The following is a 72,089-nucleotide window of genomic DNA, read 5'->3' on the forward strand; positions in this document are numbered from 1 at the left end:
TGGACTGCCTATTTTGAACTTTGCTTAAACCTTTATTGAAAGTAAAACCCTACATTTACTGTACAGTGTATCTGTATGCTGTGTGTGTATTATTCAAACACTACTCTCAAATACGTCTCCCTATATGCACTCATTCTCCTAACGGGGAATTACCTCAACAGTTCTGTATTCTGTACAGAGGTAGATTTTGTCTTCTGTACAGATGCAGATAGATAAACTCAACAAAACATTCATCATACCATGTCTTTATTATTGGTTCATCAGGTATCCTCATAACTCACATTTGTGACGTTCTTCTTAATGTCCAATCCTTTGTATATCTGTCTTGTAGGTAAAAAGATGGTTATCTCCTTATCCCTTTCCTCCCATTTTGTAGCGGTAGTTACCACGAGTCCGTGAGTTCAGACAAGAGTGAAGAAACCTCCCCCAACCCATCGAGGGTCAATTTAGTGACCAATCTGGATTACAGATATGGTCACATGACATGGACTACATTTCCCAGGATACCTTAACTACATTTACCATGATGCATTCCCTTAAGGGGACAGCTCACAATTGCTAACTAACTATCCAATTCCCATACACTGGCTGGTTAGCACAATGTTATTTGGAACACTTATTCAGCTTCATCAAAAAATGATCCATCACCCAGAATGCCCTAATAACCTTTAATCACAAATTCAGAGTATCTTGAAAAGTAATAGGACCATCTAATGTGATGGAATGTAGTCTGGATTACCAGAAGGCAGAGGCTGCACTACTGTGCAGCTTAGATACTTAGTGTGGTAGAAAGAAGGCGAAGAAAAGCTCCCCCCTAATCATTCCCAGAATGTATGTTTTATGGTGCAAGTACTCTGCTTTAGTTTGGCACAATTTCTGTCTATAGGTGAGGGACAATGAAAAGAAACAATCTGCTTAAATGAATTAAAACATGATGTCCTGATTTCTGCAGCCCGACAAGTTCCATTGCATTGAAATTTTTATAAAGTCTATTTCCACTTCTGGCGTTCTGGATTAGTAGAGGGTGTTTTTGTTCACCTCAGAAATGTTCTTCTACAGCTTCTTTTGTGTGCTATTGGTTGTTTCTGTAGTAGTTGGGTTCTTGGTTAGTGAGGGCTGCTCTCCCACGAATTTGAGTGTGCCGTTTGCCATTGTTTTCTATACTGATGAGAATGTCTGGGAAGAGAACATGGTTCTTCTCTTCTTCGCTTGTGGATTTGATTCCAGCAAACATGTTGTTGATTATTATTTTTCCTGTGAGTTCTCTAGTTGCTCTTTTTTAATTATGCCAAACATCACCTATATATCATCTATGTAATGTAGCTTTCAAGTGTTGCATCATAGTCCCCATTATGAAATGTGTAATTCCATGAGTGATGTTCTGGTTTGCTTACTTATTTGTGCATCAAAGTAGAAGTAAGAGATGAGGTAAATTGCTTTATTTAATTTATTTGGTTAATTAGTTAGTTTGTCAAGCCTGTATGAGAAGACAAGTATGGACATAAAATATAAACATATCAGTATAAACAGGTATGTGTATATACATAATAAATGAGTACAAATAAATGGGAACGGTAGGACAGAGATGGTAGGCACGCTGGTGTGCTTATGCACACCCCCTTTAAGGACCTCTTAGGAATGGAGTGACCAATCACAATAGACAGTTTAAAGTTAACGTTTTGGGGGTTTGAGGATGAAACAACAGAGTCAGGTAGTGAGTTCCAGGGGTTGGCCACTCTGTTGCTGAAGTCGTATTTTCTGCAATCGAGTTTGGAGCAGTTTACTTTGAGTTTGTATCTATTGTTTGCCCCTGTGTTATTGTGGTAGAACCTGAAGTAGTCACTGACAGGTAGGATGTTATAGCAGACAATTCTGCGCACTAAGTTTAGGTCATTGTGTGAGGTACCTGAGTATTTCAGTGTTCATATGCTGTGCTTGGTTTGGCAAACTGTACAGAAGTTCCTCAATTTACAGTGGTACCATCATTAATTGGTTCCAGGAGGCGTGATGAGTACCAAAAATGATGAGCATCAAACCAATTTTTCCCGTGAGGAATAATGTAGTGAGTCACAAGGCAGCCGACACCGAAAACTTCTAGCTTGTGCCTTGAGCACTGAACAAATGACGCTCACATCATACCGGGACAAAATGTTCACATCAAAATGCACTGAGTGACAAATTCAATGAGTTTCAAAGCAGTTGAGTGTGAGAGTGTGCAAAGCTACACTTTACACATGCACAGGAACTAGGAAGTGTACATGAAACCATCCCCTCTTGTAGCCACTGCCTCCCCTGCCGGTCCATGGAGGCAGAGAAGTTGGGGGGTCACAGCTTTAGTTCATCTTTGATTAAAATAAAATTTAAAAGATTTCGAGGCCCATGGATGAAAGGGAGGAGGAGGAGGAGGGGAGGCATTCTTAATAGCAACCCAAAGGACATTTTCTTTTTCTTTTCTGAGATTCTCATTAGAGCCGAAGCCATTCGTGAAACTTCAAGTCTCCCATGAACTTTCTCTGGGTTGAGTTGAAGTGCCATTCAGGCCTGACTAGCTAGGAGTAAGGAGAAATTCCCCGACAGAACAATTAATCGATGCAATCGCTTGGCTGTATGTGCATTGCTGGAGGTTTTCAAAAATAGACTGGACAACTATTGGACTTGGACGGCGTAAGACTTCTGCCTTCAACAGGAGGTTGGACTAGAACAGGGGTCTCCAACTGGTGGGCCGGGGACCACTGGTGGTCCGCAAGAAAATTTGGGTGGTCCGCAGAGAAATGTCCCCCCAAAAGGAATTAATCCAGGCTGCACGGGAACACAAGGCTGCGCAGCCCACATGGCCCACCCACCCGCTGGCCCCCAACTTTTGACCGAGCACAAACCTTACCTTGAGTAGAGCCACGTGAGCTGGAACTGGAAGGTGAGACCTGGAAGGTAAGACCAGGGGTGGGATTCTACCAGTTCACACCTATTCGCTAGAACCGGTTGTTAACATTCTAAGCAGTTTGGAGAACCGGTTGTTAGAAGAAATTACTGGCCTAATCCTGTAAGGAAGGCAGGAAGGAAACATTCTGGTGTTGCTTACAGAAACTGCCTCTCCGTTAACCCTTATTACATTCTTGGCAGGACTAGACTTCCTGTCTCAGGAACATCTCTGGAGTTTTTCCCCCTCCTTTGCTGGTACTTTGCTTGTGTGGAGGGACCATTCAAAGTTACAATGGCATTGAAAAAAGTGACTTATGACCATTTTTCACACTTACAACTGTTGCAGCATCCCATAGTCATGAGAGGCCAGGCGAGGAGATGCGTGCCTCGGTGTGAGTGATATTGAGTTGGCCACACCCAGCCAATAAGATGACCACCAAGCCATCTCCACCCAGTCACATGACCACCAAGCCACGCCTACCACCTAAGCCACGCCCACAGAACCAGTTGTTAAAAAATTGAATCCCACCCCTGGGTAAGACCAATGGCGGGGGAGGGAAATCTGCCCCAGGTTGGCTTGCTGACATTGATGAGAAAGTCGGTCCTGTATTCCAGAGCTGAAGTAGTCATAGGACTGGCCCTTTGGTCATCCCGGAGCAGCTGCTCCTCCACCTGGGTGCACCAACCTGCCATGGACTTTGGTCATCTTGGAGCAGCTGCTCCAGTCCATGGCAGGTTGGTGCACCCAGGTGGAGGAGCAGCTGCTCCAGGATGACCAAAGGGCCAGTCCTGTGACTACTGCAGCTCTGGAATACGGGACCAACCTTCCCACCAACGTCAGCAAGCCACTGCAAGTCAAAATTCATATTAGTTATCCGCGGGATTAAAATTATGAGCTTGGTGGTCCCTGAGGTCCAAAAGCTTGGTGATCCCTGGACTAGAAAACCTATTGATTAGGGGGCGTATGAAAAGTAGTTGCAGGGATTGGGTACATCTAGTCTAGTGAAAAGAAGGACTAATGGAGATGTGTTGCCCTATTTGCATGTTTTTCATAAAGAGGAGAGGTTGATTTTATTTATTTTCCAAAGCACCAAAAAGCAGGACAAGAAGCAATGGATGGCAACGGGGTGGGATTCAAAAATTTTAACAACCGGTTCTGTGGGCGTGGCTTAGGTGGTGGGCGTGGCTTGGTCGTCATGTGACTGGGTGGGCATGGCTTGGTGGTCATGTTATTGGTTGGGCGTGGCCAACTCAATATCACTCGCATCGAGGCATGCATCTCCTCGCCTGGCCTCTCGTGACAGTGGGGATGCTGCAGCAGTTGTAAGCGTGAAAAACGGTCATAAGTCACTTTTTTCAGTGCCATTGTAACTTTGAATGGTCACTCCACACAAGCAAAGTACTAGCAAAGGAGGGAAAAATAACTCCAGAGAAGTTCCCGAGACAGGAAATCTAGTCCTGCTAAGAATGTAATAAGGGTTAACGGAGAGGCAGTTTCTGTAAGCAACACCAGAATGTTTCCTTCCTGCCTTCCTTACAGGATTAGGCCAATAATTTCTTCTAACAACTGGTTCTCCGAACTGCTTAGAATGTTAACAACCGGTTCTAGCAAATAGGTGTGAACTGGTAGAATTCCACCCCTGGATGGCAACTAATCAAGGAGAGAACCAACCTAGGAGAAACTTCCTAATGGTGAGAACAATCAACCAGTGGAACGGCTTGACTTCAGAAATTGCGGGTGCTCCATCACTGGAGGCTTTCAAGAAAAGATTGGGCAGCCATTTCTCTGAAATGGTATAGGGCCATAATGGTGAACCTATAGCATGTGTGCCACCTGTGGCACCCAGCACCCTCTGTGTGGGCATGTGAATCGTCACCCTAGTTCAGCTCCACTGCACATGTGCGTGAACCTCCTGTCAGCCAGCTGGTTGTTGGGTCTCTGCTGGGATGTGTGGGGGTGGAGCCGTGTGTGGGGGGTGTGCACATGCATCGGGGGCAGGACACATATTTGGGGGCCGCATGCACATGCACAGGGAGCAAGCGCCGGTGTAGGGGCCATGCCTGCATGCATGGGGGGTTGGGGTACATGTACAGGGGCGGCGCATGCATTGCATTTTGGTGGTTCGGCCATGCATGCTTTGGGCACTCCATCTGGAAAAGGTTAGCCACCCCTGGTATAGGGTCTCCTGCTGTGCAGGGAGTTGGATCTAGATCGGGGTCGCCAACCTTTTGGACCTCAGGGACCACCAAACTCATAATTTTAAATCCCGCGGAGCAGAGACCCTGAGAAAATCCCAAAACAAAGTCTGCAGGAAAATTCCCCACCCCGTTTTTGGCTTCATGCAAGGAAAGCAGCAAAGCAGCAGAAGTCTTTCTTTCTCTCCCCCAAACTCCGCCACAAATGAGTCTTTGTCGGTGCAGCCTCTTGGAGCAGGAGGCCTTGCAGGGTCCCAAAGACTCATTTCTGGTGGAGTTTGGGGAAGAGAAAGAAAGACTTCTGCTGCTTTCCTTGCGTGCAGCCAAAAGCAGAAGAAGAAAGAAGCGGAAAGAAGCCGCCCGGTGTCCAGGCCAGGTGCGTGGGGCAAGTGGGGCAAGTTCTCCCCTCCGCTCTTTCCCCCTCCCCTCACTACCTCATGCTGTTTGCAGTGCGAGCAGCGCAAGCCTTGTGTTCCTGTGGGCCATGTGGGCGGTGCAATCTTGTGTTCCTGCGCAGCCTGAATTAATTGCTTTGGGGGTGACCTTTTTCTGCGGAACACCAACATTTTCAACATTGTCCCCGGCCCACTGGTTGGTGACCACTGGTCTAGATGACCTCCCAGGTCCCTTCCAACTCTGTTATTCAGTGTCCTATGCTACTTCCAAAGTCGCTTCCAGCTCTACGATAGTTTAACTCAGCATGCAACAACCTTTGAGGTGGCCAGACCACACACGGCAGAAAATGCTGGAAGGCTTCTCTCTCCACCAGCTTCTCACTGGAGAAAGGCACAGGAAGTGGGGCAGGGGGAAAGACAGCTGAATCTCCAGACCCAGACCCAGCATATGCCACAAATTATATGGGAGAATTTTTAAAGGCAGCTGTAACCAGAAAGTGCCCATTGGATGTTTTGATCTTTAAATATTTGGAGTGACGATCGCTAACATACTTTGTAGCTGACGCCCACGTAAAGAAATACTTTCTTTGGCATCCAGCTGTTGCCCCAATGATATATGTCTAGAAAAGGCTGTAGGAAATATTTCCCACAATAAACAGCTAATTAGAAGGTCCTAAATTCTCATTTGAGCACATTTTTAGATATTCATATCAAAGGCGGGGGCAAGAAAAGTTGGCATGCCTACTCTGGGTTCGGCGGTTCGCTTCTGTAAATTAAAATGTTGTGCTTATCAACCTACCCACCCCTTGTCCAAAACTTGGAGAGCCAGTCAAAAGTTGGGATTTGGGGGAGCAAAGCTTTGCAAACACACACTGTTCAGTGGTGGGATTCAAAAAATAATAATAATACTGGTTCTGTGGGCGTGGCTTGGTGGGTGTGGCATGGCTTGGTGGGCGTGGCTTGGTGGGCATGGCAGGGGAAGGATACTGCAAAATCCCCGTTCCCTCCCCACCCACTAACCTGCTTTCCAGCTCCGTTCTCCTGTGCAGGGCAACCAAAGGAGACCCAGCCAATCAGCTGGGACTCAATGGGAGGCAGAGAAGAGATGGGGGCGGGGCCAGTCAGAGGTGGGATTTGCTGGTTCTCTGAACTACTCAAAATTTCCGCTACTGGTTCTCCAGAACTGGTCAGAACCTGCTGAATACCCACCTCTGATACCGTTCCAATAGATTGAAAGTCTTCTATAATGGTTGGGGGGGGGGAATAAACCAGGGGAAGTTCTAGTCTTCCCAGTATGTAAAGGGATTGCCACAAAGAAGAGGGGGTCAAGCTAATCTCCAAAGCACCAGAAGGCAGGACAAGAAGCAATGGATGGAAACTAATCAAGGAGAGAAGCAACTTAGAACTAAGGAGAAATTTCCTGTCAGTTAGAACAATTCATCAGTGGAACCACTTGCCTCCAGAAGTCATAAATGCTCCAACACTTGAAGTTTTTAAGAAGAGATTGGATAACCATTTGGCTGAAGTGGTGTAGGGTTTCCTGCCTAGACAGGGGGTTGGACTAGAAGACCTCCAAGGTCCCTTCCAACTTGTCATTCCATTCTATTCTCTGGCTTGGTATAAACACCTAGGAAGGGTGAAATATTGGCAGAACTGTGTATCACTGGCTGCTCAGCAGGGATGCATGCCAGCTGGGTAAAACTGAGTGTTATGGTGTGTGAGAAGCACCTTGGCAGACGGACGAAGAGATGCTGCTTAGGGAATGGTCAGATAACAGAGGACATAGCCTAGAGCTGCATCATGGAGGGATCAAGAAAGGGCCCTCCCTAGTTTCTTTCTTAGTCCAGTAGTGTCCAAAACCTTGGCAAGTTTAAGACTTCTGGACTTCAACACCAAGAATTCCCCAGCCAGCCATGCTATTTGTAGCTCAGACTTCATCAAAAGGCAGCTGGACTGATTGTTCCTTGAGGAAGAAGAAGAAAGCATATTGCTTCTCATCCAAGAAGCGTCATCAGTTCTGATAGCCAGGGATGAAACATCCCTCCCATCATCAGAACCGATGAAGCTTCTTGGATGAGAAGCAACGTGTTTTCTTCTTCTTCCTCCAGAAAAAATGAAACAGTCCCGTGGCCGCCTAAAGAAAAGAAGAAAAAGCAGCTTTGAGACAACTTATGACACGGATGACTGAAAATCTCCACAGGCATCAGAGTTGAATTGTGGGGTCCTTGCGTGTTCTCTGATTTTTGCTAACTCATGTTTGGACCCAGTTGTCAAAGTGGTAAACATTGGTGTAGCATCATCTTACCAACACCCCAAATCTCCCTTTCATTTTGCAAAGAGGAATTTGCTACTTAATTGATTTGCACCTTCTGTTTCATAAATGAGATATTCACTTCAGGTTGCGCCTGAATACAGAGTGTAGCAACTATAGGAGGACCTTTGCCTGGGGGTGGGGTATATTTATGCTATGTTGCCAAGATAGTCCATGGGTCAGAGATGAATCAAAGTCAAGCATAATTTAACTTAGGGTCCTCTTTCTGATTTGTGTGTTCTTCTTCTAATTCAGATGATGAATGTGGCTGGCATGGTAAGTAAAAAATGGAAAGGGGAGGTTGAGAAGGACAAGTCAATTAGAAATGTCTTTTAAAAAGATAAATTGATTTGTTAGGACAGTTGTGTTTCTCTTTTGCTAGACTTTGTTTGACATCTGTTCCAAAAGTGCCTCTGGATGGCTCAGCCATTGCACTGGGAAATCAACGTTTCCAATTTTGGATGATAGACAAGTTTTTTGCCTTTTTTTTCTTTTAAATGAATGTTTCTATTGAAATGCTGGGAGAGCCAAATCAACATGCCGTAAGGGATGAAATTTCAATGCACTTGAAAACCACCCGCCTCTAATAAGAGTCTTGGCTGATTTGAGAGCCAAAATCCAAATGGTTTAAGGTAATATTAAGAGACAAGGAAGAGGGTGGGGTATTAAGAAGCTAGGTTGTGGCTTATCTGATGTGGAGCATTCTTGGATTGATAATACAAACCAACTTCAACCCTGAATGGATGAATGAATGAAAGCTTTTTTTACAGTTGATATCCAGCAATGCCTTAATACCTCTAAGATTTTTCTCATGCAAGGGAAAAATACTACTTTTTATATACAAGAGCATTCTAGGTTAGCAGTCAGCAATGTTCTTGGTATCAGGAAATATTTTGTCCATGGACTGGAGAGGGATGTTTTCATGTGCTACTTGATTCTGTGCATACCAGTGGTGGGATTCAAACTTTTTTACTACCGAATCTATGGGTGTGGCTTGGTGGGCGTGGCTTGGTAGGCATGGCAAGGGAAGGATATACTGTAAAATCCCCATTCCCTCCCCACCACACTAACCTGCTTTCCAGCTCCATTCTCCTGTGCAAGGCAACAAAAGAAGACCCAGCTGATCAACTGAGACTCGGGAGGCAGAGACTAGATGGGGTTGGTGGGGCCAGTCAGGGGTGGGATTGGCTGGTTCTCTGAATTACTCAAAATTTCTGCTACCGGTTCTCCAGAACCGGTCAGAACCTGCTGAATACCACCTCTGGTGCATACGCAGATAAAGCTTTGTTCATTTGCATAGCCCAGTTCCCAACAGGGCATGGACTGCTTCCGGTCTGCACACCAAACATGGGGGAACGCTGTTCTCTGTGATTCTTAATAGCCTTGAAGACCTCTCTTTTCTTTGAGGCAAGTGGTTATATGAGCCAACATTGTGCAGCGGCAGCCAAAAAAGCCAATGCAATCCTAAATTGCATTAACAGAGGGATACAATCCAGATCAAGGGAGGTACTAATTCCACTCTATAAAGCCTTAGTAAGGCCACACCTAGAGTACTGCACCCAGTTTTGGTCATCTCACTATAAAAAAGACATTGAGACTCTAGAAAAAATGCAGAGAAGAGCAACCAGGATGATTAGGGGACTGGAAACTAAAACATACGATGAACGGTTGCAGGAACTGGGCCTGGCTAGTCTAGGGAAGAGAAGGACCAGGGGAGACAGGATGGCAGTCTTCCGATACTTGAGGGGCTGCCCCAGAGAGGAGGAAGGGGTCAAGCTATTTTCCAAGGCACCTGAAGGCCAGACAAGGAATAATGGGTAGAAACTGATCAAGGAGAGATTCAACCTGGAAATAAGGAGAATTTTTCTGAGTGTGAGAACAATCAACCCATGGAACAGAAGTTGCCTTCGGAAATTGTGGGAGCTTCATCCCTGGAGGCTTTCAAGAGGAGACTGGACTGCCATCTGTCAGAAATGGTGTAGGGTCTCCTGCTTGGGCAGTGGGGTTGGACTAGATGACCTACATGGCCCTTTCCAACTCTGTTAATCTGTGGCTGTTACACTGGTATAGAAGTGATATCATGGTGGAATTTTGCTTGGAAACCTGATGAAATTGCCCTGCACTGGTTTGTATTATTTTTATGCCATTTCCTTTGATTTGATAGTTTCCGCATGGTTTGCTATGTGGACTCACTAAGTGGAGCTGACTAGCCTTTTAATTCTATAAATGATTAAATAAACAGCTTTCCATTTATCCCCAGCAATTGGTGTCCTTGGTCTTCCACCACTCAAAAACTCACAAGGTTCAAGGTTGAATGTCAACATTGGTTGGATTTATTTAGCTGGGTTCATTTATTTTCTACCGAGGCATTTAGAAAGCATGGGCCATTCTCACCATTTCTCAACTGAATTGACGCCCTTGAAGATGAATGAAGTTTTCAAGCTCACGAGAGCCCTGATTTTACAGCTTTATTAAAGGCAGGGTAAACGAGGCATTGTGCTTTTCCGAGCAGCTGTGAGGGAAGAGGAGAGAGATCAGGGTGCTCAGGATTATGGGCATCAGTTCTCCAACGGAGAAAGGAAGCAGCAATTATTGAAACAATCAACAGATAAGAGTTGCCTTAGGGAAGCACTAGAAACAAGAATAGCAGAGTTGGAAGGGACCTCAGAGATCTTCTAGTCCAAACCCTGCTCAAAGCAGGAGAGCTGATACCATTCCAGACAAATGGTTGTCCAGTCGCTTCTTAAAAGCTTCCAGCGAAGCACCCACAACGTCTGAAGGCAACTTCTGTTCCACTGGTTAATTGTTCTCACTGCTAAGAAGTTTCTTCTGAATTCCAGGTTGCTTCTCTCCTTGGTTAGTTTCCATCCATTGCTTCTTTGTTCTGCCTTATGGGGCTTTGGAGAATAGCTTGACCCCTTCCTCTTCTTCGTGGAAGCCCCACAAATAGTGGAAGACTGCTATCATGTCTCCCCTGGTCCTTCTTTTCACTAGACTATGCCATGCCCAATTCCAGCAACCGTTTTTTGTATGTTTTCGCCTCCAGCCCTCTAATTTCTTCTTACCTTGGTTAGTTGCCGTCCATTTAGATCCAATAAGTTCTGAGGTGACATCACTTGATGTGAACAAAGTTACAAAGTCGTAGGCTAGGTCCACACCCCAGTCTGATTCCCAAATCCCAGCTTAACAAAAGACAACTGCTGTCTTGTGTGATGTCCAAATAAACTCACAATATTCTGGTTTTATTTTATTGCAATGAGCAGGTTAACCAGGTTGCTAAAATAAAGGACCAAGCATTGCTCCAGAAATGTCCAACACAATTTTAGTCCCGTGAAAGCTTTCTACAAACCTAGCAATTGTGTCAATGGATTGCCTTGGGCTGATTTTTTTTCTTTTCGTTCCAATAACAAGAAAATACTTTTATCCCTCCTACCAGCCTTTGGGATTTGAATTCTCATTTTACAAAAACATTGAGATGTGAAAGCCTCTCTTTCATACAGTGTTCCTGTAGAATTGACCCCAGTACAAAGATCTCAGCAGGCAAAAACCTGCCCGGTCGGGCCTCCTCGAGGACAAAATATCAGCCTCAGGTTGGGTGAGAAGTGAAAATATCAACCCCAGGTATCAAGTCAGAAAGAAAAGGGTTTCCTTACTGTCAAAGATACTTGAATGGCTGCCGGGAGGTTTGGCATTCACTTCAAAGAGATGCAATCCAAAATATTATTCAGCTGCAGTGAAGCAGATGAAATACGCACATTCCAGGAACAAAAAGCAACCATCTTGGTTTTTCAGCATAAGATACCTCATGCCTGGGTGGATGTCCCTTCCACTTCCCCGTTGCCTTGAGAGCCAGGGCTCCACCCAAGATTGGCAACAGTGACTGTTGGAAGTGTTGGACTACTGGATCCAGTTTTGGTTGCCGCGACGTGACAAAGATGTTGAGACTCTAGAAAGAATGCAGAGAAGAGCAACAACGATGATTAGGGAGGACTGGAGGATAAAACATATGAAGAAGGGTTGCTGGAACTAGGCATGGCTAGTCTAAAGAGGAGAAGGACCAGGGGAGACAGGAGAGCAGTCTTCCAATATCTCAGGGGCTGCCACAAGGAAGAGGGAGTCCAGCTATTCTCCAAAGTCACTTGATCTCAGATCCCACTTCCTTGCACCTGGTGGGAAAGTTCTTGGTTTTCAGAGAAAAGAATTTTATTTTGGCTACAATCCCCCAGCTATCTCTACCTCCCCTCTCTCGTTCCCACAGCTTGACTCATCTCTGCTGTGGCAGCCCTGAAGAGGCCAGCGGAAAATGGCTCCAGGGCTGACACCCAGTTCCTGCAACCCTTCTTCATAACCTATTTCCCTGAAAATAAGACCCAACTGGAAAATAAGACCTAGCATGATTTTTAAAGATCCCCGTAATATATATATATATATATATATATATATATATATATATATATATATATATATATATATATATATATATATATATATATATATATATATATATATATATGTTTTCTTAAGTTTTCAGGGTACTTACATGTATGGTGTTCGGCTTGGTTCGGGTATTTTCCCACGTCATTGTAGTTCTTTTAAAGTTGTAGCAACGTTTCAGCAGAATCTCATCTGCCATCATCAGGCTTCTGTATTGTGTCCGTCTGTGAGTCAGACTTTTACAGTAGTTTCAGATTTGAATTTGGGGCAGCCTATTGCTGTGCCAGAATGGTTTTTCTTCATCCTGATTGGTTGGGAGTCTTGGTCTGTGTTTATTGGTCTCGGAGTTTGCTGTGTTCTGCTTGATTGGTGTCTCTAATATCTTCTGTCTGTTTTTGGCTCTTTTTGTATCTTGATTGGCTGGCAGCATTGTGTTGCTTTAATGGAGGCCTTTAGTGCAGCTTGGCTTCGGGTAAATGGACGGCTATCATTAGTTAGGAAGCTGGGTTTCATCTGGGTGCCTGGTTGGGGTGTGTTTGAGCTGGAGGTATCAGGGGATCTGTTTGTGCCCAGGTGTTTGCCTGGCTTGTGGTGTGGAGATTTTTTGTTTGTGAGTGCAGGCTTCCAAATGATTGACAGCCTGGTGGAATCATCTCTTCTGTTCATGCTTTCTGGTCTTTTTCAATCTCTATGGCTTCTCTGATGATTCTGTGATTAGGGTTTTCTATAGTGGCCAGGGTTTTGGTGCCATTGAAGTTGATGCTATGACCTGTGGCTTCCATGTGTTGGACTAGTGAGGAAGTGTGTTCCAGATTTTTGACTGCATTTTTGTGTTCATCCAGGCGGGTGCTTATTCTTCTATTGGTCTGTCCAATGTATGTGGCCGGGCATGATGCACAGGGGACTTCGTATATGCCTTGGTTTTCCAGGTCAATTTTATCTTTGGGGTTGCTAAGGATGGCTGCTATTTTTCTGTCTGTTTTGAAGGCAGTCCTGATGTGATGTCTGTGTAGTACCTTACTAATTTTGTCTGTAGTACCTCTTATGTAGGGCAGGACAGCTGTTCCACAGGTCTGTTCATCTTCTGGGTCTCTATTATGTTTCAGTGTGTTTTTGTGGATCAAGCTGGTGATTTTGCTTTTGTGGAAGCCGTTGGCTGTCAGTACTTTAGTCAGGGTGCATAGTTCAGTCTTAATGTGTGTCTTGTCTGCCAGGCGTTTGGTTCTGGTAATTAGTGTTTTAGCCACGGAGTTTATCTGTGCTGGGTGGTGGTGGGATTGGGCGTTGAGGTAGCGGTTGGTGTGGGTTTTCTTCTGGTATATGGTGTGTCCTAGTGTGCCATCTGTTTTTTGTAGATTAGTACATCTAGGAATGGTAGTTGTTTGTTTGTTTCTGTTTCCATGGTGAACTTGATTTTGGGGTGTGCGCTGTTTAGGTGTGTTAGGAAATTGTTTAGGTTTTCTTGTCCATGGGGCCAAATCGAATGTGTCATCGATGTATCTTAACCATAGTTTGGGTTTGAGGGTGGCATTGGCCAGGGCTCTGGATTCGAATTCTTCCATGAACAGGTTTGCAATGACAGGTGACAGTGGTGATCCCATGGGAGCTCCTTCTATTTGTTTGTATCTTTGTCCTTTGTATATGAAATATGTGTTGGTTAAGCAGTGTTCTGTTAGTTCCATGAGGTGTTTAGCTGGTTGGTATTTATTTTTGATGATTTCAAGGGTCTCTTTTATCGGGACTTGAGTGAATAGTGAAACCACGTCAAAACTTACAAGCAGATCTTCTTGCTCCACGTGTAGATCTTTGATCATTTCCAAGAAGTGGTATGAGTTTTTACATGAGAAGCTGCTGTTTCAGCATGGGGCTGTAGCTCTTTTGCTAGGTGTTTAGCTAGGTTTTGTAGTGGTGCTCCTCTGGAGCTGACTATGGGTCTGAGAGGTATGCCTTCTTTGTGTATTTTTGGGAGGCCGTATAGTTTGGGGCATCTGGAAGATTTCTCTCTGGGTATGATCATGTGTTGGATCTCTTTGCTTATGTGGCTGGTTATAATTTTCTTCTTGGTTAATTTTTTCAGATATGTGGTTGGGTCAGTGTTTATGGGTTTGTATGTGGAGTCTTGGAGTAGGTCTGTCAATTTTGTTTCGTAGTCTTTTCTGTCCATTACTACAGTGGCATTCCCTTTGTCTGCTGGGAGGATGATTATGCTGCTATCTCTTTTCAGGGTTTGTAGTGCTTTGATTTCATTTTTCTGTAAGTTGTTTTTGGTGGTTTGCTTGTGCATAAGATGTTGGTAACTTGGTGTCTTATTTTATCAGCTTCATCTGTATTTAATTTAGTTAGGCTGGATTCTACTGCACATATGATGGATTCTGTGGGGATTTTTTGGGGTGCTATAGCATAATTGAATCCTTTGGTTAGGACATCTGTTTCTGTTTTGGTGAGTTCTCTGTTGGAAGCGTTGTGCACTAATTGTTTCAGGTGTTGTTGTGAGTTGTTGGGGTTTTCTTGTCATGTTCTAATTTCTTTAATTTTTCAATAATTTTTCCTGTTTGTAAATACCTTCAGAATCAGCTCTCCAAGTTGTAAGTTGTTTTATCTTGTCCCAAAGTAGAGGGTGGATTTTGCTGCTCAGTTCCAGGTGTAGTGCTAGCAAATCTTTGTTTAACTGATCTAATCGGAATCTCTTACTGTGGAGCTCGCTTCGTAGTAAAGCCATTTCAGTTCTTTTCAGGATACGTTTAGTGGCTGCTGTGCTTTGATGAAATGTTAATTTGAAGCAGGTTGGTGTAGTGTTGTTGTCTCTGCAGCTGCGTAGGAATTGGAGGTCTGCACTAAAGGCCTCCATTAAAGCAACACAATGCTGCCAGCCAATCAAGATACAAAAAGAGCCAAAAACAGACAGAAGATATTAGAGACACCAATCAAGCAGAACACAGCAAACTCCGAGACCAATAAACACAGACCAAGACTCCCAACCAATCAGGATGAAGAAAAAACCATTCTGGCACAGCAATAGGCTGCCCCAAATTCAAATCTGAAACTACTGTAAAAGTCTGACTCACAGACGGACACAATACAGAACCTGATGATGGCAGATGAGATTCTGCTGAAACGTTGCTACAACTTTAAAAGAACTACAATGACGTGGGAAAATACCGAACCAAGCCGAACACCATATATATATATATATATATATATATATATATATATATATATATATATATATATATATATATATATATATATATATATGTATGTATGTATGTATGTATGTATATATATATATATATGTATATATATATATATATATATATATATATATATATATATATATATATATATATATATATATATATATACACACACACACACACACACACACATATATATAGATATAGATATATATATAGATATATATAGATATATATAGATGTGGATCTTTGGTTATTCGGGTTTTCTCCCGCGTAAGATTGGAAGTATCTAGGCAACGTTTCGATGAAGTCTCATTCATCATCTTCAGGCTTCTGTCTTCAGCTCTGTGCTTCTCAGAGTGATGTGAGCTTGCAGCTGCTTCTTCCTTTTAACTGCTAGTGGGGGTGTGACTTGATTGGGTGGGGGCTTGGCTGTGTTCTGATTGGCTGGGGGTGTGTTCTCATTGGTTGGGGTTTGAATAACCAAAGATCCACATACAAATACCATGGAACCTCAGAAAACATATATATAGATATAGATATAGATATAGATATAGATATAGATATAGATATAGATATAGATATAGATATAGATATAGATATAGATAGATAGATAGATAGATAGATAGATAGATAGATAGATAGATAGATCTATCTTTGGTTATTCGGGTTTTCTCCCGCGTAAGATTGGAAGTATCTAGGCAACGTTTCGATGAAGTCTCATTCATCATCTTCAGGCTTGTGTCTTCGGCTCTGTGCTTCTCAGAGTGATGTGAGCTTGCAGCTGCTTCTTCCTTTTAACTGCTAGTGGGGGTGTGACTTGATTGGGTGGGGCTTGGCTGTGTTCTCATTGGTTGGGGGTTTGAATAACCAAAGATCCACATACAAATACCCGCGAGAACCTCAGACAACATATATATAGATATAGATATAGATATAGATATAGATATAGATATAGATATAGATATAGATATAGATATAGATAGATAGATAGATAGATAGATAGATAGATAGATAGATAGATAGATAGATAGATAGATAGATAGATCTATCTTTGGTTATTCGGGTTTTCTCCGCGTAAGATTGAGTATCTAGGCAACGTTTCGATGAAGTCTCATTCATCATCTTCAGGCTTGTGTCTTCGGCTCTGTGCTTCTCAGAGTGAAGCACACTCTGAGAAGCACAGAGCCGAAGACACAAGCCTGAAGATGATGAATGAGACTTCATTGAAACGTTGCCTAGATACTTCCAATCTTACGTGGGAGAAAACCCGAATAACCAAAGATCCACATACAAATACCCGCGAGAACCTCAGAAAACACACACACACACACACACACACACACACATATATAAGCCCTACTCCCAAAATAAGCCCCAGTTACGATTGTCAGCCAAACAGATTCATGTAGAGGGCCACATTTCCCCCAAAACAAGACCTAACTGGAAAATAAGTCCTAATGTATCTTTTGGAGCAATAATTAATATAAGACCCAGTCTTATTTTGGGGGAAACACGAGTCTGTTCTAGCCTCCAGCCCTCTAACCATCTTTGTTGCTCTTCTCTGCACTCTAAAAGGAGTCTCAACATCTCTCTGTCCCCTCCTATCATTCCATCTCTGTCAGGGATAATTAAGTCCAGTGTTAGATCCAAGCTAACCAGAAAGCGAGAAAAGTGCGCTTTGAAGTCAACTGTGTCACAACACACAGCTTGCCAGGATCATGCAAGAGATCAAAGGAAGCTGTGCAACAGAAGAGGAGATAAGCCAACTTTTGCTCATCAACTTCAAAGCTATTCCTTATCAGGGGAACCTCCCTGGCTTTCTTCTCTTTGTGGAAGGAGAAAAGCCAGCAAAAATTGCCCTCGGGGTATCATCCACCCAATAGCGAATCTCCTCTATTATCTCCAGTCCACATGAAGGTTGAGTGTGTGCCAGTGGCAAGTAGTAACTGGTCCACATTTGCTACATGCCCAGGAATTGTACAAGATCTTCCGTCTTCTCAATGCTCAGTAAAACAGAATCGCACAACAGCAGCAAATCTGTTCTATAATCTTACCGCTGAAGTTCAGAAATGTGAATACCAGAGGTTGGTATTTTCTGATTCATAAAGGGTTAAAGCAGTCAAAGGCAATGTTTAGGCTGGTGGGAACCTTTGGGAGCAAAGATATTGTGGGAAGCCCCTGCCCCCCACCCCCAAAAAACAAAATATTTTGGGAAATATTAACAAAAGGAAGAATATTATATTTCCCTAGAGGAGAAATGGAGCGACATGTCTTAGAGGCAGAAAAGCAGCCCCCGAGTGTTTCTTAATAGCCCACAACACAGCAAATGCCAGCACTTGAGGAGATAAAGAGCTTATTGAAAGAGGAAACCAACTATCTAGAAGGCTCTATTCATAAGCAAAGCAGACACCGCAGGCAGAAATCCATTCAAGACAGGATATTTTGAAACTCCTCGCAGCAAAGTTTGACAGCTAAGAACAGCAGAATGGTAGGATTAGAACAAGCAGGCCCTCACCCAAGGTCCAACACAGGACGAAAGCCATTAGCCGCAATTGGAATTGCCCAACGCCCTTTCAGTACACAAGCCGTGTTCATTACACAACCCCCTCAAAGCTCCAGATCTCAGTGTAGCCCCTCAACTGCTTTGATTCCCCTCCCCCCAATTATCCTTGGTCCTCTAGCCTTCTGCTTTGTGCATCTAGATCAGGGATCCTCAAAACTTGGCAACTTTAAGACTTGTGGACTTCAACTCTCAGAATTCCTCAACCAGCATAGCTGGCTGGGGAATTCTGGGAGTTGAAGTCCACAAGTCTTAAAGGTGCAAAGGTTGGATACCCCTAACCTAGACCAATATTGTTGGAAGAAAAATCCATCTGGTTCAGTCCCAAGCTGGGAGAAAGATACTGGAAACAATATGGAGGCTGATTAGAAAGATAGGTTTATTGATGAAGAGGAACCACCAGAGTTCTGAGGCAGCTGAGCGACTGGTTGAATGAGTGGGTGGATATTTATAGGTTTCTGTGAAGTTTGAACTGTCCAGAGGTATTTCACGAGAAGAGTACTCCATCCCTTTACTTACAATAGAATACCTCATGCCACCAGCCTTGAAATTTTGAACCTAGGCAAATTAGAACTACACTGTCTATGGTCTGACTACACAAAATTGTCTACTACAACGTCCTACCTGTCAATGACTACTTCAGCTTCAACCACAACACCACACGGGCAAACAATAGATACAAACTCAAGGTAAACCGCTTCAAACTCGATTGCAGAAAATACGACTTCAGCAACAGAGGGGTCATTGCCTGGAACTCACTCCTGACTCTGTTGTTACATCCTCAAACCCCCAAAACTTTAACCTTAAACTATCTACTGTGGACCTCACTCCATTCCTAAGAATCCTGTAAGGGGGCGTGCATAAGCGCACCAGCGTGCCTACCGTCCCTGTCCTACTGCTCCCATTTATTCATACTCATTTATTATGTATATACTTATACCCGCTTATACTTATAGGTTTATATGTTATGTTCATACTTATACTTGTTTTCTCATACATGCTTGACAAACAAAGCAAATAAAATAAATAAATAAATATAAAATATAAAATAAAATCTTCCACTGTGTGAGGTTCTTGCATCAAAGCGATCAAGGAATGTCTTTCTGGAGGACAACCAAGATAAGAGATGCATCACAACGGCGCAGAGGAACTGAACAAGAATCATCCGATGCTTCAGAAGAACAAAAGAACTTGCACATCTACCATGGCCCCCAAAGACCATCCAGCTGGTCTGCTCAGCCTCTTCCTCCTTGCACCTCACCGATCAGCCTGCCAATCAATTGGCACGTGTAAGCTTGGCTGCTTACACCCTCCGTGCTATGTTTTTTGGGGGTTGGCTGCCTTGGCCTTGGACAAATGAATAGCCCCCTTGTTGGAGCTGAATTCGCTGCCATGTCGCTGTCAGCTTTTGAGTCCGTTGCTTTATTTTCGTTTAGAAAAGCGATTGCAAGGCGGGAGGGAAGGAGGGGTGGAAAGAGCTTGGGGGGGAGGGAGAGAAATTAAATAGGCCTTTTATCAATGCGGTTTAAATAGACGTGGCATTACAGGGCTCTTTGTATATAACACGATGCATTTTAGCATCCCGGTTCCCATAAGAGATTGCTTTCCTGGAATGAAATAATAGCTCCCATATTTTTAATTTATGGTGCCATAAATAAGGTGGCATACAACCTAGCTAAGAACAACACTGAATTTTATTCCTCCTCTGAATGTCTCCTTTGAGTCTCAGATGACCCAGGCTTGTTCTGATGGGGGCCGAGGGGAGTTTTTTCCCCATTCTTCCCTCCCCACCCCAAATTTTCTATGAAACCCCATGCTAATGATTTCAATGGCCCCTCTCTTCCTTCACCTCTCTTCAGGGGTGGGATTCTACCAGTTCACACCTATTCACTAGAACCGGTTGTAAACATTCTAAGCAGTTCGGAGAACCGGTTGTTAGAAGAAATGACTGGCCTAATCCTGTAAGGAAGGCAGGAAGGAAACATTCTGGTGTTGCTTACAGAAACTGCCTCTCCGTTAAGCCTTATTACATTCTTGGCAGGACTAGACTTCCTGTCTCAGGAACTTCTCTGGAGTTTTTTTCCCCTCCTTTGCTGGTACTTTGCTTGTGTGGAGTGACCATTCAAAGTTACAATGGCACTGAAAAAAGTGACTTAGGGCCGTTTTTCACACTTACGACTGTTGCAGCATCCCCACAGTCATGAGAAGCCAGGCAAGGAGAGATGCGTACCTCGATGTGAGTGATGTTGAGTTGGCCACGCCCACCCAGTCACATGACCAACAAGCCACGCCCACCAACTAAGCCACGTCCACAGAACAGGTTGTTAAAATTTTGAATCCCAACCCTGCCTCTCTTACTACGTGTGCAAAAAAAGCCGCCTTGGTCTGACCTTTTCAGGTGACAGGCTAAGCTAGGCCAGGTTTCGCAAGGCTTTTCAGCACCGAGTGCCCAAACAGGAGGGGGGACACCAAAAAGTGAAAGAGCAGCTCCCCGATGCGCACATGTATACTGGCCACCTGGTCCTCCGGTTTCTGGTGCACATGTGTGTGTGTGAAGACCAAGCTGGTTGGCGTGCATGCATGCACCAGAAACCGGAAGCTCAGCTTCCCGGTGCGCGCATGCATGCCAGGGAGCTGCTGTTGGGTTTCCGGTCCTCCCGCGCATGCAAAGACCAGCTGGCTGGTGCAGAAGAAACGAGTGACGGCTGGCGTGTCCAGAGAGATGGCTCTGCGTGCCACTTCCAGCATGCATGCCTTAGGTTCGCCATTTTATTTTTATTTCAAGTAATCCCCAATAAAATTAAGTAAAAAATTCTTCGAAGATTTAAACCGACTAATTAGCGACCTTTATCTGGTTAGGGGAAAAAGCCACGGATCAAACTGAAAATGTTACAGGACAGTAAAAGTAAAGGAGGATTTGGACTGCAAGCTCCATTCTTTGTGTCATTGGAAACTTCATAGAGTCATAAGGCTGGAAGGGACCTCAAGAGGTCTTCTAGTCTAACCCCCTGCTGCTTATGACAAGAGCCTCATACCATCCCAGTCAAATGAATGTCCAGTCTATTTTTGAAAACCTCCAGTGATGAAGCACCTACAACTTCCCCTGATTAATTATTCTCACTATCAAGAAATTCCTCCTTAGTTCTAGGTTGCTTCTCTCCTTGACTAGTTTCTTATCCCGCCGTCAGGCGCTTTGGGAAGTAAGCGAATTCCCTCTTCTCCGTGACTAGCCCTGAAGTACTGGAAGAGAGTTATCATGGCCCCCTTAATCCATCTCTTCAACAGGTTAGACATCCCTAGTTCCCTCAACAGTTCATCATATGATTTAGCCTCCAGACCTTGGATCATTTCTCTGGCTCTTTTCTGGAGCCCCATGCAAAGCACATGAATGGCTGCAAACAGGTTTACTCTGCACTGTGTTTGAACTGGGGTGTGGGAACACCACTGCTTTTCAGTAAAAGGCTTTACAAATAAAATGCAAATCATGTGCGGTGCACATTTAAAAAAAAAAAAAGAATGCAAATGTTCTGCCAGCACAGTTTTAATCAGCAGCACAAGAAAAAGAGGGTTCAATTTCCCTTCTCTAGCTGGCTTCCCTAATTGCCTTTGGTTGTCAGAAGAAAGTTGCAAATTGTGATAAGGTGCCACAACCGCCACGGTGCAACCCAGAATGTCAGGTGTGCAAATTGGGAAGAACTGAACCATTCCCCTTCATTGATATCACAAAGGTTTTGAGGTGAGGTGACAGATACGATTCGTATGAAACAGTGGATCTGTGGGCAGGTCCTTAAGTGAATCACTATGATTGTGAAGTGAATCCAGCTTCCCGCATTGACTGTCCTTGTTGAAAGCCCTCTGGCCACATTGCAGGTGGCAATCAGGTGACCCTTGGAGGCTGCAGCTGCCATAAATACATGCCACTTGCCAAGTGCTCAAATCGTAACCACATCACGGGACCATGGGATGCTACGACAGTCATAAGAGCAAGTACTGAAGTCAGTAAGCACTTTTATCAGTACCGTCACAACTTCGAAGGTCACTTACATGAATCTGTCAGGCTCAAGAAACCAGGGTAGACGTCAAAAGTACTATGAGTTTATTTCATGCTATCTATAGAGAGGGCATGGTGGCTCAGTGGCTGAGATGCTGAGCTTGTCGATCAGAAAGGTCCGCAGTTCGGCGGTTCGAATCCCCAGTGCCGCGTAATGGAGTGAGCTTCCATTCCTTGTCCCAGCTTCTGCCAACCTGGTGGTTTGAAAGCACATAAAAAGTGCAAGTAAAAGAACAGGGACCCCTTTGGTGGGAAGGGAACAGCATTCCGTGTGCCTTCACAGCCGTTTAGTCCTGCCAGCCACATGACCATGGAGACATCATCAGACAGCGCTGGCTCTTTGGCTTTGTAATGAAGATGAGCACCACCCCCTAAGAGCCAGAAATGACTAGCAGGTATGTGCGAGGGGAACTTTCACCTTTACCTTTTATAGACAAGAATCTGAACTACTAACGGTCAAGTCAAATTGGTGCTAGATAAGGGTCAATGGAATTCATGGGAGGCTGGTCTCTTGTGGGAGCAGAACAACTCCTCCAAACTGATGACACATTTGACACTGACCATAGATTCACCCTGGTCCTCTGTCTGTCTTTCCTCCTGTCTCGCAAGGCCATTCTCACATACTATTACAGCCAGTGCTGAAAGAGGGAGACTATACGGGAAGAACAGGCAGAGCCTGAGGATGGAGTCAAGAGAGTAATCAGCCTAGAATCGTTACATTTCCATAAACCAGGGGTGTCAAACTCGATATCATTGAGGGCCGCATCAGGGTTGTGTTTGACTTCGGGGGGGCAGGGAGCGTGGCCAGCATGACATCACTCATGTTGGTGAGTGCCTGTGGTGGACCAAGCTCTCTGCCCGTGAAAACGGGCTCCCAAGGTCCATTTTTGGCTGCGACGGTCTCCTGCAACCCTCTGCCAGTGAAAATGGAGCTTGGGAGGTGTTAGGATATACACCCTAGCAGAACGTGCAACGGTAGTCAGTCAGGCAGGCAGATATGTGAGATAAACGTTGTTGTAGTTTACACTCAGTAAAACAGATACACAGTGCTAGTTAAATAGTTTATTCCAGTAAGATTGTTAGCATAGTCAAACAGTCCATATATCATACACTAAGTTCAGTATATCTCTTTAAACTAAGTTAGGTAACCATGTTATTCCTAACAGGAGGACCATGCGCCGGTCCTTCGGTCTTTCCAGGGAGGCCCCATGGGCCAGATCTAAGCACCCCATGGGACAGATCTGGCCCCCAGCCTTGAGTTTGACACCCCTGCCATAAACAATCTAAGTCTTGAATTCTGTTAACTCTTATCTAACACCAGTTTAGTGCTGGCTGTTAGTTGGTTAGATTCTTGCGTATAACCCTGAGCAATAAATCAAATTAACTGGAACTGAAAGTGTGGCTCTGGTTCTTCGTGCCTGACAGGGACTGGCCCAAGGTCACTCAACTGGCCTAGTGCCTAAGGTAGGACTAGAACACAGGTGACCTAGCCTTAGGTGACACAGGGCCTTAGCCACTAGATCATTATCTAGGCCAGGGGTCTTCAACTTTGGCCACTTTAAGACTTGTGGACTTCAACTCCCAGAACTCCACAAATGTTAAAGTGGCCAAGGTTGGAGACCCCTGATCTAGGCTATGACTTTTCCTCGTGTCTCCAAAAGCCCATTTCCACATTCCATTACAGGATGTGCCAATCAGTGGTGGTATTCCACCGGTTCGGCCTGGTTCGGCTGACCCAGTAGCGGTGACGAGCAGTGGAACTGGTTATTTATTTATTTATTTATTTTATTTGGTTTGTCAATTGCTTACAAGATAATAGGTATAAGTAAAAACATAGTTATGAATACATGAAATGGGTACATATAAGAAAAACAAAAGAAACAATAGGACAGGGACGGTAGGCATGTTGGTGTGCTTATGCGCACCCCCTACAAACCTCTTAGGAATGGGGTGAGGTCAATAGTAGACAGTCTAAGGTTAAAAGTTTTTGGGGTTTGGGGAAAAAACCCACAGAGTCAGGTAGAGTATTCCAGACATTGACCACTCTGTTGCTGAAGTCGTATTTCCTGCAGTCAAGTTTGGTGCGATTGACCTTGAGTTTGTATCTCTTGTGTGCTCTTGTGTTGTTATGATTGAAGCTGAAGTATTCATTGACAGGTAGGACATTGCAATGTATGATTTTATATACTATACTTAGATCGGACCGAAGGCGGCGTAGTTCTAGGTTTTCTAGGTCTAGAATTTCAAGTCTGGTGGCTTAAGGTATTCTGCAACGAGTAGAGGAGTGGAGAACTCTCCTTGTGAAATATTCCTGGACTTTCTCAACTGTGCTGGTTCTCTCCACCGCTCTGCTGTTGGGCCCACCCGCCTGCCTGGGATCCCATATTCTTCTTTTGAAGCTCAGCTGTTTTGCGGGACCCAGCAGAGTGTTGCGCAGCAGTTGCCCGAAGCATACAGGAGAGTACAAAGCACACCCACCAAGCCACGGCCACTGAACCGGTGGTATAAAACATTTTGAATCCCACCACTGGTGCCAATGTCTGTCCTTTAATCGGACCTGTTAAATTCTCTTTGGCTTCCCATACAGGTCGTCCTCAACTTACAACCACAACTGAGCCCCAAACCTATGCTGCTAAGCGAGACATCTGTTATGTGAGGGTTTTTTTGCCCCATTTTGCAACCTTTCTTGCTACAGTTGTGAAGCGAATCACTGCCGTTGTTAAGTCAGTTCCACGATGGTTGAGTGAATCTGGCTTCTCCATTGACTTTTTTGCTGATAGTCTCAAACGATCCTGGGACAGACACTGCCACCCTCATGAGTCAGTTGCCAAGCATCTGAATTCTGACCACATGGCCACAAGGATGCTGCAACAGTCATCCGAGTGAAAAATAGTCATACATCCCTTTTTTTTTCAGCACTGTTGTGATTTCCAAGGATCACTTAAAAAATGGTTATAAGTGGAGGAATATCTGTACTTCTTGTGAGTCCTAAAAGGATCCCACTGAAAGGAACGTCTCAGGGGTTATTTTTTTTCTTTTCTGGACTGGGAAATGTCTCAGCCAGGAAGCTTGGGAAAAAACAGAACCAGTTCAAAAAAGTAACCTCAGTCCCGTCTTCAGTAACATTTGGATTCAAAGTCAGCTCAAGAATAACCCCAAGAGAATTTTTGGGGAAAATATTGCTGTACATGCCGGGAATAAAGCAGGGGGGGGGAGAGAAATACTTTGCAATGGAAGTGTTTATGGAGATTCTCAGTCTTCCAGGTCCTGGTTGTCCCAAAGGTGCTTTTTTTCAAGAGGCAACTGCATTTTCTGTTTTTTTGTTTTTTGTTTTCTTTGAAGATGTTTCGCTTTTCATCCAAGAAGCTTCTTCAGCTCTGACTGGATGGTGGGGAATGGAAGGATTTATATTCCTTGCAGACAGCTGGTCATTTGCATCCTTTTAGAGGGTTGTTGAGGTCACTTGGAGGTTTATCTGTGTCTTCAGGGTCACCTAAGTGGTGCTCCTGGTTCCTGTAGCCTGAATTTTTTTCTCCTCTGGAAATCCATTCCTTATTCCCACACGATTCCAAGGGTGTTCATCCCAAATTGTATAGCTAAAAGTCTGTAGAGATTCTTAGTCCTCCAGGTCATGGTTGCTCTAAAGGTGCTTTTTCAGGAAGCAACTGGACTTTCTGGTTTTTTCTTTGAAGACATTTCGTTTCTCATCCAAGAAGCTTCTTCAGCTCTATCTGGATGGAAGGGAATGGAAGGATTTATAGTCCTTGTGGACAGCTGGTCGTTTGCATCCTTTTAGAAGGTTGTTGAGGCCACTTGGAGGTTTATCTCTCCTCAGGGACACCTGAATGATGCAAATAGATATTGGGAAAGGACTGTGTTGTGGAACTGAGCTTTTTGCAGGATGTTTTCTGCCCTGTGTCCCCTTCACTGTTGAAGTCAGTCGCAGGCCGTTGAGGATGATGCGTCTCTGCTCTCTGCATCTCAAACTGAAGTGCAAATGGTTCCTGTAGTCTGCAATTTTTCTGGAAACCCGTTCATACTCCTGCACCATTCGAAGGGGATTCATCCCAAAGCCTTTCTATTTCTCCAAAGTTCTCTTCCCCAAAAACCCAAAGGTGCTTTTTCAGGAGGCAACTGGACTTTCTTGTTTTTTTCCTTGAAGAGGTTTTGCTTCTCATCCAAGAAGCTTCTTCGGTTCTGACTGAATGGTGGAGAGTGGAAGAACTGAAGAAGCTTCTTGGATGAGAAGTGAAACATCTTCAAGGGAAAAAAACCAAAGTCCAGTTGCCTCCTGAAAAAGCACGTTTGGATTTTCAGGGGAAGAGAACTTCGGAGAAATAGAAAGGCAGATTTCAACTTGGCATTAACAGGAAGTGGTTTGATAGTGCAGAGGTCTCCAAACTTGGCAACTTTTAAGACTTTGAGAAAGCTGGCTGAGGAATTCTGGGAGTTGAAGTCCACAAGTCTTAAAGTTGCCAAGTTTGGGGACCCCTGATATAGAGGATCAATGCTAACCAGTGGAGGTCTGATGGCTGCTTACACAAAATCCTTACACAACGATAAACCTTCTTAAACAGATGGCACATCCTTTTGTTAGAAAATAAAAACAATCTATTAATGAACCCGTCCATTCTTCCCTTTCAAAATTTACCAGTGTTGCTTTTCTAATGTCCCTGCCTGTCTTTACTCTTTTACTTTGCTTCTTTGGGTCAAATCATTCTTGCCAGGATAATTGGCTTTTTATTGTGGGCTTTTGAAACTGGGCTTGCGATGCAATTCAGACAAGGCAAGGGGTCAAAGGTGGCATGGCGGCAGCAGCTTGCCCATCTTAATCCCAGAACCAACCCCAAATCTCCATGGATCAGTTCCCCTTTGACAATCTTTACGAAAGCATTGAGCGTCGCCAACATTTCCTCTGAAAAATGGAGGCTCCGGTGAAACTGGTGTAACAAAAACAGCCACATTTTAAACGTAGGAAAAACCTAAAGAGATCGTTGTTGGTTTCAGAAAAAGCAGGCACAGCAACACACCTCTGTGTATTAATGATTCACCTGTGGAGGAAATTAGCAGCGTCATGTTTCTGGGTTGAAGCTAATAAGTTGGCTAGTTTGTTTAGTGATGATTTGAAGCTTCAACAATACTGAAAAAAGTGACTTATGACCATTTTCCCACTTGTGACCATTGCAGATTCCCCCTGGTCATGTGATTTGCATTTACAGTCAGATGCTGGATAACTGACTCATATTTATTATTATTGTTGTTGCTGTTCTTGTTGTTAGTGGTTAATCTTTAGTGAGATTCACAGCCTTTGGGGCTGGTTGGTAACTCAACAGCTCGAGTCCTAACCAAGAACCTAGAAACTGTTCAAATAGCATCGGAGGATATAAGCTGTTCCAAGTAGGATGGTTTTTTGTAGACTCAGGGTATTCAAGTCTGATAAATTCGGGATTTCCAAATAGTGAGGCAGCCCTTTAGGTATTGCTCCAAGGGCTCCAATTACAATTGGGATAACACAGGATTTCTTTTTCCAAAGTCACTCAACTTCAATTTGTAAGTCCCGATACTTTATGATTTTTTCTTGCTGCGTGTCTACAATTCGTGCATCACCAGGTATTGCAATGTCAATGAACCAAACCTTTTTCTTTTGAACTATTGTTATGTCAGGTGTGTTGTGAGCCAAATACCTGTCCTTCTGAATTCTGAAGTCCCACAAGATCTTGACTTTTCCATTTTCCAGAACCTCCTCAACCTGATGTTCCCAGTAGTTGTTACTATACTCAAATCCAAACTTTTGGCATAGTTTCCAGTGAATGATTTTAGCATCTCAGTTATGGCATTCTAAGTAGTCAGTTTGTGAAATTTTGCTGCATCCACTGATTAAATGGTCAACTGTTTCATCTTTCTCATTACAGAGGCGGCATTTGCTGTTGGTGGTGACATGCTAAATCTTTGCCTTCATGCAATTTGTGGCTAAGGCTTGTTCTTGAGCTGCCAAAATAATAATAATAATAATAATAATAATAATAATAATAATAATAATAATAATAATAATAATAATAATATTATATTTTCCTTCCAAATTTGTAGTGAACATTACATAGTCTGTTTACTTTTACTCTATACAAAATCTTGATAACAATGATATTAATTCAGCATCCATAATAATACTCTTTCCGTTTACATTGTAATTATAATGTATTATATTTTGTGGCAGAATGTAAAATAGTGTTTTTCCAATTCCTACTTTCTATGTCTTATTACTAGCCTCTACCAGTGGCCCTAATTAAATCATGAGCTTCGAGCCAAGCTTCAAAAACTTCAAAGCGTTTATTAGGAGCTAACATGTTGGTGTGGCCTTGTGTAACCGATTCTAAAACACGTAATTCACTGTCACCCTTGACCCTAGTTTTCCCCCCACCCCTCTGGGTATATCATAATTCATATTCTCCAACAAAACGCGTTCATAGCCAAGAGTCATCAATCACATTCTTCAATTAGAGATTTGCGCGGCAGAAACTGCGGTCGCTTAGTTGTAATCTTTGCAAAATGTGAATGGAATGCACTTTTGATTCCAAACTGTTGTACGACTCTTTCAAACTCCCCCACCCTGCCACTTTCTGTTCCTGGTGTCAGAGTGTCATGAACTGGAATAGAGCATGGTAACAAGGTCAGCCAACGAATAGGCAGAGCAACTAAATCAGCTAATGAGGATAGTTTGGAAACCGAAACTAGAAGTAGTCTAGGTGTGGTTCTTCGTTAAGCTCTGCAACTCTGCAGCTATGTGAAGCTCTGAGTCTGTCTACTGAAGATGAAACTAACTTGCTTGCTGAATACTGGAGCTCTGCTCTGAACTTGCAACATGTTTCTGTTTGAGTTTGCTCCGTGTTGGAGAAATCTACACTGGTTTGTAAAATTGACCTACTATGTTTATAAAGACGTTAAATGAAGCCATCAGCCATCTGTGTTTATTTTTTCTGGTGCTGAATTATCGCTGTGAAAACTCTCAATACCTGGCAGCTCTAAAGCAGGCATAGAAATGTTTTATGAGTTGACAGTAGTGAGGAAAGTCGTAAAATGGGACCGAACGTGCTTAACAAATTCCTCACTTAGCAGTATAAACTTTGGGCTCTGTTGTAGTCGAAAGTTGAGAACTGCATTTTGTTATCTTCTCCAGTTCTTTCTATTCTCTCCTGCTGTCTCCAGATACTGTCATGTCCCCTGTTCATTATTATTTTTGCTTCTGACTGCTCCTAGAAGATTTATTTCTGCTGCCCTCGTGGGAAACGAGGCTTTCTGCTGAGGTTTTGAAGGCAGAAAAGTAAGCCAAGAGCATCAAATAGACTATTTTCTGTTTAAATATGTATATTGGAGAGGGTCTATTTTAGTTAATTCTTCAGGAGGACCAGGAACATCTGGCATAGTTATGCCAGTGTTTCTCAATCTCAGCTATTTTAAGATGGGTGGACTTCAGCTTCCAGAATTCCCCAGCTGGCCAAGGAATTCTGGGAGCTGAAGTCCACCCATCTTCAAATATGTCAACCTTGAGAAAACACAGTGTTACACAATTGTACAAGAGAATTGAGTAGAATAGTTATTTGTAACTGGACACAAAGATTTGGGCGGGGGGGAGAAAAATATAATACCTTGTCCCGAGGATTTTAAGATTTGAATTTTCTTTCTTCTTTTTCTTAGCAAATGTTGTGGAAGATATACCTGGTTCCCAGGTGCACCGCACAGATCTGTGTGTCAATGTTAGTATCATACGAGTGCCTTCAACCTGAGTATGCAAAGTTAATTTTTAAGAATCATCTTCACTTGTTTTGGTTAAATAGATATCAAACAAGCAAATCCAGAACCAAATCCAAACTGAATAGAATAGAATTCTTTATTGGCCAAGTGTGATTGGACACACAAGGAATTTGTCTTGGTGCAAACCTAGATTTAAGAAGAAATTCCCTGGCAGTGTGAACAATTAATCAGTGGAACGTCTTGCCTCTAGAAATTGTGGATGCTCCAACATTGGAGCTTTTCAAAAATAGACCGGACAGCCAATTCTCCACAATGGTATAAAACCTCAACCAGTATAAAGGATAAAAGGAAAAAAAAATCAGTTAAACCTGTTTCATTTTCTTTGGATTTAGATTTCTATGTATTGTTCTGGCATGGGACAGGCTAAATTAAAAATTAGGCAAAACCCAAAGCAACAGGATTTGCAACACATTGCATTGTGGTATTTGTCAATATTAAAAGAACAACAGAGTTGGAAGGGACCTTGGAGGTCTTCTAGTCCAACCCCCTGCTTAGGCAGGAAACCCTATACCATTTTCAGACAAATGGCTGTCCAGTCTCTTCTTAAAAACTTTCAGTATTGGAGCATTTACAACTTCTTGGAGACTTTGGAGAATAGCTTGGCTCTCTCTTCTTTATGGCAACCCCTGAGATATTGGAACACTGCTATCACGTCTCCCCTTTTCATTAGACTAGACATCCCCAATTCCAGCAACCGTTCTTCGTATGTTTTAACCTCCAGTCCCCTAATCATCTTTGTTGCTCTTCTCTGCATTCTTTCCAGAGTATCCACAGTATTGTTGTTGGTATCTATCAATATTGGTATGAGTAGTTAATTTTCTGCTGTTGCTTTGTTGTTGTTTTGCAAATGGTCAAGGACTTTTGTGCATTTTATTTATTTTATTTATTTATTTATTTATTTTATTTGCCAATTGTTTACAAGATAATAAGTATAAGTGTATACATAGTTGTGAATACATGAAATGGGTACATATAAGAAAAATAAAAGAATAAGGGAAACAATAGGACAGGGACGGTAGGCACGTTGGTGCGCTTTATGCACGCCCCTACAGACCTCTTAGGAAAGGGGTGAGGTCAATAGTAGACAGTCTAAGGTTAAAGTTTTGGCCCAAATGCTGAAGGTAATTTTTTTTTTTCTGGTGTATCGCTAAATGTCTATGGATATTCTCAGTCTCCAGGTCATGGTTGCTTCTTTCTGGTGTTTTGAAAAAATTATAATTATTCTTAAGGTTATATTTCCGTAATCCTGGTGTGTTTTGTGTGTGTGCGTGCATGTGTATATTTGTATAAATCGCTTTTTTCCTTTCCTTTTAAATTAGATTGTTTTTTTTTAAAAAAAAAAATACATTTCGCCTGAATCCTTCTTATAAAGTTGGCCTCTGCTCCACCTTCAGTACCAACCACAACTGCCTGAACAGCAATTCTCTGCTCCTTTACTTTCTAAAAAGCAAACAAACAAACTGAATTATGTTTTAGAGAGATCTTGAAATGATTTGAAACCCGTATCCAATGGCAAAAAAAGAGGGTTGGGGGGGGAAGAGAGGGAAAAAAATCACAGCAAAACAGCGGTAAAGTATGATCATTGCAGAATTAGAGAAAATTGCTGTTTCTCAATGAAGGCCTTTGATATGCTGCTGCAGAAATTTAGGAGCTGCGTCTGAGAATGAAGTAAATAAGTAGGAATTATCAGGGCATCTCAGATCTTTGAGGAATGGCATGCCCTAATCCTCCTGGAGAAGCAACTGTTTCATTTTCTCCTTGCTTTTCATCTGGGATAGCTGGCTGGAGTTCATTTTTACTCCGTTTGATCCAAAATTGGTATTTTTGTTCTGGCCCAGAATTTTACAATGTTTTGGGCTTTTGGCAACAAGAGCCATTGCAAATCAAAGACAACCATTTTTTTTTAATTAAAGGGAACAACCGACTTTTCCACCAGATTAAACAAAATATATCTGATGCTTGCCATCTCTTCTCCACTTTCAGAAGATTTATCTAAAATGAGGGAAGTCTCTCCCTTTTTTAAACTTGTTTCAGCAACTATTAAAGCAGGGATAATGTTACAGGTAGTCCTTTACATACAATTCATTTATTAACCGTTCGAAGTTACAACGGCACTATAAAAGTGACTTATGACCATTTTTTATCCTTATAGCACATACACTTATACAGTATATTGCTTCACAGTGCTTTACAGCCCTAAGTGGTTTACAGAGCCAGCCTCTTGCCCCCAACAATCTGGGTCCTCATTTTACCCACCTCGGAAGGATGGAGGGCTGAGTCAATCTTGAGCTGGTCAGGATTGAACTGCTGGCAGTGGGCAGAATTAGCTTATATTACTGCATTTCTAACCAGAAATAAAGAAGGAAGGAAGGAAGGAAGGAAGGAAGGAAGGAAGGAAGGAAGGAAGGAAGGAAGGAAGGAAGGAAGGGCAATAGCACTAGCCCTTAGACTTATATACTGCTTCACAGTGCTTTTACAGCCCTTTCTAAGCAGTTTACAGAGCCAGCCTCTTGCCCCCAACAATCTGGGTCCTCATTTTACCCACTCGAAAGGACGGCTCAGTCAACGTTGAGCCTGGTGGGATTTGAACTGCCAAAATGCAGACAGCCGGCAGTCAGCAGAAGTAGCCTGCAGTACTGCACTCTAACCACTGTGCCACTGTGGCTCATCTGTCCGTTGCAGCATCCCTGTGGTCATGTGATCAAAATTCAGGTGCCTGGCAACTAACTCATAACTACAACAGTTGCGCGGCCCTGGCAAGTTGGGGTGGATGTCAGAATTTGGAAACTGGGTCACAAGTAGCTTTTGGGGTGTCTGCCATAACTTGGAATGGTCTCTAATGGTTGTCAGTTGAGTATTGCCTGTATTCCTGACCCAAACCAAACACACTGCACCCTTTTGCTTGGCTTGGCCTTCGTTCTTTCTTTCTTTTTTTTATTTTCAAAATTGACGTGTTGCCCATCGTGCCTCAAGGCAAGTCTAGGCGGAGTATGGTTTAATACACGATTTGTGGTTTGGTGTGTTGTGCAAACCCCAGCCATGGCTCAAATGATGGCTTAGTGTCAGAAGCGAACCTGTTTCGGTACTTGAGGGAATCTAGATGCTAATCTTCCCAAGCCAGGAGCCCTGGAGAGAAAGCAGGAAGATCAAAGAGAAAGGAATGTAATTTCTGATTGAATTGCGCGTAAGCTAGCTTAAGTGCCCATCTTCAAGGGGGCTGAGCCTAGGAGATTCCTTACAAAGGAATCCTTGCATGCTTAATATGCAGAAATAAGCCCTACTATTTAGAGCTTACTGCTTTGGTAAGATTACTACTTTAGTGAGCTTGCCTATTACCACAGGGTTAGCAAAGCTAGTCCAAAAAGACTTCTCTCTTTTAAGCGTGCATAAGTGCACCAACGTGCCTACCTACCGTCCCTGTCCTATTGGGTTTTTTTCTATTTTGCTTACATGTATCCATTTCATGTATTCATAACTATGTTTATACTTATGCCTGTTATCTTATAATCGCTTGACAAAATAAATAAACAAAAATAAATAAATAAAATAAAAAATAAAAAATCCGGAGCTTCCAGAGGATCACTTTTTCTCTCTCTGCTGGTAGCTCAGCCGTTTCCCGCCCTACAACGGGCCGGTCTCCAGAGATCCTTGAAGGGATTCTGTAGAGCCACTCAGGATCCTTGGAAACCTTTTTGGAAGAGCGGGTGTCAAGTGTGGAGTAGGGGTGGGCTTGCCCAATTTGTCCCCCATCCCAGGTGGCTATCCGAAACAGCTGCTTCGATCCAACCCAAAGTAGAGCTGGACCAGACCCTTCATTGGCTTATACTCAAGAAGTTCATGAACCACGGTGGTGCAGTGGTTGGAGTGCAGTACTGCAGGCTGCTTCTGCTGACTGCTGGCTGCCTATAATTTGGCAGTGCGAATCTCACCAGGCTCAAGGTTGACTCAGCCTTCCACCCTTCCAAGGTGGGTAAAATGAGGACCCAGATTGTTGGGGGCAAGAGGCTGACTCTGCAAACCACTTAGAGAGGACTGTAAAAGCACTACAAAGCGGTATATGTCTAAGCACTATTGCTATTGCCCTTCCTTCCTTCCTTCCTTCCTTCCTTCCTTCCTTCCTTCCTTCCTTCCTTCCATCCATCCATCCATCCATCCATCCATCCATCCATCCATCATGCACAGTGATTAGAATGTAATTCTGCCAACTGTCAGCAATTCATTCCTGACTGGCTCAAGGTTGACTCAGCCTTCCACCCTTCCGAGGTGGGTAAAATGAGGACCCAGATTGTTGGTGGGGGCAAGAGGCTGACTCTGTAAACCGCTTAGAGAGGGCTATAAAGCACTGTGGTGGTATATAGGTCTAAGGGCTATTGCTCTTCCTTCCTTCCTTCCTTCCTTCCTTCCTTCCTTCCTTCCTTCCTTCCTTCCTTCCTTCCTTCCTTCCTTCCTTCCTTCCTTCCTTCCTTCCTCCCTCCTCCCTCCCTCCCTCCCTCCCTCCCTTCCTTCCTTCCTGTTAGAATGCAATATTGCAGTCTGATTCTGCCCACAGCCAGGAGTTTGATCCTGACTGGCTCAAGGTTGACTCAGCCTTCCATCCTTCTGAGGTGGGTAAAATGAGGAGCGAGATTGTTGGGGGCAAGAGGCTGACTCTGTAAACCACTTAGAAGAGGACTGGAAAGCACTGTGAAGTGGTATATAAGTCTAAGGGCTATTGCTATTGCTATCTGCTGGTTGGGGAATTCTGGGAGTTGAAGTCTGCCCATCTTAGAAAGAGCGACAGTATGAGGAAACAGATTACCAAAGGGAACTGTTCAGCTTTGATTCTGCCATAGTCTAGATCAGTATTTCTCAAAACCTCTGCAACTTTAAGATAAGTAGATCTCAGCTCCCAGATTTTCCCAGCCAGTTCAGTTGAGTTGACTGAGATGGGCAGCTATGGAAAATGAATGAATGAATGAATGAATGAATGAATGAATGAATGAATGAATGAATGAATTTGTCCGTTGTTTATTCCTGAAAGTTGAAGTCCACCCATCTTAAAAGTGATGACGTTTTGAGAAACATTGAACATTGAGCCAAAAAAAAAGGATGGATTTCAGATCTGTAAGGCAGATTCTCATGAAAACTTTGAAAAAGTCTTCCTAACAGTAAGAAGAAGAGGACAAGAAAACTATCGGGGGAATTAGCTCCTTTTTCCTGCATCGATTCAAGACTGGAGAACGATGAGTCTGCCCTAGTCTAAATAAGTATTTTCCAACCCTCGGTAACTTTAAGACGGGTGGACTTTAGCTCTCAGAGATCCCTAGCCAGTTTAGCTAAAAGTTTTGGAAACTGAAGTCCATCCTTGAGGTTGAGAAGAAAAAAAACTGGGTTCCATAACTGAACTTAGTTGTTTCTAAGACTGACTGATGGGGAAGGGGCTTAACATCTGGATCTGTTCTATAGAGGGATGACCAGGATTAAATCTGAGACCCAGTACTCAGTTAGGCTAATGTTGGAATCTCAGGCGACTGGTTGGATCTGACTCACAATAAACAATCTGTTGTAACTGAAAATGTACTTCCCAGACGATGAGTCTTTTTGATTTATTCATGCATTTCCAGGAGAGAGAGAGAGAGAGACAGAGAAGGGGGGGGCACACAAAGAGCTTTTGCCTCTGCCTTGTTTTGAAAATAAAGGCTGGGAAGAGAAACTTTTTAGCAAGTCCTTCCAGTATTTAGACACGTCTGCTTTTCTCTGAACAGAGTTGAAATTACTGCATTCTGCTACAGCAGCCAAAGAATGTAATTTAATACCGGCCTTGCCCTTTTCTCTCAACGTAATTGCCACGCTCGTCAGATTCATTGTGAAATAATAGCAGCAGTGTGAAAAAGCCGCTCCTGTTTCCAATCACTAAATGCTTCACAGCAACCGTAAGAATAATATTAAAAAAATTGCGCGCTTGCACACACACACACATACACACACACACACACAATCCCAATAACTAGTGACGGGAAGCTAGGAGAACATCCTAGGCTGCCCCTTTAGATCCAGTGCTTTGATTTTCTCTCCTTCTCCGAAGGGACGTGTTTTGCGCACAACATCCGAGCAAACCGCAAGATTAGGAGTGTAATAAAGATAATAGTCCCTGAGCCTTTGGATCCCTCTACTTAACCAAAAGCTTTTGCAGGCTTCCTCATTCTCATGCTAAAGCAGAATGGATGGGTTTTATCCTTTCAATGTGACACTGAGTTGATAAGTCAGGAAAGCATCATACATACATACATACAATGAAAACGTACGATGAACGGTTGCAGGAACTTGGACATGGCTAGTCTAGGGAAAAGAAGGACCAGGGGAGACGGGATAGCAGTCTTCCAATATTTGTGGGGCTGCCACAGAGAGGAGGAAGGGGTCAAGCTATTCTCCAAGGCAACTGAAGGCCAGACAAGGAATAATGGATGGAAATTGATCAAGGAGAGATTCAACCTGGAAATAAGGAGGAATTTTCTGACAGTGAGAGCAATCAACCCATGGAACAGAAGTTGCCTTTGGAAGTTGTGGGAGCTTTAAGATATGGATTAGAATGTATAAGATCAATATGTATTGAGTTTATGTCTGTATGGAGAAGTGATAACCCGGGGCCACGCTGTTCTCAAAAAAAGATATTTTATTTGTATTTGTGTGTTTTGTGAAAACTTAAATACAACTTTTATTAAAAGAAATTGTGGGAGCTTCATCCCTGGAAGGTTTCAAGAAGAGACTGGACTGCCTTCTGTCAGAAATGGTGTAGGGTCTCCTGCTTGGGCAGGGGATTGGACTGGATGACCTACAAGGTCCCTTCCAACTCTGTTAATCTGTAAAAATCTGTAAAGAGTTAGAATCAGAAAAAGCCACAAGTTTTTGCATACCTAAACCAAAGAAAATAAGGGGAAAATAAGGAAGAAAAAGGGAAAGAGAAAAGTGTAGGGCAAGAAGGAAAAAGAAAGGGGGAAAAAGAGCAGACTTCCAACTTCTTTTGGTGCCGTAGGATAAGAGAATAGCATCAAACCTAATATAGGCAACCTAAGGTGTCCTTTGCCATTAAAATACATAATTTAAAAATGGCAAAATAAATTAATTGTTCTGCTTTGGAATGTAAAACTGACTGAGATCAGTCTGGGCAATGACCTTTTTCTTCTCTTTTGATTCCAAGTGTTTCCCACCTCCAGGAGGAAGGCCACTCCTGCTAGGAAGCAGAGTGAGAAAATCAGGCAGGGAAAGAGGTCAAAAAAGTCAAGATGGCGGATACCTTCATGCCCCGAGACACCATTTTTCAAATGGTGCCATGTGGTCAGTATTGCAATGATTGGCTTTTCACAGATGTGCTTCTGGGACTAAAGGATATAAAGGTTTCATTTGAGCAGGGGTTGGACTAGATGACCTTTAAGGCCCCTTCCAGGTCTATGATTCTATGACCCAAACAGATGATCAATTTTAGAGAGGTGCTTGATAACCAAACGAAGGCCCTTTTAGGAGCACATTCTGCTGTAAAATAGCTTCTCCGACAAAGCTTAACTAATGTTCACTTTTTTCCTCTCAGACTTTGGAAATACCTTTTCATTAACTTAGTTATGATCTTCACTTCTGAGTTGTTTGATGTGTGATGTGTCATTTATTTTGCTGCTAAGCTGGTTTATTTATTTTTTTTCCCCTGTAACTTCAAAGAGGATTCCCCCCACCCCATGGTTTCTCTTTATTCGCATTGATCTTGTCCTTCAGAATTTTACTTTCAGTATTTTATTCTATTTCTTGGGAATCGCCCAAGGAACATAGGTAATCTGTGACCAAAATAAACAAAAAGAGTGCATTTCTAAGTGTAGCATCCCTGCCCTGAAGCTGACAGCCCGACAGGCAGGGCACAAAAGGGGCAAAGAGGTTTGAGAGGAGGAGGAGGAGGGAAGAAAAGACAAGATAGGGGTTTCCATTTTTGAGAGTTGTTATTAGGAAGAGGTGCTCTGCATGGCAAAGAAATATAGAGATGGCCAGGGGGGGCAGAAAGAGAAGAAAGAAAGAAAGAAAGAAAGAAAGAAAGAAAGAAAGAAAGAAAGAAAGAAAGAAAGAAAGAAAGAAAGAAAGAAAGAAAGAAAGAAAGAAAGAAAGAAAGAAAGAAAAGAAAGAAAAGAAAGTGAAGAAACAAAGAAAGAGAAGAAAGAAAGAAAGAAAGAAAGAAAGGAAGGAAGGAAGGAAGGAAGGAAGGAAGGAAGGAAGGAAGGAAGGAAGGAAGGAAGGAGAAAAAAGAAAGAAAGAAAGAAAGAAAGAAAGAAAGAAAGAAAGAAAGAAAGAAAGAAAGTGAAGAAACAAAGAAAGAAAGAAAGAAAGAAAGAAAGTGAAGAAACAAGAAAGAAAGAAAGAAAGAAAGAAAGAAAGAAAGAAAGAAAGAAAGAAAGAAAGAAAGAAAGAAAGAGAAGAAAGAGAAGAAAGAAAAGAAAGTGAAGAAACAAAGAAAGAGAAGGAAGGAAGGAAGGAAGGAAGGAAGGAAGGAAGGAAGGAAGGAAGGAAGAAAGAAAGAAAGAAAGAAAGAAAGAAAGAAAGAAAGAAAGAAAGAAAGAAAGAAAGAAAGAAAGAAGAGGAGGGAGGGAGGGAAGGAAGGAAGGAAATCAAATCCCGAGAAAGTGAAAACTTTGTGAAAAGTCTTCAAAATAATCCCACCTTCATTTTGTCTGATATAAAAGAGGGAAGAGAGTCGTGATTCTTTTATGCAAATATATTAGATTAACATTAGGATCTGGGAGGCTTCTAAATTGATAAAATAAATCTATACCCATGTGCTTCAAGCTCCATCTTTTTTGAAAAATAGGTGTGTAGCAATATTGCATGCATTTAAGAATCCTCCTTAAAAACACAAAGTCCAGAATTAAACGTCACATTGGCTGGAAAGTGGAGCAGAACAAAGTCAAGCTTTTCAGAGATTTGACTGAAATAAATGATGGTTTAAGAGAGGATGGAGGAGGCAACTACGGCTTAATTGTTCAAAAAATCCCACTGCCCCGTGCTAAAGTTATATAATCAAGAAGCACAGGGTGAAAGAGAGGGAGGAAAGAAGGTGAACACTGCTATCAGCAAACAATGCAACCCGCCCCCCAAAAAAAAGAAGAAGAAGAAGAGATGATGGTGAGTGTTGAGATCAACGCATTAAGAACCATCTTGATGTGCTCAGGATCTGCGAGGGGGAATCCTGTCAGAGTCGATGCCAGAAAGTATTATGTCTTCCTTGCTTAAATGGGAACCGTGTCTTTTGCTACTAAGGTCTTCAGCTAGGGAGGAAGCCGAGCAGCCCTACAATCAGGTGCAGACGTAGCCTGAAAGCCGCTTACTCCACCTAAAGCTCCTTTTAGCGAGTGCTGAAAAGTGCATTTATTGCAAACGCGGGGGGGGGGGCATTTCTTTGGCCTTGTTTTCTCCCCTTGCTTCGTCTTCGCTGTCCTCAAAACTGGTTTTATGGTCGTCCCATCTTTTCTTTTGAGCCATTTTATAAGTAGAGTTGGGGGGAATCAAAAGTTATGGAGTATTGAGGATTGGGAGAGGGGGGAAGGAAGGAAGAAGGAAGGAAGGAAGGAAGGAAGGAAGGAAGGAAGGAAGGAAGGAAGGAAGGAAGGAGGGAGGGAGGGAGGGAGAGAGGGGGAAAGAAAGAAAAAGAAAGAAAGAAAGAAAGAGAGAGAGAAAGAGGGGGGAAGGAAGGAAAGAAAGTAGGAAGGAAGGAAAGAGGGAAGGAGGGAAAGAGAGGGAAAGAAAGAAAAAGAAAGAGGGGGTGAGAGAAAGAAAAAGAAAGGGAGAGAGGGAGAAAGAAAGAAAAGAAAAAGAAAGGGAGAGAGGGAGGAAGAGAGAAAGAAAGAGAGAAAGAGAAAGAGAGAAAGAAGAGAGGGAGGGAGGGAGAAAGAAAGAAGAAGGAAGGAAGGAAGGAAGGAAGGAAGGAAGGAAGGAAGGAAGGAAGGAAGGAAGGAAGGAAGGAAAGAGGGAGAGAGAGGGAAAGAAAGAGAAAGAAAGAGAGAGAGAGAGAGAGAGAGAGAAAGAGGGAGGGAGGGAGGGAAGGAAGGAAAGAAAGTAGGAAGGAACGAAGGAAAGAGGGAAGGAGGGAGAGAGAGGGAAAGAAAGAAAAAGAAAGAGAGGGGGTGAGAGAAAGAAAAAGAAAGGGAGAGAGGGAGGAAGAGAGAAAGAAAGAGAGAAAGAGAAAGAAAGAAAGAAAGAGGGAGGGAGGGAGAAAGAAAGAAGAAGGAAGGAAGGAAGGAAGGAAGGAAGGAAGGAAGGAAGGAAGGAAGGAAGGAAGGAAGGAAGGAAGGAAGGAAGGAAGGAAGGAAGGAAAGAGGGAGAACATGAACTAGCCATTCCACTGGTTAATTGTTCTATCAGGAAATTTCTCCTTCGTCCTCGGTTGCTTCTCTCCATTTCTTCTCTTGCCTTCTGGTGCTTTCTCTTTGGGGGCGGCCCCTCAACGATAGGAACACTGCTATCCTCTCTCCCCTAGTTTGGAGACTGAACCTTATGAAGAACAGCTGCAGGTTTGGAGTTTGGTGAGTCTAAAGAAAAGAAAGAGTAGGGGGTGACATGACAGCAGTGCTCCAATATCTCAGGGGTTGCCACAAAGAAGAGGGGAGTCAATCTATTCTCCAAAGCACCGGAAGGCAGGACAAGAAGCAACGGATGGAAACTAATCCAAAGACAGAAGCAACCTGGAATTCAGGAGAAACTTCCTAACAGGGAGGACAATTGACCAGTGGAACAGCTGGCCACCAGAAGTTGTGGGTGATCCATCACCGGAGGTTTTAAAGAAGAGACTGGACAGCCACTTGTCTGAAATGGTAGAGAAGGTCTTCTGAGTGAGCAAGGGGCTGGACTAGAAGACCTCCAAGGTCCCTTCCAGCTCTATTCGATTCTAGATTCTAGTCTTTCTTTTCACTAGTGCAGGGGTGTCCAACCTTGGTAACGTTAAGCCTGGAGGACTTCAACTCCCAGAATTCCCCAGCCAGCAAGCTGGCTGGGGAATTCTGGGAGTTGAAGTCCTCCAGGCTTAACGTTACCAAGGTTGGACACCCCTGCACTAGACTAACCCAATTCAGTATTTGCCTGGATTTACGACGGTTGCAGCCAACATGAATCACGTGATCACCATTTGCAAACTTCCCAGCCAGCTTCTGACAAGCAACGTCAGTGGGGGTGGGGGAACCAGATTCATTTAGTGACCGGGCGATCCACTTAGCAACTGCAGTGATTCAGTTAACAACCGTAGCAAAAAAAAAAAAAGATCACAGAATTCACTTAACATCTGCTTCACTTAGCAATGGATATTCAGGTCTTATTTGTGGCTGTCCATCAGACTTTTTATCTCAATTTTTTTTTTTAAAAAAAAAATGTATTTATTTTTTTTGCCCAGAGAAGCTCCTATTTCTTTATCTCTGAGGGAATGGAGGGAATCCCAACGTACTAAGATCACTGACTCAGCCTTCCATCCTTCCGAGGTGGGTAAAATGAGGACCCAGATTGTTTGGGGGCAAGAGGCTGACTCTGTAAACCGCTTAGAGAAGGCTGGAAAGCACTATAAAGTGGTATATAAGTCTAAGTGCTCTTGCTATTTTCCTTCCTTCCTCCCTCCCTTCATTCCTTGGTGCACAGTGGGTAGAATGCAACATTGCAGACTAACTCTGCTGACTGCGAGCAGTTCAATCCTGACCACCTCAAGGTTGACTCAGCCTTCCATCCTTCCCAGGTGGGTAAAATCAGGACCCAGATTGTTGGGGGCAATAGGCTGACTCTGCAAACCGCTTAGAAAAGGCTGTTAAAACACTACAAAGCGGTATATAAGTCTAAGTGCTATTCCTTCCTTTCCTTCCTCCCTCCCTCCTTCCCTTCGATCCACCCATCCAGTATTGCAGGATGACTCTGCCCACTGCCAACAGTTGAATTCTGACCAGCTCAAGGTTGACTCAGCCTTCCGTACTTCCGAGGTGGATAAAATGAGGACCCAGATTGTTTGGGGGCCAAGAGGCTGACTCTGTAAACTGCTTAGAGAGGGCTGCAAAGTACTGTGAAGCGGTATATAAGTCTAAGTCCGATTGCTATTAGTAGGTTAACAGCCTTTCTTCTCCCTTGCATTTGCTCCTGACCGAAGGTTTTGGGCGGGAACACTTGTCCCCAGAAGGCACCAGAATAAGGGTAGACTGCTCTTGCTGCTGGACTCAGGGTTGAGCAAAGCGAAACTATCATCCCTGGAGGCTTTCTAGAAGAGACTGGACTGCTATTTGTCAGAAACGGTGTAGGGTGTACTGCTTGGGTGGAGGGGTTGGACTAGATGACCTACAAGGTCCCTTCCAACTCTGTTCATCTGTTAATCTGTTAATCCACCCCATTAAGCAAATGTGATTAGGTTGACTAAGGAGGCAAAAAAAACCTAACAATACGGTGGCTGGAAAACCAGTTTGGTGGAATCAGGGAGGAGTCGCTGGTGGAGCCCCCAAAACAAAAGAATATTGTCTACAGTGGCGAAGTCTTTGAAAACACACCATGCTCCCTGCAGGTGAAGCCCAGGACAAGACCTCCGCAAAGCGTGCGCAGAGTGGGAGGAGAGATCCTTGCCTGTCATGCACGTGCTTAGAAAGAGCCGGTTTACGTCTCCTTCAGCTTTTTCAGAGGAGAAATATATGGGGATGGAGTTGCAAAAATTGGAGGAGGGTTTAGGACAGGGGTTCCCAAACTTGGCAACTGTAAGACTTGTGGACTTCAACTCCCAGAATTCTCCAGCCAGCTCTGCTTAAAGTTGCCAAGTTTGGGGGCCTCTGGATTAGGAGATGCTGGTGCAGAGGCCTTGGGGGTTCAGCCCTGAGACAGAAAGGGGTTACTTTCCTGGGTTTTCATTTCTTCACCTCATTTGCAGGAAGGCTTTGGGAATCAGATTGCCCGACTTCAAAGCAAGATAATCCCTCCCTTGAAAAAGTTAGGAGGTGCCCTAATTCAAGACAAGAGTGCCTGTCTTTAAAAAAAAAAAAACAGCCATGGTGACCTTGTTTGGCTTTTCTGTCTTCCGCTTAGAGGATCTCTGGAGAACTGAGGCAGGGGGAGGAAGGAAAGGAGGAAGGGAGGAAGGGAGGAAGGAAGAAAGGAAGGAAGGAAGGAAGGAAGGAAGGAAGGAAGGAAGGAAGGAAGGAGGAAAGGAGGAAGGAAGGAAGGAAGGAAGGAAGGAAGGAAGGTAGAAAGAAAGAAAGAAAGAAAAAGAAGGAAAGAAAGAACAATTGAAAAGATAAAGGTTATACGGATGGATGGATGGATGGGAGTGAGTGAGTGAAGGAAGGAAGACAAAGAAAGAAAAAGAAAGAAAGAACAATTGAAAAGATAAAGGTTATGTGGATGGGTGGATGGATGGATGGGAGTGAGTGAGTGAGTGAAGGAAGGAAGGAAGGAAGACAAAGAAAGAAAAAAGAAAGAAAAAGAAAGAAAAAGAAAGAAAAAGAAAGAAAAAGAAAGAACAATTAAAAAGATAAAGGTTATATGGATTAATGGATGGATGGATGGATGGATGGGAGTGAGTGAGTGAGTGAGTGAAGGAAGGAAGGAAGACAAAGAAAAAGAAAGAAAGAAAGAAAGAAAGAAAGAAAGAAAGAAAGAAAGAAAGAAAGAAAGAAAGAAAGAAAGAAAGAAAGAAAGAAAGAAGAACAATTGAAAAGATAAAGATTAGATGGATGAATGGATGGAAGGAAGGAAGGAAGGAAGGAAGGAAGGAAGGGAGTGAGTGAAGGAAGGAAAACTTGGAGGGAGAGAAGGAGGATGGGAGGTGAAGAGAGATGGATGGATGGAGAGACAGGGAGAGAGGGTGGGAGGGAAGGAGGGTGGGTAACGGTAGGAAGAGCAGTGACAAATGCCTGCTGAATGTCCAGAACCCACCATTTCACAGGGGCTTCCCCTTCCCCAAGACTTTTGGCCAATGTCCCTTAAGTGTTTCTTCTTGGTAACCTAAGCAGGCTAGCTGGGGAATTCTGGGAGTTGAAATCCAAACATCTTCAAGCTGTCACGGTTGAGAAACTGTGGGAAACCACCAGGCCCCAATTCCCATTTATCATCCTGAATTGGTCATTACAGCTCTGGTGTGGCTTCCAGTGAAAGCCATTTCCACATGTGGGGATTGCATGTGCCTGCCCAAATTTCTGGCCTACTTCGAGACTGACCTCGGGACTCGAGCTACTCAGGTCTCACTTTTACTGCTGGAATGCGCTTTCTGCACCCCGCAATTAACTAGGAGCACCCTCTAAAGAGCCACCTCCCACCCCAGCCTGTTGTTATTTCCTCTCCTGTCCCTCGGCTAATTAGAAGCACATTTTTTTCTCTCTCTGTCACTCCCCCCCCCCATCTCCTCCCGTGCCCCGTGGATGAGACACAGCCACACCACGGGCAACTCGTCTCCTTGCCTAGATTTAGCCAGTTATGCTGGACTTATTTCCTTGAGTCACAAAAACCCTCTTTCCCTTCCCTTCTTCATCAGTTTATTTCTATTCTTTGTCTTCTCTTTCTTTCCCCTCTTTGCTCTTTTCTCTTCTTTTGTTTCCTTTCCTTCCCTTTCCTTCCCCTCTTCATCTATTTACTTCCTTTCTCTTCCTTTCCCTTTTCTTTCTTCCCTTCCTTTTGTTCCCTTTCCTTCTTCTCTATTTCCTTTCTTCCTTTCCTTCCCCCTCTTCATCTGTTTACTTCCTTCCCCTTCGCTTCCCTTCCGTCTTTCCTTTTTCCTTTCCTTCCTTTTCCTTCTTCTCTGTTTCCTTTTTTCCTTTCCTTTCCTTCCTTTCCCTTCATTTATTTACTTCCTTTCCCTTGTCTTCCTCTTTCCTTTTTTCTTTGCTTCCTTTCCTTTTCTTCTTTATTTCCTTTCTTTCTTTCCTTCCCCTTTTCAACTATTTACTTCCTTTCCATTGTCTTCCCTTCCCTTCACCTCTTTCTTTATTCTTTCCCTCCTTTCTTTGCTTTTCCTTCTTCTCTGTTTCCTTTCTTCCTTTCCTTTCCTTCCTTCCCCTTCATTTATTTACTTCCTTTCCCTTGTCTTCCTCTTTCCTTTTTCTTTGCTTCCTTTCCTTTTCTTCTTTATTTCCTTTCTTCCTTCCCTTCTCCTTTTCGTCTATTTACTTCCTTTCCATTGTCTTCCCTTCCTTTCACCTCTTTCTTTATTCTTTCCCTCCTTTCTTTGCTTTTCCTTCTCCTCTATTTCCTTTCTTCCTTTCCTTTTTCCTTCCCTTCCAGCTGGCACTTAAGCAGAAGCTCAAATTGTGTGGAATTTCTCAACTGAGGACAACAAAGCTTCTGTCTGGAAGGCTGAAAAGCAGCCTGGAAAGATAATATCGACAACAGACCCTCTTGGAGCCTTGAGTCATCGCATCCCCGTCCCACCAACCTAGCCCCAGCCTGCCTGATTTACAGGTGCAGAGGGAACGTGGGCAGCATCCCAAGAAGGTACTGACCATGCCAAGAGAAGGCCTGGCATCAGACAATCTTTGCCCTCCGTCAAATTCTGCTGGGAAACCTATTGAGTGATGCCAACATCGTGAGCTTAGAAAAAACGAAAGGCTTTGGAGCATGTGGGCAAATTGACAAAGCACCTGCCTGAGACACATAAACCAACATCTGTTTCCTGAGATTGTTGTGGAGGACAGCTGGACAAGTCTGGGGAATGACTCGAGGGCTTTTAGTAAAGTTTCTGAAACTTTTTTCCCTTCATTGTTTATTTGGTTTGCTTTATTTCTATCCGGCTTTATTATTTTTGCAAATAGCTCAATAGCGTAAATGTTCATGACTTTGGTGTTTTGAGTCTGCCCTGCTTTTTGTAGGATGGATGATTGACACAGAATGTTTCCCTTTCTTATTACATCCCTTTCCTTTCTTTGCTTAATGTTTCTTATTCTCTTCCTGCACCTTGCATAAACTGGCTTGCCCTGAAAAGCAAATCGCAGACCAAACTCTGTAACCTGGTTGTTTTCTTGCAGACGTTTCATTATCTAAAGTGGTAACATCGGGAGTGCTGGAAGACTCACCCCCTTCTAGCACTGATGACGTTACTTGCTTTGGGTAATGAAATGTCTGCAGAAGCACATACAGATACAGATTAACAGAGTTGGAAGGGACCTTGTAGGTCATCTAATCCAACCCCCTGTCCAAAAACCACCAAGCTCGGAGAACACCAAGGACCCCACAGTTCTGCTCCTCCTCTTTGGCACTGAACTAGTTGCATAATGAAACGTCTGCAAGAAAACACCAAGCTTAGAGAGCACCAAGGGCCCCCAAATCCTTCTCTTCCTCATCTCTGACATTGATGATGTTAACTAGTTGGGTAATAAAATGTCTACAAGAAAAGAAACAAGTGCAGAGAGCACCAAGGACCCCACAGTTCTCCTCCTCCTCCTCTCTGACATTGATGATGTTAACTAGTTGGGTAATGAAACATCTGCAGGAAAATCACCAAGCTCAGAGGCCCCCAAGGGCCCCCAAATCCTCCTCCTCCTCCTCTCTGACATTGATGATGTTAACTGGTTGGGTAATAAAATGTCTGCAAGAAAAGAAACAAATGCAGAGAGCACCAGGGCCCCCACAGGTCGTCGTCTTCCTCCTCCTCCTCCTCCTCCTCTTCCTCCTCCTCCTCCTCCTCCTCTAGCACTGATGCTGTTAACTAGTTGGGTAATGAAATGTCTGCAAGAAAACCACCAAGCTCAGAGGGCACCCAGGACCCCTCATTTCAAGCCTACAAATATTCCCTCTTATCGAGGACTGGGGTGTTCAACTTCGACAACTTTAAGGACTTGCGCACTTCAACACCCAGAATTCCCCGGCCGCCATAAGTGTTAAAAGTTGCCCAGGTTGGGCACCCCTGCCATAGGCATTGTTCTGCGTGTAACAGATAATGTCCAAGGCGGGGTTGATGCGGAATGAAGTGCCAAGGACATCAAAGGGAAATGCATGAAATTGAGGTGAATGTGGACATTTGAAGAAGAGACAATTCTGTACGAAAACAGCAACGGATCGCTCAGCTCTTCCTCCCCTTTTAAGCCAGATGGGGATGTGGCAACCCCATCCGAGGCTTCCAGGAACTGGAGTTTAGATTCCCCTGCCTGCTTTAATAATTCAGCTGCCAACTGCATCTTCTCTGTAGCTCTATTATAGTCCTTTTGCTCTCTCCTCCCGCTCTATTTTGTTATGCATTAAGTCAAAGCACAGACAAAGAGGCACCACGCGTATTAAAGAGAGAGAGAGAGAGAGAGAGAGAGAGAGAGAGGGAGGGAGGGAGAATAGCTTGCTGCATCTTGCCTAGAGGAAGAAAATACTTTAAAAGAAACAGTTTTCTCCTTTGCCAGTCGGGGTTCGCGGGTTAGGTAGGCAGTCTTCTGCTTACGACCACGTTGCTAAGCAAAGCGCTTGTGAAGGGAATGTTGTCGTCCCCTCCCCCCCCCTTTTACCAGCCTTTCTTGTTCAGTGAATCGCTGCAGGTGTTGAGTAACAACACGGTTGTTAAGGGAATCTGGCTTCCCCCGTTGGCTTTGCTGGCCTGTCGTAAATATGAGTCAGTTGGCAAGCGTCTCAATTTCGATCACGTGGCCAGGGGGAGGCTGCAACAGTCGCAAGTGCGAAAAGCAGTCATGAGGGTGGTTGTTTTTTTTTCAGTGCCATTGTAACTTTGAACGGTCACTAGAATAGAATGGAATGGAATAGAACAGAACAGAACAGAACAGAACAGAACAGAACAGAACAGAATAGAATAGAATTCTTTATTGGCCAAGTGTGATTGGACACACAAGGAATTTGTTTTGGTGCAAATACTCTCAGTGCACATAAAAGAAAAGATGCATTCATCAAGAATCAAGAATCATCAGGTACAACACTTAATAATAGTCATAGGGTACAATAGAATAGAAGGATATAGGAATAGAATTTAAATAGAAGGGGATGGGATGGGAAGGAATGGGATAGAGAATAGAATAGAAAATAGAATAGAATAGAAAATAGAATAGAGTAGAAAATAGAATAGAAAAGAAAAGAATGGAATGGAATACAGAAGAAATAGAATAGAGAAGGGATGGGATGGGATGGGATAGAATAGAATAGAATAGAATAGAATAGAATAGAATAGAATAGAATAGAATAGAATAGAATACAGAAGAAATAGAACAGAATAGAAAATAGAATAGAGTAGAAAATAGAATAGAAAAGAAAAGAATGGAATGGAATACAGAAAAATAGAATAGAGAAGGGATGGGATGGGATGGGATGGGATAGGATGGAATAGAATAGAATAGAATAGAATAGAATAGAATAGAATAGAATAGAATAGAATAGAATAGAATAGAATAGAATAGAATAGAATAGATTCCTTGTGTGTCCAATCACACTTGGCCAATAAAGGATTCTACACATTCTACAAACAGGATGCAAATAAAGGATCTCGTAGGATGCTACGAAAAGCAGCTATGTCGAAAGATGGCTGCCACCATGGGTGTGGCCAATCCTTACAAACCCATTTTTACCAGAAGTAAAATAGGCGTTCATTGCCACAATCTTGTGCCCACTATGTGAAGTTCTACCTCCTTATTTTTCTTCTGCTGCTTATTTTGAAGGCAGCGTGGGATGGTTTCCAACTGTGTAAGCTGAGACCTATTCCTATGAATAAAATAATGCTAGAGGCTGGTGTTATTCTAAACCAAGCCAGTATCCCCTTTCATTTTTTTTTAATTAAAATAATCTTTAAAATAATAAGTCAGAGGCACAGAGAGAGAGAGAGAGAGCTGGGGAAGGAAACTGTCCAGAGCCAGAGGCAAATTGGTGTTCCACATTCCCTACCCTACAAGGTCTAGTAAACTCGTGCATTCAACAATCTTGATGTATCTTTGCAGGAATGGCTTATTCACCTGAAAAAAAAGTGTCTGGAATTTTAAATAATGTATTCTTTGTTTTCATATTTAGAAATCGCTCTCTGCAATGTTATTCATGATGGAGACGATTTGACTTTCCAAAAGAAAAACAAAACAATCCTGGGGAAAAAAAACAACCTTTGTGTGACCAATTGCTAATTAAAGCAGACAATACCAACCAGTATTTTCCACCTTGGGCAAGTTATCGATGTGTGGACCGACTCCCATTGCTGAGAATTGTGGGAATTGAAGTCCCTATAGGAATGTTTGCAAGCAGTGCTGGCTGGGGAATTCTGGGAGTTTGAAGTTCGCAGGTCTTAAAGCTGCCAAGGTTGGATGCCCCTGCCCTAAATAGTTGAGTTTGGGTGAGGCACTGACCTGGTTGAGCATGTTATGAGGTCTCAGCTGGATATCAGCTTCCAATTGGGATTTGTTCAGGGAATGAAGCATCTTCTGTTATCTTTTCCCATGGACCTCGCTGGCTGGACTTCTGGACAAAAGTTTAGCAATGTCCAAAGAGCCACAGTGTTCTTGGCAATCCTAAGTTGCATTAACAGAGGGATACAATCAAGATCAAGGGAGGTACTAATACCACTCTATAAAGCCTTAGTAAGGCCACACCTAGAGTACTGCATCCAGTTTTGGTCACCACATTATAAAAAAGATGTTGAGACTCTAGAAAGAGTGCAGAGAAGAGCAACCAAGATGATGAGGGGACTGGAGGCTAAAACATAAGAAGAACGGTTGCAGGAACTGGGCATAACTGGTCTAGGGAAGAGAAGGACCAGGGGAGACAGGAGAGCATCTTCCAGTATTTGAGGGGCTGCCGCAGAGAGGAGGAAGGGGTCAAGCTATTTTCCAAAGCATCCAAAGGCCAGACAAGGAATAATGGATGGAAACTGATCAAGGAGAGATTCAACCTGGAAATAAGGAGAAATTTTCTGACGGTGAGAACAATCAATCAACAGAACAGAAGTTGCCTTCAGAAGTTGTGGGAGCTTCATCACTGGAAGCTTTGAAGAAGAGACTGGACAGCTAACTGTCAGAAATGGTGTAGGGTCTGCTTAGGTGAAGGGTTGGACTAGATGACCTACCAGGTCCCTTCCAACTCTGTTATCTGTATCTATGTTCCCTCCTGTGAATCTCCTCTTTCCTCATCCTAACCTTGCTTTAGGAACATTCTGACTTGGAGAACAAATGAGAAAGTCCAACCCTACCTCCCTTGTAAAGACAGGGTAAAATATCAATTATTAGCCCAATGTCAGCTTTTTTTAAAATAAATTTATTTATTCAACATTTTAACATTTAAAAACAAATTTCTGCACTTTACAACGTTACTATAGCAGTGTTTAGATTGTAAATATCTTCTATTAATGTGTTATACATCTTTGTATTTGATTCTTCATCATTCTAGGCATTTTATACATATATACAATTTTTATTTACATCTATTTACACGAAAACCTTATTGTTTTGTAGTTTTATAGTATTACATAGATCATTTGACGCCTTTGTGTCTTATTCTTATCCATTCGTACCAAACATCCCATATTTTATAATATTCTCCTTCTTCTTTATCTTTCAATAATGTTGTTAATCTATCCATCTCTGCGCATTGATATGTCTTATTAATAATGGTGGCTTCGTGGGTGGGTGGGGGGGCATAGCCTGTTTCCAATTTTGGGCGAGAGAAATTCTGGCTGCCATTATGATATGGAGCATCAAATATTGGTATAGCCCAATTGCAGCTTTTAACCAAACACGTCACGGACAAATTGCCTCCAGTTTTCTATCTGCAATGGTGTCGTGTAACTGCTTGCAAAGAAGCATTGGGTTGGTCCTTCCCTTCAAGTTCCGTTTTCAGCACGGAAGGTGCTGGAAGGGGGGCCCAGATCTTTCCAACGCAGATCAAATATTTCTTTCCTGTCTCTGAAATCAGCCTTCTGACAAGCTGTTCTCCCTTCCAGCAAATATTGACATGTCAGTTTTACCGTTTGCTTAATCGCCATGATGGGCCGCTGCTGGATGTATGGTGGCAGCGCTCCAGAAATTCAGAGATGAATTCAGCTTTGAAGCAAGAAGACTTCAACGGTTGCCACCTCTCAGGTACTTTGGAAGCGCAGCAAGATGCCCTTGTGCCTTGAGGTGCCACCTCCAGAGCAGGATTTTGGCAGGATACCTGGCATAGGCCTTCAAAAAGGGAACAGCCGAAAATTTGAACAAAGCAGCACTTGAAATGCAAAATGCAAGATATGATGATAAATGATCCCCATAACGTCTGCGGCCAGGAAGAAAAGAAAACAATGGAAGGGAAAGATTAATTAAAAGGGCCCTTTTGCGGTATATATGTGCAGGTTCTCAAATTCTGTACATCTAAAATACACATTAATGACGGGTTGTTGTTGTTTTTATTAAGGCTTTCTAGCAATGCTTGTGGGGAAGATGTTTTATCTTTTTTTACCTTCAGAGTCGGAAGGGACCTTGTAGGTCATCTAGTCCACCCCCCCCTGCCCAAGCGGGAGACCCTACACCATTTCTGACAGATGGCAGTCTGGTCTCTTCTTGAAAGTCTCAAGTGAAGGAGCACCCACAACTTCCAAGGGCAACTTCTGTTCTATTGGTTGATTGTTCTCACTGTCAGAAAGTTTCTCCTTATTTCCAGGTTGAATCTCTCCTTGTTCAGTTTCCATACATTATTCCTTGTCTGGCCTTCGGGTGCCTTGGAAAATAGCTTGACCCCTTCCTCTCTGGGGCAGCCCCTCAAATATTGGAAGACTGCTATCATGTCTCCCCTGGTCCTTCTCTTCATTAAAGTATCCATGCTCAGTTCATTGTATGTTTTAGTCTCCAGTCCCCTCATCATCCTGGTTGCTCTTCTCTGCACTCTTTCCAGTCTCAACCTCTTTTTTATAGTGTGGTGACTAAAACTGGATGCAGTATTCTAGGTGTGGTCTTAGTAAGGCTTTATTAAGGTTTTAAAAACTCCCAACCTCACTAGACTCTTCGCTTGCCAGGGTGACCCAAGTCCGTGCAAACACAGGTGGTTCTTGATTTACAATTGTCCATTTAGTGACTGTTCCCAACTTATAACAGCAGTGGAAAAAGTGACTTATGACCTTTTCCACACTTATGACCGTTTGCAGCATCCCCACATGAACAAAAGTTGGACACTTGGCAACTGGCTCATATTTATGACCTTCTGGCAAGCAAATCTAATGCCAGGTTCACTTAACAACTATGGCAAAAGAAGTCGTAAAACGGGGTAAAACTCACTTCACAAATGTTTCACTTAGCAAGAGAGAGAGAGGGGAGGAGGGAGAGAGAGAAAGAGAGATGAGCGAAGCTGAGTAAGCCCATGGCATTTGCTGTGTCTGGTGAAAATTATAGTTGTTATATTATTACACTAGCCGGCATAAGCAAGGCGTCACATTTGGAACAGCCTACTGGGGGAGAGAAGATTGTTCAAAACAGAAGTGTGCAATTATTAAGGCAAGTTGATTCCTGTACTCAGCTGGAAGCAACTTCTTAGAACTTCATGGTCTAACTCAGAAGTGTCCAATCTTGGCAACTTTTAAGACTTGGGGACTTCAACTCCCCAAATTCCCCAGCCAGCCATACTGGGTTTAAAATCTACAAAGTTGTCAAGTTTGGGCACTGCTGATCTAATTCTAGGCTCCACTTTGCAATCCAGAGAAAGACATACTCCTGATCTCCTTCCTTTAAGCTCACACCTCTACAAGCACCTGAAGGCCAGGCAAGGAATAATGGATGGAAGCTGAACCAGGAGAGATTCAACCTGGAAATAAGGAGGAATTTTCTGACAGTGAGAACAATCAACCCATGGAACAGAAGTTGCCTTCGGAAGTTGTGGGAGCTTTATCACTGGAGACTTTCAAGAAAAGGTATTTCTCGAGAAACGTTCTCCACTCCTCCACTCACAACAGAATTCCCTCTGCCTCCAGGCTCGAAATTTTGGGCCTGGGCAATTTAGAACTGTGCAACCTGCGGTCCAATCTAAGCATAGTTCACAAAATTGTCTGCTATAACATCTTGCCTGTCAATGACTTCTTCAGCCTCAATCATGATAATACACGGGCAAACAACCGATACAAACTCAAGGTAAACTGCTCCAAACTCAACTGCAGAAAATACGACTTCAGCAACAGAGTGTTCAACGCCTGGAATGCCCTACCCGACTCCGTTGTTACAGCCTCAACCCTTTGCAGCTTCAACCTCAAACTGTCTACCGTGGATCTCACCCCATTCCTAAGAGGACCTTTAAGGGGGCGTGCATAAGCGCACCAGCATGCCTATTCGTCCCTGTCCTACTGTCCCCATTTATCTGTATTTACTTCCTTTGTTCTTGTTTAAGTTCATGCCTATACTTGTTATCTTGTACATATTTGACAAATAAATAAATATAGAGACTGGACTGCCATCTGTCAGAAATGATATAGGGTCTCCTGCTTGGGCGGGGGTGTGTGTGGACTAGATGACGTACAAGGTCCCTTCCATTAACTCTGTTAATCTGTAAAGAGTTAGGACCAGCAAAAGCCACAAGTTGTTGCACACCCCAGGTGAGCAAGTTGGCCAGGGAAATTAGAACACAGAACATAAAACCATAGGTCGTCTACTCCAATCTCTTGCTCAAGCAGGAGATCCTATACCCGTGGTGGCTAACCTTTGCGGGCTCCTGTGCCAAAAATTGCCTGCTCGCTCGCGCATGCACACTCACATGCCAGCACCCAGAAGGCAATGCGCACGGGGGGCCCTATGCCCCCTGTGCATGCGTGCACAATTTGCCCCCCTCCCACTGCCCCCTTACCTGCACTGTGCCTCCCAGCTGATTTTCAGCCCATTTGAGGCCATTTTGGGCCTCCCAGAAGCTTGAGGGAAGCCTCTGCAGCCTTTGGTGGCTGAAAAATGGGCCTGTTTCATCATTTCCGCTATTTCCGGAAATACAGGAAGTGATGAAACAGGCCTGTTTTCCAGCTTCCAAAGGCTGCAGAGGCTTCCCTCGAGCCTCCGGGAGGCCGAAAAAGGCCTCAAACGGGCCAAAAATCAGCTGGAAGGTGCGTGCATGCGCAGTGCAGGTAAGTTTGCCTGGGGCTCGTGTGTCCACACAAATGGTTCTGCATGCCACCTGTGGCACGCATGCCATAGGTTTGCCATCACGGCCCTATACCATGTCAGACATGTCCATTTTCCTTAAAAAAAAAACCTTCCCGTGTCGGAGCATTCACAACTTCTGGAGGCAAGTTGTTCCACAGATTAATTTCAGGAAATTCCTCCTTAGTTCTAAGTTGCTTCTCTCCTTGATTAGTTTCCACCAATTGCTTCTTGTCCTGAGGTGCTTTGGAGAAGAGGTTGTGCCCTTCTTCTGTGTGACAGCCCTTCAAGCACAGGTACTTCTTGACTTACAACCGTTCATTTAGTGACCAAAGTTACAACAGCACTGAAAAAAGTGATTTAGGACCGTGTTTCACCATTACGACCCTATGATCATGGGATCAAAATTCAGAGGCTTGGCAACCGGTTCGGAATTTTATGATGGTCACAGCATCCAGGGGTCCCGTGTTCCCCTTTTGCGACCTTCTGACATGCAAAGTCAAAGCCAGATTCGTTTAACAACTGGGCTTACGAACTTATCAACTGCAGCGATCCACTCAGCAACTAAGGCAAAGACAGGTCGTAAAACGAGACTTAAAATGACACTTAACAAATGTCTCACTTAAGAACAGAACTTTTGCGCTCACTTTTTCTCATAGGTTAAGGACTACCTGTTCTGGAAGACTGCTATCATGTCACCTGTAGTTTTTCTTTGTTAGACTAGACGTAGTTCCCTTCACTGTTTGTCCATAGTTTAGCCTCCTGACTAATTATCTTAATAGAATAGAATTAGAAGAGAATATTAAAATTGAATATTAGAATAGAATAGAATAGAATAGAATAGAATAGAATAGAATAGAATAGAATAGAATAGAATATTGGAATATTGGAATATTGGAATATTGGAATATTGGAATATTGGAATAGAATGTTAGATTAGAATAGAATATTAGAATAGAATAGAATAGAATAGAATAGAATAGAATAGAATAGAATAGAATAGAATAGAATAGAATACAGAAGGAATAAACTAGACTAGACTAGACTAGACTAGACTAGAATATTAGAATAGAATAGAATACAGAAGGACTAGACTAGACTAGACTAGACTAGACTAGAATATACTAGACTAGACTAGACTAGACTAGACTAGACTAGACTAGAATAGAATAGAATAGAATAGAATAGAATAGAATAGAATAGAATAGAATAGAATTCTTTATGGGCCAAGTGTGATTGGACACACAAGGAATTTGTCTTCGGTGCATATGCTCCCAGTGTACTTAAAGAAAAATATCACCTTTGTTGCTCTTCTCCACACACTTTCTAGAATCTCTAGAATATTTTGTACTAGTTTATAGAGAATCTTCAAATCATGGTGAACTTTCCTAACTACCACAAACATGGAGAATTCCCATATCCAGATACTTTTGACCATAACTGAAAAAAGAGCTCGTTCTGGATTCCTTCAAAAGTTGTCTATCAAGACTGTTGGTATTTGGGCCAGAGCAACATTAACCATGTTTTTTCCCAGTCTGTAGCTCAGCTCTAGATTTATTTATTCTGACTTTTTTAAAAAAAAGTAATTATGTTGGTAGGTGATTAAAGGAACCTCCGTTGCTAATCTCCCTGATTTTCTCTCTAAAACACAATGGATTTTGCCACTAGATTCACACCTTGCCCTAAACAATCCTGTGGTTAGTTTGGCTTGGGATAGTCTTGTTGTGAACACAGGCTTTGTGGTTTGTATTAAGGCTGGGCACACTTACACAATGATTTGGAAGATGCTTCTGATAGTTATCTAGTGTGCCAGCGCTTCTCTGCTACTTCTTAAGAGTCAAATATAACCCAATTCCAGAAACCGATCATTTCATCAGGCCATCACAAACTACAAGTTGCCTTTTTGATATCGGCATGGTTTGGTCACCATGATGTAAAAAAGATGTTGAGACTCCAGAAAGAGTGTGGAGAAGAGCAACTAGGATGATTAGGGGACTGGAGGCTAAAACATATAATGAACAGTTGCAGGAACTGGGCCTGGCTAGTCTAGGGAGGAGAAGGACCAGGGAGACATGCAGTCTTCCAATATTTGAGGGGCTGCCACAGAGAGGAGGAAGGGGTCAAGCTATTTTCCAAAGCACCAGAAGGCCAGACAAAAAGCAAGATGAAAAATAATCAAGGAAAGAAGCAACCTATAATTAAGAAGAAATTTCCTGACAGTTAGGACAATTAACCAGGGAAACAACTTGCCTCCAAAATTTGTGAATGCTCCAACACTGGAAATTTTTCAGAAGAGTTTGGACAACCATTTGTCTAAAATGGTATAGGGTTTCCTGCTGGAGCAAGGGGTTGGACTAGAAGACCTCCAGCGTCTCTTCCAACTTGTCATTCCATTCTATTCTACGGCTTGGTATAAACACCTAGGAAGGTGAAATATTGGCAGAACTGTGTATCACTGGCTGCTCCGCAGGGATGCATGCCAGCTGGGTAAAACTGAGTATTATGGTATGTGAGAAGCACCTTGGCAGACGGACGAAGAGATGCTGCTTAGGGAATGGTCAGATAACATGGGACATAGCCTAGAGCTGCATCATGGAGGGATCAAAAAAGGACCTTCCCTAATTTGTTGGGTCTTAAAGGAGACGGGGAGAGATTATACTTTCAAAACTTATCAACTTGCGAGATTCTGATGGTATAGCTTTACCATAAAGTAGATTATCTCGTCATATTTTCTGTCTGATCTACTTGAGAAAGTCTTGTTGGCTGTGGAATTCCGGGATACCACGCCAGAGGTGGTATTCAGCAGGTTCTGATCAGTTCTGGAGAACTGGTAGTGGAAACTTTGAGTAGTTCAGAGAACCGGCCAATACCGCCTCTGTACTGGACCCGCCCACATCTCCTCTCTGCCTCCCATTGAGTCCCAGCTGATCGGCTGGGTCTCCTTTGGTTGCCCTGCACAGGAGAACGGAGCTGGAAAGCAGGTTAGTGGGGTGGGGAGAGAATGGGGATTTTGCAGTATAACCTTCCCCTGCCACGCCCACCAAGTCACGCTCTCCAAGCCACGCCCATAGAACTGGTAGTAAAAGAATTTGAATCCTACCACTGGGTTTTACAGATTAGACTGATAGATAGTTCAAACTATTAGGTATAGATATTCATACTATTAATTACCGCTTTTTTATTATTATTACCACTGGGTTTTACAGATTATTATTTTTTATTATTACCACTGGGTTTTACAGATTAGACTGATAGATAGTTCATACTATTATATATAGATATTCATACTATTAATACAGATTAGACTGATAGAAATGACTCGTTCATACTATTATGGAAAAGGAAAAAGCTGATGTGAATGCCTCATTCTACTGCAACAGAGTCGGAAGTCAATGCTTCTTTTTCTTTCTTTTACCCTATCTCTCCTCACTTTACTTCCCCCTTTCCCCTCCTCCCTCTCACTGTCCTATTTACTTTTGCATTTTGTATTTTATAATACTCTATAACTTCATTTAAAAAAATTGAACAAAATTTCTATTGCTAACCAAGAAAGTTGCTAAAAGTGAGTTTGGCCCCATTTTACGACCTGTTCTGCTCCAGTTGTTGAATTAGTAACATGGTTTGAAAAGTAAACCTGGCTTCCCCAATGACTTTGATTGGCAGAAGGTCCCAAAAGGGGATCAGGTGATCCTGGGACACTGAAACCGTCATAAATATAACCCAGTTGCCAAGCATCCGAATGTTGATTACCTGACCATGGGGGGTGCTGCAACAGTCGTAAGAAGGGGTGGTATTCAAATTTTTTAAAAACCGGTTGTGTGGGTATGGCTTAGTTGGTGGGCATGGCTTGGTGGTCATGTGACTGGGTGGACATGGCTTGGTGGTCATGTTATTGGCTGGGTGTGGCCAACTCAACACCACTCACATCAAGGCATGCATCTCCTCGCCTGGCCTCTCATGACTGTGGGAATGCTGCAACAGTCGTAAGTATGAAAAATGGTCATAAATAACTTTTCCATGCCATTGTAACTTTGAATGGTCACTCCACACAAGCAAAGTACCAGCAAAGGAGGGGGAAAAAACTCCAGAGAAGTTCCTGAGACAGGAAGTCTAGTCCTGCCAAGAATGTAATAAGGGTTAACGGAGAGGCAGTTTCTGTAAGCAACACCAGAATGTTTCCTTCCTGCCTTCCTTACAGGATTAGGCCAGTAGTTTCTTCTAACAACCGGTTCTCCGAACTGCTTAGAATGTTAACCAACCAGTTCTAGTGAATAGGTGCAAACTGGTAGAATCCCACCCCTGGTTGTAAGCATCAAGAACGGTAATAAGTCACTTTTTTCTACTGCTGTTGTAACTTTAAATCAGGGGTGTCCAACATAAGGCCTGTGGGCTGGATCCAGCCTGCGATGTCGGATCTGCCCCGTGGGGCTGTCCTGGAAAATGTGAGGGGCCCGCCAGTGTTGCTTTGGCCCGGTCTACCCAGCGCAAAGAGGAAACATGCGAGTAGTTTGGGGAGTGGCGTCAAGTTGGCCATGCCACCCCAGTTGGCCACACCCCTCCCCCCAAGATCAACCACAGTCCTGATGCGTCCCTCAGTGAAATTCAGTTTGACACCCCTGCTTTAAAGGGTCACTAAATGAATAGTTATACATGGAGGACTAGCTGTACTAAGAAGAGACACAGGCTGGATGGAACCAAACATCTTTTTGCAGTCTCTCCTTCCAGCCTGATCCTTTTCAATCTGACCTTTTTAGATCAAGAGCCTTCAACCCTAACCCTTCAAACTTGGCAAGGTTAAGACTTGTGGACTTCCAACTCCCAGAATTCCTAAGGTAACATGATTGGAAGAAGAATTCTGGGAGTTGAAGTCCCAGGGTCTTAAAGCTGTTGAGTTTGAAGAGCCCTGGAAGAGATAGAGAAAGAGAGGTAGAATAGAGAGATAGAAAGAAAGAAAGATAGATAGAATAGATAGATGAAGAGGGAGAGAAAGATAGAATAGATAGATAGAATAGATAGATAAAGAGAGGTAAAATAGATAGATAAAAAGAGATAGGATAGATAGATAGAATAGATCGAGGGTCTTCAAACTTGACAAGTTTAAGAGTTGTGGACTTCAACTCCCAGAATTCCTGACTTAACATGACTGGAGGAGGAATTCTGGGAGTTGAAGTCCACAAGTCTTAAAGCTGTTAAGTTTGAAGACCCTTGTTTTAGATCCAGGCCATCCAATCGCTGTTACTCCCTTGAAGAGGTTTTACCAAGACAGACAAACAAAATAAACACCTCAGAAAAACTAAGGTCAAGAACTTTTCTTTTGTAATTATTATGATTTAGGAATCTCCAACTCCTGATTTTAGATATCCAATAGCAAAACTCATATGAGAGTGGCTGTATTATTGTGAGGTCCAGTGAACAGCTCAGAAGTGATGGAGCTGTGGTGATGTTCCCCCAAAAGAGGTCACACCTGAGCTCTTCCGGGTGGACAGATGGACACTAGAAGTTAGGAATGAGTTAGGCCACCACGTCCAAACTCAGGCAGCATGACCAGATTTGTCTCCGAATCCTGGAAAGAACTGTTGGTGCTCTGGAAGATCTTCTCGGCTACGGAGGCATGGAAAGGTGGCTTAGACTTGGAGGCCAGGTTGAAATTGGACAGGGCCTGCTGGAAGCCAGCGGCGTATTTCTGCAGTTCGTTGCTGAGCCAATTCACGATGTTGGCTTCTTCTAAGGAGCCCTGCTTGAAAAGGCAAACGGTGTTGATAGCGTTGTTCCGTTCGTTATCCTTGATCACAATGACGTTCTTTTCTTCCAAGTTCTCCAAGGCCAGGTCAAAGTCGTTGGAGGACATCGACACGATGCTGGATTCACTGGTGGTCTTCTTGGCTTTGAACTGGTCCTTGTCCTTTAGGCTCAAGGTGGCCACGTCGATGAAGCAAACCATCTCGCAGTTTTCATCCCTGGGGAGGTCGTGTCTGTACAAGTCTACTGGACAGAGCCCTGCCTGGCTATTTAACCAATCGATTTCCTGAGCCATCTTCCGTGACTTTGGAAAAAGGAACTGTAGAGGTCTGAGGTCTTCGAAGGGTTCGGTTTTCAGTTGGCTGGCCTGGATGACTCTGCCAGCTTCAAGATGCTCCTTCTTCTCTCTACTTCTTTCTGCTACTTCAGAGCAGAAGTCTTGTCCTCAGGCAGGAGCTCCTGGTTTCTACAGCAGCAGGTGACATCACAAACCATCAGGGTCCACCACTCACCAGAGACATACACACATGGTATATGTCAACAAGAGAGGCATCCTGCTGAACAACCCTCGGGAAGGACCCAAAGCAAGAATGGGATGCCATAGGACTTGAAGCTGTAGCTCCAAGCGGTGCCATCACTGCTGAGCATGTCAGTGAGGTGGGAGCAACACGTCAAGCGTTTTAACGTTACGTTAAAGCAGGGGTGGGTTTCTACCAGTTCTGTCCACCTCTGTAGAACCGGTAGCTCTGAAGAGCAGCAGACATAGAACCGGTTCTATGTCTGCTGATGTTTTTGCCAACCCACCCACCTGATCTTTATTTCCTGATTTTTCAACTTGAGCTGCCTAAGGAGACGAGGAAAAGAGCGTTGTTGATTTACAGGCATGCAGCTCACAGCCGGCAGGGAAGCTCATAAATCCCGAACCAGTAGTTAACCCTGTCGTATCCCACGCCTGGGGTGTGTGTGTGTGTGTGAAATACTTCCTAGCAGATGCCTTATCCAGAATGCCTTAGTACCCAGACGGAGGTGCTAGATGCCGTGTGTGTGTGTGTGTGTGTGTGTGTGTGTGTGTGTGTTTGTGTGTAGCAGTGGTGAGATTCAATTTTTTTTTACTACTGGTTGTGTGGGCGTGGCTTGGTGGGCGTGGCAGGGGAAGGATACTGTAGAATCTCCAGTCAGAGGCGGTATTTGCTGGTTCTCCAAACTACTCAAAATTTCCGCTACCGGTTCTCCAGAACTGGTCAGAACCTGCTGAATACCACCTCTGGTGTGTGGCATATGTATATATGTCTTATATGTGTGTACACTTTTGAGAGCAGGCAACAGAATTTCATTTTTAATGTGTGGCAGTGTGCCCACAGTTAAAAAAATGACAATAAAAGTTATCTATCTGTCTATCTGACAAAGGGAGGAAAAGGGAAGGAAGGAAGGAAGGAAGGAAGGAAGGAAGGAAGGAAGGAAGGAAGGAAGGAAGGAAGGAAGGAAGGAAGGAAGGAAGGAAGGAGGAAGGGAATATAGGGAAAGAGGGAAAGAAAAAGGGAGGGAGGGAGGGGAATACAGGGAAAGAAGGGTGGAAGGAAGGAGGGAGGGAGGAAGGGAAGGAAAGGGAATACAGAGAATGAAGGAGGGAAGGAACTACACAGAGGTGGTGTTCAGCAGGTTCTGACCAGTTCTGGAGACCCAGTAGCAGAAATTTTGAGTAGTTCAGAGAATCAGCAAATACCACCTCTGACTGGAGATTTCACAGTATCTTACCCCTGCCACACCAAGCCACACCAAGCCACATCCACAGAACTGGTAGTAAAAAATTTTGAATCCCACCAAGGAAGGAAGGAATACAGGGAAAGAAAGAAGGTGAATACAGAGAAAGAAGGAGGGAAAAAGGAAGGAAGGAATACAGGGAAGGAAGGAAGGAAGGAAGGAAGGAAGGAAGGAAGGAAGGAAGGAAGGAAGGAAGGAAGGAAGGAAGGAAGGAAGGACGGGATAGCAGCATTCTAGAGTTTCATTATTGTGGCAGGAGCAGATTACACAATGAAAGTAATACATTTTATGTCATTATATTTTAGATTCCTGGTCAAGAGTAACTCAGCTGTAACGAAGGCAACCTTAGTCGTCTCCCCCAAAGGAAGTTGAGTTGAGGCCAAAACAAACCCAGTCATGCATAGGATTAAGCTAACTCCACCCTGGGAGTGAATCATGTCCTGGGAATAATTAAACCCAATTAAGTTGACCCATTTTCCATCTAGGTCTATGCCAAAAAAAAAAAAAAAAAGGCAAGAGAGAAAGAGTAGGTGAAAATGCAAGCTCCATTTTATGACCTCTCTGGCCACAGTTGTTAAGTGAATCACACCGTTGTTAAGTTAGTAACATGGTTCTTAAGCGAATTTTCTTTCCTATTGATGACCCCGGGACACTGCAACTGTCATAAATGCGAGTCAGTTGCCAAGCATCCCACCCAAAAAAAATTGAAATATTTTTTTTATTACTTTATATCATACATTTCCTTTCTATGTTGAGCAGTGTCCTCTCTAGGTATCCAAGGTATTAACATACAAATCTCATCTGCCATCATCAGTCTTGTGTATTGTGTTCGTCTGTGAGTCAGACTTTCACAGCCGTTTCTGTTTTAAATTTGGTGCTAGCCTACTGCTGTGCCAGAATGGTTTTTTCTTCATCCTGATTGGTTGGGAGTCTTGGTCTGTGTTTATTGGTCTTGGAGTTTGCTGTGTTCTGCTTGATTGGTGCTTCTAATGTCTTCTGTCTGTTTTGTAGCTTTTTTTTTTTTTTTTTGTCTTGATTGGCTGGCAACATTGTGTTTCCTGTATTGGAGGCTTTTAGTGCGGCTTGGCTCCGAGTAAGTGGACGGCTATCATTTATTAGGAAGCTAGGTTTCATCTGAGTGCCTGGTTGTGTTTGAGCTGGAGGTATCAGGGGGAGTCTGTTTGTGCCCAGGTGTTTTCTTGGCTTGCGGTGTGGAGATTTTTTTGGTTTAAGAGTGCAGGCTTCCAGATAATTGACAGTCTGGTGGAGTCATCTCTTCTATTCATGCGTTCGTGTCTTTTTTCAATCTTTATGGCTTCTCTGATAATTCTGTGGCTGGGGTTTTCTATAGTGGCTAGGGTTTTGGTGCTATTGAAGTCAATGCTATGACCTGTGGCTTTCATGTGTTGGACTAGTGAGGAAGTGTGTTCCAGCCTTTTTTACTGCATTTTTGTGTTCATCCTGGCGGGTACTTATTCTTCTATTGGTCTGTCCGATGTATGTGGCAGACCATGATGCGCAGGGGACTTCATATATGCCTTGGTTTTCCAAGTCAGTTTTATCTTTGGGGTTTCTTAGGATGGCTGCTATTTTTCTATCTATTTTGAAGGCAATCTTGATGTGATGCCTCTGTAGTATTTTACTGATTTTGTCTGTAGTATCTCTTATGTAGGGCAGGATAGCTGTTCCATAGGTCTGTTCATCTTCTAGGTCTCCATTATGTCTCAGTGTGTTTTTGTGGATCAGGCCTGCGATTTTGTTTTGTGGAAGCCGTTGGCTGTCAGTAGTTTAGTCAGGGTGCATAGTTCATATAAATAAATAAATATGCAGTAATATATAAACAAATATGACAACATCAATCATATTATAACCTATATTATCTTCCATTAGAGCTGTGGTGGTGAACCTATAGCACACATGCCAGAAGTGGCACGCAGAGCCATTACTGCCGGCATGTGAGCATTTGCCCAGAAAAGGTCTACTGCGCATGCGTGCGCACTGCCTGCCTGACAGCTGATTGTCAGGTATCTGGCGTGCATGGGGGGGCACAGCAGCGCACAGGACACACTCGCGCATGCTCAGAAGCATGCGGCGGATGGGGGGTTGCGCATGCATGTACAGAACTGTGCAGCATGGGTCAGGTGGTTCATGCATGCATGTGCAAGTCATGTGGGTTGTGCACACATGCACAGGAGGCAAGGGGGGCGCATGCATTGCCTTCTGGGTGATGGCACACGAGCACAAGCAGGCAAGCGCATGCACAATTATCGGCACGGGAGCCCAAAAAGGTTAGCCACCACTGCATTAGAGCTTCGAATATACGGTATAACCGTCCTAAATATTTCCTCATCTGTTTTTTCTTTCTCCTGTAAACCATATTTCACCTAATTCCACTCTCTAACCTCAATATCTGTCATTTAACCATTTATAGAATAGTTTCCACGATATGAAATAGTCCGAATCTTCTTTTCCTTCAATTTTTAGGGTTAACCTATCCATTCCTGCACATTCCAGAATTTTTTTGATTATGATATCATCTGCGGAGATTTCTGGGTTTTTCCAACTGTGCATATGCAGTCCTAGCTGCTGTTAGGATGCATAGAACCATATACGTGTTACCCTTATTGTAATTTCCTGGAATCATGCCCTACAAAAAAGCGTCCACATTTTGATCACCTGACCATGGGGATGCTGCAATGGTCATAAGTGTGAGAAATGGTCATAAGTAACTGAACAGTCACTAAACAAATAGCTGTAAGTTGAAGTCTACCTGCCTAATGTTTTAAGGAATGCTAAGCTCACTTGTATATCAAGTGATCAAATACAGTCACCAAGTTATGCAACCCTCAAAACTTTTAATAAGACTTGCTGCTTTCCTGCCCTGTTATTTTGTCCTTTTTCTCAATAACAAACGGTTCCATTAAACTTTTTCTTTTTCTCTGTACTCTTTTTTTGTATTGTAAACACTGGCCAAAGGTCTAAATAAAATGATTTGATTTGATCTATATTGAAAGAGGTTTCAAAAACACTCCCACCCAGCAAATTCCAGGTTTGTGAGTCCTGTAAATCAGGGGTCCCCAACCGCCGGTCCGCTGGACCGGTACCGGGCCGCGGAACAACCCTTACCGGTCGCTGAGTTGCTGGGCGCCGCCATCTTTTTTGAAAAAGCGCTTCCGGGTAGAAAGCTCACCGGAAGCGCTGTTTCGTCATAAAAGATGGTGGCGCTTAGCGCTCGTGAGCTTTTTCGGTAGAAAGCCATTTCTACCCGAAAAAGCTCACCAGAAGGCTGCGCCGCCATCTTTTATGACGAAACAGCGCCCGTGACGCCACCGGAAGCGCCGTTTCATCATAAAAGATGGCGGCGCCCAGTTGACGCCGGCACCGGGCCGCGCGCCCAGCTGATGTCGGAACCGGGCCGCGGCGTCGAAAAGGTTGGGGATCCCTGCTGTAAATGGCCTTCTGTGTGGTGGGTTGATGCAAATGTAAACTGCAGAAACAATCATGCAAATGCCTCAATATATGGTGTTTTTCTTTAAACTGGACAGTCTGCAATTTGCAATACAGCAACATCTGCACAGTCTCTTTCTTGGTTATTATTTGCTTTTTTAAAACGTATTTTGAAAACATCCTGTTTTTGTTTTGGAAAAGCTAGCCATTCCATCCCAAGGCTTTCCTTGTCAAGCAAGACACGGTGCCAAGACAGACTGAGCTCAAAGTTTATGGGCAAAGGAGCTTTCCCGGAGAGAAGAAAAGAGCTCCAATGTATATATCTATATATATAAAAGCGAAATACCACTCACGCATCTTCACAAAATCTCCAGAACAATAAAGAACTACAAACTTGAAATTTGGCACATATGTTCGTTCCTCTTGGCTTCTAGGTGCTCATTAAGAAAGGATTTTTCCAAATGACCATCAGAGCATAAGTATTTCATATATTATTATTATTATTAACTGATGCTAAGGAGTTCTACTCCCCCTCCCCACCTGAAAAGAAATCTGTTCCAAATGCAAAACACAAGCAGAGGAGAGGAGTTTCAGTTTTAGTTTCACAGCACCAAGCAGCTTTAGTACAGAACAGTTGAGCTAAGCCACACCAAGGCTCCTTGCTGTCTCCTTCTTGCTCACACAGCAAATACTGCTTCAGTTTCCATGTTTCAATTTCCAAACAGCCCTCAACTCTCCAGCTAGATGAATACTGGAGGCTAGCCAGATGACTACCGATGGATGCTGGTAGGCTGAGGCACAATTTTTCCCCCCTTATTTTCCTCCCCAAAAACTAAGCGATCACATAGTTTCATAAAGCACAAAATACTTCTTGGGAACGAAAGAGAGAATGATAACCACACCTGGAATACTGCAACCAATTTTGCTCACTCTACTACAAAAAAGATGTTCAGACTTTGGAAAAAGTGCAGAGAAGAGCAACTAAGATGATCAAAGGCCCGGAGACTAAAGCATATGAAGAACAGCTGCAGGATTTGGGTCTGGCTAAATCTAGAGAAAAGAAGAATTAGGGGAGACAGGATATCAGTATTCCAGTATTTGAGGGGCTGCCAGAAAGAAGAGGGGGGTCAAATTATTCTCCAATAATAAGAGGGCAGAACAAGAAACAATGGAAACTAATCAAAGAGAGAAGCAACCTGGAATTAAGGAGAAACTTCCAAAAAATGAAGACAATTAACCAGTGGAACAGCTGGCCTCCAGAAATCATGGGCGCTCCATCACTGGAGGTATTTAAGAAGAATTTGGACAGTCACTTATCTGAAATAGTATAGGCTCTCCTGCTTGAGCACGGGGCTGGACTAGAACAGTGGTCACCAACCGGTGGGCCGGGGATCACTGGTGGTTCGTGAGAGAAGTTTGGAGGTCTGCAGAGAAATGTTCCCCCCCCCACCAAAAGCAATTAATCCAGGCTGTGTGGGAACACAAGGCTGCACCGCCCACATGGCCTCCCACCCTTCGGCCGAGCACAAACCTTACCTTGAGTAGAGCCACACGAGCTGGAACTGGAAGGTAAGACCAACGGCGGGGGAGGGAATCCCGCCCCAGGGTGGTTTGCTGACATTGGTGGGAAAGTCGGTCCCATATTCCAGAGCTGCAGTAGTCACAGGACTGGCCCTTTGGTCATCCCGGAGCAGCTGCTCCTCCTCCACCTGGGTGCACAAGCCTGCCATGGACTGGAGGAGCTGCTCTGAGATGACCAAAGGGGCAGTTTTGTGACTCCTGCAGCTCTGGAATATGGGACCGACATTCCCACCAACGTCAGCAAGCCACCTGTCAGTCAACTTTCATATTAGTGGTTCGCGGGATTTAAAATTATGAGTTTGGTGGTCCTTGAAGTCCAAAAGGTTGGCGACCCCTTTGGACTAGATGACCTATAAGATCCCTTCCAGCTCTATTCTATTCTAAGTTTCTAAGCCCTCTTAGAAAAAGGGTAGGGAAAAAAAAGAAGTGGTGAGGATTTTCTAAGTACTGGAGAGAAACACTGTCAGTCAGGTAAAATCCAAATGCAGGCAGGCTAAGAGCCAACCCTGTTAGCAAAGAAGTCTTTAAAAGTACAAAGCTTGTCTCAAGGCAGACTTGGGGAGAAAAATGCAGACAGGGCATCAAATTAATTGCACTACAAGAGACAGTAGGGTTCTAAAGCTCAACTACCTGAATGAGGAGGCAATTAAAATAAGAGAGCCACTTTGCATATTTTCAAATGCACGTATTTTTAATAGTTCACTTTCCAAGAGAGCTCTGACTTTGGAAAACCACCATTCTAAGGCAGAAAAATTGTACTTGCATCTCGTTGGCTTGGCTAGCAAGGTAATTTAATTACAGAACTTTGCTTAGATCCATAAATCTCAGTGGGAACAAAGAGCAAGTTTAGCTGAATTCAGCAGGCCTCACTAAGCCTAAATGTGTTTGGTTGCTGGTGTATTATTCTGTGTGAATGCAGGCAATTAATCAGAATAGAGTTAGAAGGGATCTTGGAGGTCTTCTAGCCCAACCCCCTCCTCAAGCAGGAATCCCTACATGATTTCAGACATATGGCTGTCCAGTGTCTTCCTTAAAAGCCTCCAGTGATGGAGCACTACAACTTCTGGTGGCAAGCAGTACCACTGGTTGATTGTCCTTCCTGTTAGGAAGTTCCTCAATTCTAGGTTGCTTCTCTCCTTGATTAGTTTCCGCCCATTGTCCTGCCTTCAGGTGCTCTGGCGAATACTTGACCCCCTCTTCTTTGTGGCAGCCCCTCAAATACTGGACTACTGCTATCATGTCACCCCTAGTTCTTTTCTCTAGACTGGCCATACCCAAATCCTGAAACCGTTCTTAGTGTTAGTCTCCAGGCCTTTAGTCATCTTAGTTGCTCAGTTTGCTTTTATAAATTATGTAATGTCTTCTCTCAACCCAACGTGTTGTCTTTTATTCTGGAAAACCAGGTTAAGGGAGCTGTGAGTCGGTGCACTGTAGAAGAGGGGTCTCCTTGAACCCAGATTTTATGAAGAGTTTATCTGGAATGCAATCAGAATAGAGCTGGGAGGGACCTTAGAGGTCTTCTAGTCCAGCCCCTTGCTCAGCCAGGAGACCTTCTCTACCATTTCAGAGAAGTGACTGTCCAGTCTCTTCTTGAAAGCCTCCCGTGGTGAAGCACCCACAATTTCTGAAGGCAAGCTGTTATAAAACCTTAGTAAGGCCACACCTGGGATACTGCATCCAGTTTTGATCTCCACGTTAGGAAAAAAGATGTTGAGACCTTGGGGGGGGGGGGAATGCAAAGAAGTGCAACTAAGATGATTAAAAGACCTGGAGATAAAAACATATGAAGAATGGTTGCAGGAGTTGGATAGAGAAAAGAAGGACTAGGAGTGACATGATAGCGGTATTCCAATATTTAAGGAGCTGCCAGAAGGAAGAGGGGCTCAAATTATCCTCCAAAGCCCCAGGAAAGAAAGACAAGAAACAATGGATGGAAACAAATCGAGGAGAGAAGCAACTTGGAATTAAGGAGAACCTTCCTAACAATGAAGACAATTAAATTTCTCCTTAATCCCAGGTTGCTTAAGGCAGTTAAGTCAAGGGCTACCTTTCGTTCCTGTCCATATTAGTGCACAAATGCTTTACTGTCCCTTCTTGAGTGCTGAAATCTGAGGACTTCCGGAGGATTTCAACCTTCCTTAAGAGCAAAAAGAAAACTCAGATATGCTTTCCAAAATTGTGCAGTAATACATCAGTTATTCCATAGCGCATACGCTAAGCCCAATTTGCATCAATCTTCAGTAAAGAAACCAAGTATACATAAACATGCACACACACACACACACACACACACACACACATATATATATTTATGCACACCCACACACCATCTCAAACAAGAGAGACCAAAAAAAAAAAAACAATTATGTTGTGATAAGATGATGATGACATATTTAATTCAGAAAGGTATGCAGTATGGAGCTGTTTTTGTCTTGACAGTTTACAAGGAAACATTAAAACTGCTCTAAATGACTCAGCCTAACGTTGCACAACCTTTGCAAAGAATTTGCCCTACCACAACTCATGTCTGTATCTTATGTTATTGAATCCAGTCTTTTTTTTTTTTTACTGCAATACCAGGACAGGTAGAATAATGAACCACTTGGTTTATACGTTGGTCTCAAACCTACTTATGTGTTGTGAAACCCCGAGAGTTGAACTGATAGTGCCAGTGATCTATACATTTAATAAATGTGCTTTTGTGTTTTGGATTCAGTGGGATAAACTCATTTCATCATGGCTTAATGTTATATAGGAATGAGCAACGGCAGCGTGTTTAACAAACCACGCTTTAATGAAATCGTGATGCCATGCTTTGTATGAACATAGTCTAGGGTGACTTCTACAGGGGGCTGAAATTGGAAGGGTGTGGTTCCATCGCATCTACTCCATCTTGCCTATTTGGATAAGAAAAATCATGTTCTTTTGGGCTACCCAAAAATGTCACGTCCGTAATAAAAGGAACGCCTTGTGTAGCAACCCCCAGATATCTATAATACATTCTATTCCAGGGGTGGACAACAATGGTACCTTTAAGAGCTGAGGTGGTGCAGTGGTTGGAGTGGGGTACTGCAGGCTGCTTCTGCTGACTGCCGGCTGAGTGCAGTTTGGCAGTTCGATTCTCAGCAGGCCTTCCATCCTTCCAGGTAGGTAAAATGAGGAGCCAGATTTCTGGGGACAATAAACCGACTCTGTAAACTGCTTGGAGAAAGCTGTAAAGCACTGTGAAGAGGTATATCAGTCTAAGTGCTATTGCTTTATGACTGGTGGACTTCAACCCCCAGAATTCCTGAGCCAGGTGGGCAACTATGGCCCGTTTGTGACCTGTGGACTTCAACTCCCAGAATCCCATAGTTGCACACCCCTGCCCTTCTCTGTGTGTCCTGGAATGGGGGAAACCCACAGAAACTTGTGATTTCCTGAAACACAAATTCTTTCTCTCACCTCTACCTCTCGGCTTCTGCCCACAAGTTTAGTTTGGATCCAGGATCTCAAACCAGGGAGTATTTTTAGACATTAACGATCTGCAGATATTTGCAAAAGCAAAGCTAGGTTTTAAAAAAAAAGAAAAAGAAAGAAAGAAAGAAAAGAGGCACCCACAGAAAAACAGACAAGACTTCCTTGTTTTCCAAACCGTTTAGGTAAATAATGGTGAACAAGCAGCCCAGATTATAGAGCACTATATTTAGAGAAAGCAGAAGAACCGTTGCTCACTGTGGTTCTATCAGACTGGCAAACTCCTCATCCCGATGAAAGTATAGAAGGGCTGTCCAACTTGGCCCTTGAAGCCTGGCGGACTTAACTCCCAGAATTCAGCCAGCAAAGCTGGCTGGGGAATTCTGGGAGTTGAAGTCCGCCAGGCTTCAAGGGGCCAAGGTTGGACAGCCCTGGTATAGACCTTCTGCGTTGATTGGAAGCCCTCCAAACTTATGGTAGACTGGTGACCAGCTCTTTCTTGGTGCTCTGGGGAGGGAAAACGACCGTTTCTTCCCTTCGTTGCATTGGATAGATTTCCAAATATAAGAGTTGGGGAAGAAAACCATTGGGGTTACATGGGTTAGGCCATGATGGCGAACCTATGGCATGTGTGCCACAGGTGCCACGCAGAGCCATTTCTGCAGGCATGCGAGGCCCAGCCAAACTTACCTGCACTGCTCATGCGTGTGCCTCTCAGGTGACTTTTGTCCCATTTGAGGCCGTTTCGCCTCCGGGAGGCTCGAGGAAGCCTCTGCAGCCTCGGGAGGCGAAAAACGGGCCTTCCGGAAATACCAGAAGTGCTGAACGGGCCCGTTTTCAGCCTACCGAGGCTGCAGAGGCTTCCCTCGAGCCCCTGGGATGGCAAAAATGGCTTCAAACGGGCCAACATCAGCTGGGAGGCGAAGGCATGAGCAGTGCAGGAAAGGGGGGCGGTGTGGGGGTGTTGTTGTTAACCTGGGTCATTCACGGGGACCAGAGGTTTTGCCTTCCAAGCTTCCTTGACTCCTACTGAAGCCCATCCTCAGGGAACTTCTCTCTACTGGAATGTGACCTTCCAGCAAAAAGAAGTTTAACAAATTAACAGAGCTGGAAGGGACCTTGTAGTCATCTAGTCCAACCCCTGGCCAATCAGGAGACCCCTACACCATTTCTGACAAATGGCAGTCCAAATCTCTCCAGGGATGAAGCTCCCATAACTTCCAAAGGCAACTTCTTGTTCCATGGGTTGATTGTTCTCCCCGTCAGAAAATTCTCCTTATTTCCAGGTTGAATCTCTCCTTGTTCAGTTTCCACCCATTATTCCTTGTCTGGCCTTCGGGTGCCTTGGAAAATAGCTTGACCCCTTCCTCCTCTCTGGGGCAGCCCTTAAAATATTGGAACAGTGCTATCCTGTCTCCCCTGGTCCTTCTCTTCCCTAGACTAGCCATGCCCAGTTCCTGCAATCGTTCATCATATGTTTTAGCCTCCAGTCCCCTCATCATCCTGGTTGCTCTTCTCTGCACTCTTTCTGGAGTCTCAGCGTCTTTTTTATAGTGTGGGGACCAAAACTGGATGCAGTATTCTAGGTGTGGTTTTACCAAGGCTTTATAGAGTGGTATTAGTACCCTCCCTTGTTCTTGATTGTATCCCTCTCTTAATGCAACTTAGGATTGCATTGCATTGCAATTAATCAATGGAATAGCTTGTCTCTCTGAATTGTGGGTGGTTCATCAACTGGAGGTTTTCAAGAATAGACTGGACAACCATTTGATCGAGAGGGTTTAAAGTCTCCTGCCTTGAGCAAAGGGGCTGGACTAGAAGACCCCCAAGGTCTCTTCCAGCCTTATGATTCTAAAGTAAGCTGGTCTATTTGGGATCCTGTTAGCATTCAGCCATTCTTTTACCCACATCTGCACAATAAAAGGGGCTGTTGTTATAGAGAAAATTCAAAGAAAGGAATGCTGGGGTCATTGGTTCCAGTTCCAAACTAAAAAGTGGATATAAATCTAAAAAAAATAAGCTTAAAAATAAATGCTGTAACCCAGACAATCACTTATTTTAAACCAGAAAATGTTAAGTTTTTTTTTTTAAAAAAGCCATTTATAACATGGTCACAGAAAACTGCAGCTAAAGCCAGAACAAATTTGTTTGCATATTTCTGAGCCCTGGCCCTTGCTTTTTGAAATGCAAATGGGCACACCAAATCATGAAAATGAGACAAATTTGTAGTCTTTGGC

General features: G+C 43.6%; 1 long non-coding RNA gene across 1 annotated transcript; it reads right to left on the reverse strand.

Moving 5' to 3' along the window:
* Positions 1-21,830: 21,830 nt before the first annotated feature.
* Positions 21,831-47,285, reverse strand: LOC148129850 (uncharacterized). The gene is made up of 3 exons (XR_015750579.1): positions 47,179-47,285; positions 29,707-29,840; positions 21,831-22,257 (listed from the first exon to the last, which is right to left on the reverse strand). It is a non-coding gene; the product is annotated as an uncharacterized LOC148129850 (long non-coding RNA).
* Between the last annotated feature and the right edge of the window lie 24,804 nt (positions 47,286-72,089).

The sequence above is a fragment of the Notechis scutatus genome, chromosome 9 (assembly GCF_049901735.1).
Source record: "Notechis scutatus isolate UNSWTSFEM ecotype Mainland chromosome 9, rNotScu1.2, whole genome shotgun sequence".
In the NCBI taxonomy this organism is placed as follows: Eukaryota; Metazoa; Chordata; class Lepidosauria; order Squamata; family Elapidae; genus Notechis; species Notechis scutatus.